Below are 72,089 nucleotides of genomic sequence, written 5' to 3' on the forward strand. Positions count from 1 at the left end.
ATCAACAACAACTTCTGAATTCTAGCATTGTATATTTCAGATTACATGTAGTTGGCTTTTGTTTGTGGTAGACTGGACACTTACATTTCAGTGCTCGGTATTTCACCAGATGTGGAACCACTACTGGCTTAGATGTCTATTTTAGTAGAGTGAAATGGTTGCGCTAGTTAAACAGTTTGAGCAAAACTGCGGAGTTGGCTCTTCTTGAAAAGTTGATCACGTGCATGTTTTGTAGTCGGCTAATGCGAAGTTTCACGATTATCCTAATTTTAAGCGTTATTGGTCATTCTGCTTCCGCGAAAACAAAACTATTGTTTCAAGTATGAATTTTATTGTTTATAATGATTAAAATTGCATAAAAAATAAAACTTCAAAATTTTAATAATTTACTATAAAGTTAATGTATTTTTCACACGAAATTATAATAATTAGCATTTTTATGAGCGCTGCATGCGCGATTACATCATTAGTCACGTTATGTTGACATAGTGTAATACTACTTCACAGTAACCGTGTATTTAACTAATCAAACCAAAATAACTGTTGAACGATTCTGTATTAACTTGACCTAGTTATAAGATTGCGATCGACTGCTAGCGATTGTTATTTAACCATGGGTATTTTACCCGAGCTTTTAGCTAGTCACCTTCGCCTAGCGATCGCGACAAACAGTTTTAGGATAACTAGATCGATCTATCTTCATTATTATAACACTACCTTATTAAGGTAATATTTTAGACACCAGCGCGTGGGTTAGTTTGTTATAAAATTCATGTCCAGCATGCATTTGTCGTATTGAGGTTGTCGACACAGTACTAGCTCATCGTAGAACAGATGTTAACTGCCAAAGATTTTATTCCAGGAGCTGTAGACTGAAAACATAGAATTCAGCTCGAGGTTTGTAAATATCTTCAACGCAATCATAACAATGATCAGCACTGTAAGTAGACATTAGTTTTAAGTCAACTATCATGCTATCATCATTTCAATCTGTAGTTAGCATTAACATAATACTGGTAAAGGTTGTTTTAAACGTTAGCCTTGCCGTGCAGGATTTTGGCTGTTATGGTATTGACACTGTTAGCGGTATTATATTGGCTTGTAATATATGTTGCCATGTTCACATTGAATAGATTACAGAAGAACTATCTCTCATGAACCGGCTACCAATCCCTGATATGGCCCCAGTGCACCACCCCAACGTTATCTGTGACTATTGCAACAACAGTGTCGTGGGCATTAGATACAAGTGTGGGTGAGTTAGAATTTTTAAAGCTGAAATAGTTAAAATATTACTCAATAATATTCTTTATGCCAGTCTTTGGCGTGTAAATGAACTGTTGCATAACCTTCTATCAAAAGCATACACTGATTCTTTTCTGAAGACAAATAAAATTTTGAAAGCCTGTTATTTAAGTTTATTTCATTAGCTTGTTGGGTGTGATTTCTTTTGATTAGGATACTGTTTAGTACAAAAAGCCTGCTAGATTCGCTTAAGACTTTCTCTTCTGGGATACTACTATATTCGGCACATTGTTTCAAGCTATTAATATTTCATGTTGAATTTTAAAGTGAAAATTCTGGTCATTCCCGCTTGATTAGTCTAAAAAGGGAATTTTATATTTGTAGCTTGAGTGGGTTTTTCATTTTATTGCAGTGTTATATCGGTGAAAAGATTAAAGTTGCTATAACATTGTTAACAGATTCCTTTAGAATAGCTATCAACATTGCATGCTTACCCGACTAAAATAGTCCATTGGAAAAAGAACTTGTCAATTTTGTCTATGTTAAAGATTTTCATGTTTTTGTAGCAGGTGTGTAACTGACAGGTGTGTAGCAGGTGTGTAACTGACAGGTGTGTAGCAGGTGTGTAACTGACAGGGGTGTAGCAGGTGTGTAGCTGACAGGTGATCTTTTCCATGCTAGAATTTAAAAACCAATCATTTAGCCATTTTGTAAAATGTCGACTGTGTGGTTGGTAACTGCCTCGTCTCAATGCTTATCATGGAATATGCGACTGTTCTTGTAGGAACTGCCTAGATTATGATCTCTGTGAGGCATGCGAGGTTAACTCACTAATCATACACTCAGTTCATCACGTCTTTATCAAGATAAAGGTGCCAACCAGTATAGCAGGGAAAACAACAGAGACAACTCATGTACCGCTTCTTGTTCACAACATATACACAGAGCCCGCACCTCAGCGAGAACACATTGAGACCTCAGCCTATCTACCTAGGTATTCTCAACTTTCACAACTCGGATGTCTATGAGTAAACTTTTCTTGCGTCCAAATCTTTCATGTATATGTTTGAGCTCTAAATGTCTTTGTAGTTGTGATGTATATTGCAACGCTTTACAGTTCTATCATATAAGGACGTTGCTGTCATATTGGCATGTTATGCTAGAAGGTAGTTTTTTAGAGGGCATCTTTTCTGTGAATCTGGTCCCTTTTGACTGTGCATGATAAGCGGCTGCCATTATTCTTACTTGGAAAAGGCTGCTGAGCATGTGTCATCACCGCTGTCAGTCTGCAGGTGGAATACTGCTGAGCATGTGTCATCACAGCTGTCAACCTGCAGGTGGAATACCGCTGAGCATGGTGTGTCATCACAGCTGTCAGTCTCCAGGTGGGGTACTGCTTAACATGTGTCATCACAGCTGTCAGTCTGCAGGTGGAGTACTGCTGAGCATGTTGTGTCGTCACAGCTGTCAGCCTGCAGGTGGAGTACTGCTGAGCATGTTGTGTCGTCACCGCTCTCAGTCTGCAGGTGTAATTCGAATAGGTAGTAGCCTGAACATGTCTGTGTGGAGCCATAATTTACTAGCAACACAAATCATTCATTCTTCTTGTGAAGGATCAAACTGTATGTGGCTGGCCACTAGAGTTATCTTCCCCTAGATAACTATGGACTGGCCTAAATCACTTTGGCAGACATGAGAAAGATACCAAATATTTCATATGCGAAGTGCTGACCCAAATCATCCAGGATTCCCATTACTTACCACCAGTGACTGTTTTCGTGTCGCAGGCATTTCGTATCCAAGCCAACCACTCATTTTAGTGTTATTCTAGAAACAATTGCCCATCCTATAATGCCTCATCTATTTATAATGGAGTTGTCTACTCATCTAATGCTCTCTTCACTGTCGTTGTAGATGGAACTTTGAACAGGTAAGTCCAATCCTTCCAGAAGAGATACAACACAGAACCCCTGCAGAGATATATGTTCAAACATTCACCATAAGAAACATTGGAAGCCAGAAATGGGCCCAAGGCTTAGTGGTAAGCCTGTTCCCATCGGTTCATGCCTTCCGTCACTGATGTTAGTCATGCACTGCCTCTGTTTCAACCACCACATTTTCTATATTTGGTCTGTATTTTTGCAGCTGCGACATGTTAAAGGATCAATACAAGAGGACTCCTACGTTCTCATTCCTAACACCGTGCCGGCCCTACACCCGGGAGAGTCCTGTCAGCTTCACCTGCAGCTTCAGGCACCAATTGCTATTGGTTAGTTTCTAGCTTAAAGAAGTTGACATAGTTTATGTGTAGCAGTTGACTGTTGACCTAGTTTATGTGTAGCAGTTGACTGTTGACATAGTTTATCTGTAGCAGTTGACTGTTGACATAGTTTATGTGTAGCAGTTGACTGTTGACATAGTTTATGTGTAGCAGTTGACTGTTGGCATAGTTTATGTGTAGCAGTTGACTGTTGACATAGTTTATGTGTAGCAGTTGACTGTTGACATAGTTTATGTGTAGCAGTTGACTATTGACATAGTTTATGTGTAGCAGTTGACTATTGACATAGTTTATGTGTAGCAGTTGACTATTGACATAGTTTATGTGTAGCAGTTGACTGTTGACATAGTTTATGTGTAGCAGTTGACTGTTGGCATAGTTTATGTGTAGCAGTTGACTACTGACATAGTTTATGTGTAGCAGTTGACTGTTGACATAGTTTATGTGTAGCAGTTGACTATTGACATAGTTTATGTGTAGCAGTTGACTGTTGACATAGTTTATGTGTAGCAGTTGACTATTGACATAGTTTATGTGTAGCAGTTGACTATTGACATAGTTTATGTGTAGCAGTTGACTATTGGCATAGTTTATGTGTAGCAGTTGACTATTGGCATAGTTTATGTGTAGCAGTTGACTGTTGACATAGTTTATGTGTAGCAGTTGACTGTTGACATAGTTTATGTGTAGCAGTTGACTGTTGACATAGTTTATGTGTAGCAGTTGACTGTTGGCATAGTTTATGTGTAGCAGTTGACTGTTGGCATAGTTTATGTGTAGCAGTTGACTGTTGGCATAGTTTATGTGTAGCAGTTGACTGTTGGCATAGTTTATGTGTAGCAGTTGACTGTTGGCATAGTTTATGTGTAGCAGTTGACTGTTGACATAGTTTATGTGTAGCAGTTGACTGTTGATCTACACCGATATATACGATAATATTTATCCACCTGATGTATTGTCTGATCTGTTTATTCACTCCTCGTAGGGTACCACGAGTCACAATGGTCCGTAAATGACTTTGACGAGCGACACCTCATTTGTGGGGTGTATGTGAAGAACCAAACACGTGTGGCTCCAACACTCCCCTCTTATTCATCTGAGCATATCAACACCAAACATTCTACTCAGGTGAGTTGGCATCTCTTTCTATTCTCGATTCTCCAGCTTTTCTTTGTCGTTACGACTTGTGTTGTATTTTTACAAGGATTTTAGTTCCTGAGAAATAATTTCAAAGGATCTGTGACTATTGTGAAAGTTTTATGGCTTGGCTGATACAGTCAATAGTGGATAAGCATTCTTATATCACCAAACTGTGTGAGACTGAATGCTTACCGGGGGTTTGAGTGTTACACCTCACTGATAATGTCTGTCAAAGTGAGTGCTTGAGTACTAAAGGTTTGAGTTTTGTAATCCTTCGATGAAACTGCATGTTTTTTTGACACATATGAAGACCTCAACGGAAGAGCGATCAATGTCACATTTTTTCAAAATACTAGATTTAGCTTCTCTTAAAGTTCTGGCCACAAAGTTTAGTATCTGTGACAAAGTTTCAGCAAAAATTATCAAGGTCCAGAGATATTCCTGCTTAAAATAAACTCTTTGCAAAAAATGATCTATGTCCAAGGGCTACACAGCATCAACGATCATTTTACAGTCATGTGATTACTTTCAGCCAATAGCAACGCGTACTTGTTAGGGAATTTCTAACTTATAACGATCGTTTTTCCTTTTGGACGGTCAAACTATTTAGTGTTATTATGGCTTTCGTAAGTACCTCCCAAGTTAGAAAACAGAATTACTTATGCTGATTATGTCAGATTTCTCTATAAATTTACCCTATGATAATAATTTCAAATTTTTGTTTGAGAATTTCCAACCTGAAAATGAACATTTTTGTGTAAGTTTTTGTAAGTGCCGCCCGTATTAGAAAACAGATAATTACCAGACAATTACGTATGTTGATAACATTATTGCTAATTCAGATTTGCGTGATTACACAGGCAATTAAAGTAGCAGCACTGACTTTAATGGGGGTGAAATTAATAGTTGTGTAAGAATAAAGAACATTGTTGAGTATCGCTTTGGTTTCGTGGTGATCGTAGCTTCGCATAGCTTTAACAATGCTTAACAATGCTTAACAATGTTTAAATTTAGAATATTATAAAATTGTAAAATTATCAACTAATAAAACATAATGCGTAGAGAGTCGTTAATAATTTCCAAAGTAACTCGATCAATGTCCGTGTATTGGTTTTAACTTTGGCCATGTTGTGCCACCCCAAATTATGTCTTAGGTAGGTAATAGGTAGGTAATTTGCGTGTCATGGAAGCATGGTGTATGACCTCGCTCTGACTAGTAGTCTGCCATGTATCATGGATTATAGCTTCCTCATCACTCTAGTACTAGCTGGCAATTCAGAGAACTTGTGTACACCTGGTTCATCCGCAGCTGCTCACATTGTATTTCCTCAGCAGAAGTTTGGTGTAAAAATTCTGGGTTCGAGCAGCAATGATCCAAGTTTCCTATGTTTGTGTTTCCAGAAAGATATCTCTGACGAGCATGCGGATTCACATGAGACCGACACAAGTCCCGACACAAGTCCCGACACAAGTCCCGACACAAGTCCCGACACAAGTCCCGACACAAGTCCCGACACAAGTCCCGACACAAGTCCCGACACAAATCCCGACACAGACTTAGAAAGCGAGAAGACAAGTCGGGAGGACTGTGACTCAGGGAGGCAAAGACCATCATGGGTTGATGAGGTGGAACGACAGCTTAGAGCTATAGGTTTGACCCCTCCGTTTGATAACGACGACCTCTATGCCCCAGGTGAGCAACTTTATTTTGTACAAAGACCTTTAACAGCACCATCTAAAGACCCTCATGAGATGGTACTTTCATGGTTTCCACTCTGTTTTTAGGCAATCCTTGTTGGAATTATCTAGCGGCAGAAGGGAACACGGCGAGCAGTGACGCTGCTAGTTTGTGTGACAGCATTGAGGACAGCTATGTGAAGGTGGACTGCAATGGCAGTCTTTCAGACAGGGGGGATGACGATCAGAATGGTCCAAGAAAGATCTCGCTTGTCTTTCATGAGGACGGTAGGTACTCTATGAGAGAAGGTTTTAGCCTATTCTCTTTGGTAGTCTATCGTTGGTCTAATGTGTTCCCACCCACCTCAAAGATGAACCACACACCAGTAGGCTGAGCGCAATCAAATAGCTTGTTACCTATTTTAGTAAGTGTTTTGTATGCAGTGTACCATGCTGTTCTATCTAGTTTTGTGCTGTGTTACACCGTATTGTATGCAGTGCCTATTGTATCACACTGCGTTGTATGTCTATATTACAGAAAGTGCTTCCGATTTGTCTGATGATGATTTCATTGTCGTTCCACTGCCATCGTGCTTCGATCTTTCCAGCACACTGAGTGCGGAAGAAATTGATCTTGAGGAAAGCCAAGCGGAACCCCTTGTCGATGAGGTGCCTCCTCATGCTGCTGAAATAGCTAGGTGTAACCAAAGCACTCCTCTTCCTCCGTTATTTCCCCCAATAGATGATTTCAGCAGTACAGGGTTTCCACCAATTGACCCTAAACCTTGTGCTTCAGCACATTCTGGTCACGTCGCAGGGTTGCCATCTCTGCTTCCTGTACTACCACCGCATTCTGATGGCCAAGTCTCTCTTGGTGTTCCAAGTCCTAGTAACTTCTTATCGGATTCGTCCATATCTGGAGACTCTGCATTGGACAACTGTTCATTAGACGGCTGTGCATCGGAATCTCCTGTATTGGACATATATAGTACGGACACGTCTGCCACGGACGCGTCTGCCACGGACGCGTCTGCCACGGACGCGTCTGCCACGGACGCGTCTGCCACGGACGCGTCTGCCACGGACGCGTCTGCCACGGACGCGTCTGCCACGGACGCGTCTGCCTCGGACGCGTCTGCCTCGGACGCGTCTGCCTCGGACGCATCTGCCTCGGACGCTTCTGCCACTGACGCTTCTGCCACGGATGCATCCGCCACGGACGCGTCTGCCTCAGACGTTTCTACAGCTGACACTTGTACCGCTGACAAGTCGATGTTGAATAAAGGCAAAGGTATGTCTATTGATTGTCTCTGCTATTGACTCTTAAGCCTGGTTCCCATATACGTAGCAAAGCACCGGCGGTAATATCGCGCAGCAAAACACTTGCGTTTAATGTTCACATAAAAGCCACATCTTTAATAATATCGTAAACATAATTGCGTAATCAAATAAGATGTTCGCTCACCATGCCGTTCCTATAATGGTGACCTTTACCCGTACTGTGCATTTTGGGATGGTTTTGCCTGCGGCCGTTTGCGAAATTTGAACATGCTCAAACTCTTGCGTTGACCGCCGGCATCCACCGGCGGTGCACTGCGATCCGCGGCGTGTAGGTTCCCATTTTACCGCAATAGCCTGCGGTGCTGGCGCCGGTGCTTTGCGGCGTATATGGGAACCAGGCTTTAGCTTACACAGTTGCCTGTCAGTCAGTGCTAGCATTCCCTTCAGATCCCTGACAGTATCTGGTCAGTCAGTGCTAGCATTCCCTTCAGATCCCTGACAGTATCTGGTCAGTCAGTACTAGCATTCCCTTCAGATCCCTGACAGTATTTGCTATTGCTTGTATTACAGATGAGGAGCTGGTGTTTCCACAGTTTCCTCACTCCATAGCTTATGAACCTGATATGACTCCGAACCAGGTGGGTGCTGCAGCTGCTCTCTACTGTTCATTTATGGCTAGATATTGAAATCTGCTCTGGAAATGTCATGACTTGCTCTCTATTTCGTAGTGTGCATCATCCGCAAGTGATAGGTCAACGATGAGCAACATTGAAGTGGTCGGAGTAGAGAGGGGGAATTCTGCTGCCTACAGTGAAGTGCAAGAAGAGAATGAGGTGCCATCAGCTGACACGATAGAAGAAGTAGCGGAGTACGCCGTATCCAAACTCATAGAAGCTAGCCAAGGTGTTGCTCGCAATGTCATGCGCTTTTTCAACCAACAAGATGAGGTGTGAAAGCCATAACATTGTCTCTCTGATAATTTCAAGTGCAGGGTGTATAGTATGCAAAGCGAAATAAATGCTTGAAATGTTCAAGAAATGTCATGCTGGGTGAAGTCTAGATCGGCATTAAATCTGAGGGAGGATAACTCAAGTTTTAATCTACCGTATGTTGGACATCCCTAAAAGGGTGACCTTTGCGTTCTTTGTGCGGAAAGCATAACGTAAATGTGCATCATATAGTAGTTCATGGAAAGAACTGACTAGGTTTAGCTACTGATTATCTGTGGATAAATGGAATATAAATGTTTCCATAAGGGCTGTGAGCGCTTGGAGACAGTTTATATTTGGAATTCTTGTGGAACTTGAAAAGAAACTGTTTCTGTTGCAGTATGAGCCTCCTGCGAGAGAGTGGATGCCTCCCATGAGCAACTGGAGACCAGCAAGTGGCTGGACTCCTCCTAGTAAAGAGTACATACCTAGTCCGTCGCAAGACAACTGGACCCCTAACTACCCACAATGGTCACCCCCAGCTAAGGATTATACACCTCCAGCTAAGGATTACATACCTCCAGCTCAGGATTACATGCCCTCCGCTCAGGATTACATGCTTTCGCAGAGCAAATGGACAGGCTCTAAAGAAACGGCGATTAATGGACTCATTGAGAAAGGTTAGACCGCAGTAGAAATTAGAAATCGATGTTCGATGGCTTTTGCAGAGTCAAACGAACCTTTGTTATCTCTGTGTACGAACCGTAATATTGTGAGTACAGAACTGATTATCGTTCGTTGTTGTCCTATAGCTGTAGAATGTCACCATAGCTGATTTCTGCTGTTTTATTTCCTTACAGGTGATGCTGCCGCCTCTGCTGCTGTTGACAGCATGACATATGTTTAGATGGGACGACTCCTTCGTTACCAGTTCAGACTGAAAATTTAGCATTTGCGATCATAGGCCAATGCTGCTCCAGTTTGTGCAATGTAGTAAATCTTCAAAAGTCCAAAAAAAACTTTTTTGATTTTTAGTATGTTTTGTTAGTCACTATTGTACATAGTGTAAGTAAGAAATATATTTTAGACGAAGAGATAGATTGCCAGAGTCGAGTGTTAGTTTTGGGAGTTACCCTACCATGAATATGCCAGATTTGTCCTCATTTACATAATATTTGTGCAGCATCAGCGATTATTCTCTACATGTTATACTCATTTCTTGAATGTTAATAAATACAAGGGCTTGGCGCTTGAACATCGTAGCTTTTAATTTGTTGTTCTGGTCGACTCGCATCAATTCAACTATTTATAGTATACTAGCCTTGCTTCTCAAACAAAGATGCGTGTACACAATCGTTCATAAGCACTACAAAATGACTAACTCCGTATTTCCTTCGCATGATATTGCAAAGGATTGAGCTTTTAAGTGTGAAGAGAAAAGAGTTAAAATAATGCCAACTAAACAGTTTTGGTCAAACCAGTGTTGTCTGACCATCTCGGGAGTTATGGTTAGTTGGTTGAGTATAGGTGACACGCTTTCTCATATTTCTATAAACTATGCAAAATCAAGAAAGACATTAACGGCTTTCCACTGCTGGAGTCAACAGCAGCCTCACAATTACTGAAGTTGGGAACCATGATCAGCCTGCAATGAACTGTATGACCCTAGCATAGACAGCAGTGGGTAAGGGTGGTCCGTAACACTGACAGCAGTGTCGAAAGTTGGTACGTAACACTGACAGCAGTGTGTAAGGGTGGTCCGTAGTACTGATAGCAGTATGTAAGGGTGTTTCGTAACACTGACAGCAGTGTGTAAGGGTGGTCGGTAACACTGATAGCAGTGTGTAAGGGTGGTCCGTAACACTGATAGCAGTATGTAAGGGTGGTCCGTAACGCTGATAGCAGTGTGTAAGGGTGGCCTGTAACATTGATAGCAGGCATAGAATTTACCAAGTGTAACTGAAAAAACCTCAGTCTCAGATTTTGATGATTTTTTAATATGTGGTTACCCATGTTGAAAAACGCTCAAATCCCAAATTATAATCTTCTATGGTCATCGGTTCAGGAGCTGAAATCTGATAAATCTGATGAGCGTTCTCTGGAATGTATGTATACATTCTAAAAAGCGTTCTCTGGAATGTATATATACATTGCAAAGAACGCTCATCAGATTCATCAAAGAAAACCTACCTCAAGTGACTCATGTGAATTATTTCAGTGATGGATCTGGTGCCCAATACAAGAATTACAAGAACTTTGCCAACTTATGTCACCATGAGCTTGATTTCAATCTTACAGCATCTTGGAGCTTCTTTGCCACCTCACATGGAAAAGGTCTGTGCGATGGGATTGGCGGGGTAGTCAAGAGACTGGCCACCCGTCACTCCAAGCAGTTAGTTTAGTCAGGGAAACAAAGACTGCTCAGTGTTGAGCAACTGTACAAGTATGCTAGAGGAAACATTGCTGGGGTGGATATGTTTTATGTACCCACTGAAGAAGTCGCAGAACGAGCAGCGATTTTGGAATCAAGGTTCAAAGCGGCACAACGAGTCATTGGTTGTTGGGACCAGCACTGGTGCAAGCCACTCAGTTGAACAACCATTGAAGTTTGCAAACTTTCACCACTGGTTGATGAAAAATGTATACTACAAGGATACAAAGTTGGGAAGACTGATGACTCACATGTTACCAGCAATACTTTAACACCTCAACCTGGACAATATCTTGCCTGTATATACGATGGTCGGTGATACATGGAGAGGACAATTGGCTATGATCAAAAGAACAATGATGTTAATGTGAGATTCATGCACATAGGCTCAACAAACAGTTTCACTTGGCCAAAGCGGGATGACATCTGCTGGGTACCACAAGAGCATGTTATATTAGCTGTGACGCCGCCATCTACCACCAACTCAGGCAAAACATGCATTTGAAGCTACAACAATGGATAACATTGAGGAATGTAATTCAAGAAAATATTTTAAGGCTCATTACTATCACAATCACAAACCACAGGCACACAGCAAATTTGAACTTGATAGGATAATAATCAGCCAAGGTAAAGTTTTACAAGGGGGGATAATTCCATTTAATTAAGGCGATTTACAAAGGTGTTTGGAGGGTATTTGGAACTCAGTTTTAAGCACTTTACAGTCTGAAACACATACCTTTGATGATTTAAATGAAATTTTCATATGTTAATTGGTGTAAAACATGAGAAAAATGTGTGACTTTGTTGAGACCACAGGCTGACCTTGATCTCTACTTTTGCAGTATTTCGACAAAGCGGTTAACCTTGTATGGCTTCTAGATGCTGACCCAATGCAGCTACAGAGAAGATGAGACTAGTTTTGGATAGCTGATGCCTTGAAGAATTCAGAAATGTTAACAGAAACAATGGTAAATTATATGTTAAGAGTGATAATTGCTTTTGAATAGTCGCTAAAATAGCATTTACGGTCATTTTTGGTCAGAGTTATCTCCCACATTAATTATCTGAAAAATCTCAAATTTATTTTTGTGTGTAAATATTGCAATTGTGTGTGAACACAAAAAAATCTAGACCTTTAACTTTTATATTCTTGAATTTTTATGAGTCTAAAGTCAGCTAGATGTGCTATGCCCTCAAACTCGAGCCACAAATGGTCAAAGTTCAAATTCTCATAGCACCTGAACCGATGACCCTAAAAAATCAACATTCGGCATTTGAGCATTTTTCAACATCGGCAACAACATATTAAAAAATCATCAAAATCTGAGACTGAGGTTTTTTCAGTTACACTTGGTAAATTCTATGCCAGCAGTGTGTAAGGGTGGCCTATAATACTGATAGCAGTGTGTAAGGGTGGTCCGTAACACTGATAGCATTGTGTAAGAATGGCATGTACAACTGACAGCAGTGTCAAAAGTTGGTACGTAACACTGACAGCGGTGTGCAAGGGTGGTATGTAACACTGACAGCGGTGTCTGAAGTGGTACGTAACATGGACAGAATTGTGTAAGGGTGGTACAAACACGGACAGCTGTACCCGCAGTATACAGCTGTCCGTGTTACTAACAAGGTTATAACTATAACCTTGTTAGTAACTTTACTGTGTTTCCTTTCATCATCCAGTAAATCAAATCTGAGCATGCTGGAGTTGTGTGAGCTGACTCTGATCAGATCTAAAAGTTGAAGCAGCGGATGACACTGTAGGTTAACCAACTTGTTCAGCTTGCGATTTAACATTTGCTGTCACAAATCTTTCAATCCGTAATCATAAAACTTAGGATACAGTTATTATAATAGTCGTGCGCATGAATAGTATTTCAATTAAATGACAGAAAGAAAGGCTGCCGGAGTATTGATTGATTGGAGCTCTATGTGAAACAACAGCTAATCCTATTACCACATGAACAAAAGAACGTTATACAGACTTTACAAGATTGATTCTATTGAAATATTGTATTGAATTAAGAATAACAGCTTCGAGTGATCTTTAAGCTCGCTTATACAATTGTATTCTCTGTCAGTAATCAAGCCTAAGTTTATTTGCATTGTATCCATGTATAAATGTTTTCTTTATTAGGTAGACATAGCCCATTTTCTCCAATTCGTTGAATTATTCTAAGGGCAAGTTTTAGAGGGTCCCCCTGTTCATAGATTTTGAGAGGTGTTCCGGCAGCACTCATAACAATGTTAGACCCAGTTAGCACTTGTTGCTTCATGCCACTGGGTTAGCACTTGTTGCTTTATGCCACTGGGTTAGCTCTATAAACCCTTAAAGTCTGGTTGGTAAAGTTCAGGGGTTAAGCACAGTTTAATTTTTGGTATTAAACTCTATTAAATACATGGAAGGCTGCAGGTAGATCAACTCTTTGTGGCAACTTTGGTAAGTGTTAATAGTTATTTAATTGGGTGAACATAAATACATCAGCACCTGGTACTTTACCAAACCCTAGTAAAATAGACTGGGGAACATGTGGAGAGGCAAGGAACGTATTGGTACACTACGGAGAGTCTGTCAAACCACCCGTTATAAATGCTCAAATATAGATTTTCATAGTCGAGGATAAGACAAGCTTGAGTAGAACAAACTATTAGTATTAATAGCGTTCTTCTGAGATGTTTGCCAACTTACACTTTTGTACATTAGACTTGGGGATGGGCAAACTTACCTACTTATCATTTTTTTCATTTACACACTTACCTATTTACCATGATAATAATTTACATTAGCTTTTCTGATTGCTCGCGTTTATTACTTACTCTTGCAATCAAATAATCAAATACTCACCCACATTTTTTGGCGTACGTGTAGGTACTTGCGAAAACTTTGAAGCTTTATAACTCTTTATCAATTTGGAGTTGTTCCACCTTTTGCAGGTTGAACTGACACCATAAAATTGGGGAAACAACTCTAACATCGCGTAAAGAGTTAGTGATTAAACACAACAGACAAGATGTCGATGTTAGTGGAGGCTGTCGAGCCCATGTCCCAAATTGTTCAGGTCTTCAACAGATTTGATGAGGACACCATTGACCGGCTTAACCACAAGTACTCGACGATAATCTTCGTCATACTCGCCATTGTCGTGACAACGAATCAATATGTCGGTGAGAAAATAGAATGTTGGTCTCCGGCACAATTCCCTGAGCACTGGGTAGAATATACCAAGTCTATCTGCTGGATATCAAACACGTATTTTATACCAATAAGTGAGACAAACCTTCTTGAAGCGAATCGCAAAGAAATTGTTTACTACCAGTGGGTAGCCCTTGTTCTTTTCGCCCAAGCCTTTATGTTCTACGCGCCGGGCACGCTATGGATTAGCTTAAACAGGCCCTTGGGTCTCGACGTGCACAAAATTGTGAAAGCTGCTCACGACCTTGAGCAGTTGAACCCAGATATGAGAGATAAAACAACGAAATATGTGGTAAAACACATCGACAGATCTCTGCAGAATGCGAAACAAATCCGGACAGGTCCGATGGCTAACATCAAGTCCCGTCTCGCATCCTGCGGCTGCTTCTGCGGCAAACGCTACGGGAAATTTCTCATCATTATCTATCTGATGACTAAACTGCTGTATATAGGAAATGCTGTCATTCAGCTCTATATGATGAACTTTTTCCTTGGCACCAACTATAGCTACTACGGCATAGAAATACTCAGGGATATCAGAGACACCGGCGGTTACAAAGAGTCGCGCAGGTTTCCTCGGGTTACTCTTTGCGACTTTGAAGAACGCACTCTCGGTCGAACTATTCCACGCACCGTGCAGTGTACCCTTCCCATCAACCTCTTCAATGAAAAAATATTTATATTTGTGTGGTTTTGGCTGGCCTTCATAAGTATCATAGACATTCTCTCTTTCTTCTCATGGCTATGGATTCTTTTCGCTACAAACCGTCGAAGCTACATCAAGAAATATCTGAAGGTTTTTGATAAATACAAAAAGGGGGAAGATAGAGACCGCCTTAGAGCATTCTGTGATAAATACCTCCGGCAAGATGGACACTTTGCCCTGAGAATGATCGGAAAGAACACAAATGAAGTGATTGTCGGAGAAATGATTGTGGCTCTGTGGGACCACTTCGGTCGCAACTACAACTATCACAGAAAGATTGATGTGTAATCATCCGTTCATTACTTTCACCTCTAGGGCTCATTGAATGCCTGTCTATATCCTTGTATGAATTCATTATTTTTCTTTTAAATACAGTAAAATTATTTTATACCTTTTAAATTGGTGACCGCAACCCTATTAAGCTATAATAGCCTGTGTCTAGATTATCTGTAAGTTATAAACTATATCCCTTCACTATTTTTGTACCCTTCTACTTGGCAGACCATGGTGCATGACGAATCTCTATGAGTCCTTTTTTATATTAGAAGAATAAGCTGCGAGCTGTACACATATCACTCTTTAACTTTAATATACAGGTATATATTTTGTTAATAAACTGGTTTCAAACTGGCCTGTCATGATTTAGGAGTTACAAGTAGCACCACGCGAGTCGTAAAAAAGAACTGTTCGAGGGGCTCATGATGGCCACCTCAGAGTATTCTAGTATTAGACTTTGTACACGAAGAATGCTAAGGCTAAGGCAGTCAGTTTATCATCTTTGCTCCCATCGGATCACCGAAATTAAGAGAAATTTCCTCCTCATTGATCGAGCATGGATCAGGTGGCATGAAGAGAAGACAATGACCAGGGAAGAGCTCGGCCAATGCTATAGGCACGAATTCTGCTTGAAGGCAGCAGCCTCTGTGAGTCCCTGCATAGCGACGAGCTGTCAGGTGTTAACACTTGACTAGGTAAATTTACTTTGCCCTTTGTCTATAAATTGAAGAGCAAACATTCTTTACATATGCATTTGTTTGCTCTACGTCGGCTGCCATTTTCAATGCACTTCATTGCGTAGCAACGGGTAATCAAAGGGTACCTATAGCCTAAATGGTAGGACTACACGTGGGCTGCCACAACATAGCGGAGAATTGGTCTTGCATGAAAAGGGAAGATGGCTGCGGAGGTTTGTAAAGGATTATAAATAGACTTGTAACTCATAAATAGACTTATTTGAATATGTTCTGCATGAGTTGTTTACTAATTAGTATCCATGCCTAAAGTATCATGCTATAGATTAGAACTAGGGCATCAGTCTATAGATTTGTAGTTAAGTAACATACTACAGACTGGAGCTAGAGTTTTATACTATAGATTTATAGATAAAACTGTGAATGCAATCATCTAGAGCAAGAAATTTTCAGAGAAGTTTAGGCCATTAAGTGTTATTCAAAAAATGTTGGCATGTTTTCTGGCACCTGTCAGCGCTGTCAGTTTATGGTGATTCTAAAAGCATGATTTGAACAGCTTTGAGTGGTTTTTAGCTCAGATGTATCCAAGCTTCCATATTATTGACAGCGACTCTCCTTTTCTCATACCAACTGATTCGTCTGCAGATAAAACTATTAAAGATAAGATATCTGTTACCCCCTTAGCCGTTGCGTGGAGAAATTAAATGTTGTTTGTATTGACTGTGCTAGGTGATGGTCTACGAGCTTGAGAGATAATAGGTGCCTTGCTATTAACCCTTGTCAGTTCTCCTATATGCGTTATTAATTGACAGATGAACACGTGGTTTATAATGCTGCGCACTTTATTAAAATAAACGCTTTACCCTATTATTATTATAGTATTATTATTATTTTTATTATATTATTGCAGTGTTTTGTATAACTGTTGAAGGTAGGTGTTGGCAGTGTCTTTTAATTCCCTCTCTTTGAGTCCCCTAATTGGCTAACCTTGAAACCAGCCTTACTGGAACATGGTTTTCTAAGTTTATTGTTAACCCTTCTGCATTCCTTGTAGTTCCTTCATAGTCAAAGTTGTTACGTTAAGAAATCAAGTCATAATGTTCAATGAATAAGTGAAATACGTTATAATGTAGGCCTATTTACGTATGAGGAAGCTAAACGTGTTAAACACGCAAATGGTAATAGCAGCCGCGTCAACTGGTTCTCATTGAAATTCATGAAAGATTTTGGTTTACGTAACGATCTCTCAAGGTCATGTAAAGGTGTTATTTAACAATTTCTCAAGGTCATATACAGGTGCTACATAATGGCATGTCAAGATCATGTACAGCTGCTACCTAATGCCATGTCGAGGCCATGTGCAGGAGCTATAAAATCACAAAAGTCAGCTAATCAAACATAATATATAATTTCAATAGATGTACAAAGCAAGCGAAACATTATAAGTTTGTTCAAGAGGGCTAAAAGTCTGACCAAATGACAGCAGAAGCTACTGCTTCAGAAGTTGGCTCATCTCAAACAGAGTTTTCAAAGACTCACCATACAGAGCAGGACCAAACTCTGAGAATTAGTTCTGTTCCAGCTCTAGACTGGCTTTCGTTTGTGTGATTCTATTTGCTGCGTTCTGAGTCAAGACAGAATCAACAGTTTATGAAGAAATGAAATAAATACTGCATTTACTATTGACTATTGATTAAAAGAGAACTGACAAAATACTATGGTAAATTCTATCAGTAAGTTTTGTGCCTCAATATTTTTCTATCATTTGCAATTGTTTTTTATGTTTTAGGTAATCTGACTGCCAGGATGTTTTAAGATTACAATTGAATAAACCGGTTTCTCGGTTAAAAGGCTAGGAAGAAATATACGAGCAAAATGGCTTCACTAGTCGTTACCATTGCGATAGTCGATATCAGCTATTCTCTCTAAGTTGCAACGTTATGCCTCTCTATTCTGCCTGCCTGTTCACAACCATAGGCGTCATAATCACACTTTCTTTTCATCTAAGCGTTTCAACGGCGATCAAGCTTTGTCAATTTCAGTTTTGAAGCATCCTGGTAGTCAGGCCACCTTAACCAAAAACAATTATTACAAATGATAGAAAAATATTGATTCTTGATAAAATCAACTAAAATTTTGTGTAAGTACACCTTTAAGTTGTTAGATAAAATGTGAGCTTTTATTGCACCTGGTTTAACCACACTGAGTTTAATTGAAGCTTTGACCATTTACCTACTGGGTCTCCAAACCTCAATCAAGGCTTTCTATTTTAGTTTGGTTGCTGTATGGCCACTCCGTAATCAGCAAATGGAACCAAAGCTGCTAGTGTGCCACATACCTATATTACAAAGGCAGCTGCCACCGGTGCACTCACATAACCTTTTATGCTTCTTTTTCAGGATAATTTTGAGCTGCCTGAAGAAAGCAAAAGAGGTGAGTTATTGTCAGAACTGGCTGCATGCTTCATGCTCTAGTCATAGTTGGTAACAGTGCTGAGAGTTGGTATTAGTTGGTAACAGCACTGAAAGTTGGTATTAGTTGGTAACACCGCTGAGAGTTGGTATTAGTTGGCAAAACTGCTGAGAGCTGGTATTAGTTGGTAACACTGCTGAGAGTTGGTATTAACTGGTAACAGTGCTGAGAGTTGGTATTAGTTAGGAACAGAAGTGAAGATGTCAATATTGTGTTAATTAACTCCAAGCCACTAAGACTTTGTCATATTCTATCATATCATATTGCAAAGAGCTAAATTGCATGGAATCATATGAAATTCACATAGGCACACGTTAAAATGGTCAGCTAGAATTGATGGTGGCAGTTTTGTTATGACAGCTATTATTCTTACTACAGTTATTATTGAGCTCATACCTAGCTTGTAGATGCTACATGGTACTGGATAGATTCACTGTATATAGACTCTGACATTATTAATTTTCTAATCAGAGATTGAGTTAACATCTTACTGTGCTTGATTGTGTCCCAATCACTACGTGACCAATCTATGATTGACAGCACGATAAGCATCACCCTAGACATACATGTACTAGGGATAGTTCATTGCTCTCTGAGCTGATATACATATACACTACCATTCCATACTTTTGGTACTGACACACAATCTCGCTTTAAGAATATAGCTACTCTCATGGAAGCTCTCCAGAAACAATTTCTATGTTTCTATGACACACATGATGTCAAAATTTGAGCCAATCCGCAAGTTAACTGCATTATGGAAACGTCATAAATCAGCAAGCTAAGCGAGTTTTGCGATCCACAAAACTTTACGAATCCATCTTGCTTGGAAATGATGGAAACAGCACTTGCGAACAATGCGATGCGCATTGAAATATCACTCGCTATTCTATTAGAGTGACAAAACTCCATAGCTACTTATAGAGTCATTAATTAGGTTAATACTTGACCTATGGGGTCAAGCTCTAATGTTAAATGCGCATGCATCGTGCAAGTGTTTAGTGAAACACTGGATTGCGAAGCAACTCAACTTGCGCTCAGCTCAAAATGAGTATCATGTGGGTCACGGAAACTTAGTGTATGCTCTAGAATATACTGACTGTCAGCTTATAGGGATCTAAAGAAGGTGTAACTGACATAACAGCAGTGCTGACAAGACACAAAAGTTTATAGATGGTAAGAAGAAGCTCAGCGAGTGCCAGTCCATCCTCTGTCTGCATTCTGTTTTATGCCCCCCTTTTTCCTTATTTATTCTTGCTGCAGTTTTGACTGAATGCTTCGAGAAGTATGACAAGTCTGGGAATGGTGTCCTCGAAACATCGGAGCTACCGGCAGCTCTTGCATTTGCTGGGATATTTACTACAGCCGAAGACCAAGAGACTCTCGCTCGCTTCCTAGACTCAAGTGGTAAGTTTATATCCAGACATTGACTCTAGTTTGGAGTTGCCTCTTCTCTAGCTGTGACAAAGGAATCTGTAGACACTCTACATTTACCAATCAAATTGTTGTTCTACCTGAGATATCAAAACAGATCAGAGTCTGAGCTAAGCATGTGCACAATTATTCATACATCAGTTACTTGCTGAGCTGAAGCAGCAGTATAAAAGCCGGGAGGACAGGCTAGGCTGGTCTTATTACTTGGTCATCCCAGATCTCGTTTACAGGGGATGGCAAGGTGCAGATATCTGAGCTGGTGGATAACTGGAGCACTTTGGCTCAACACAGTGTCAATGGAGATCAGTTGATGAAAGCATTCAAAAAGTTTGACCTTAACTCAGATGGATATATTCAAGATAAAGAGTTAAAGGTTTGCAAAGGCTGGTCTTACATGAGTGGACTTAACGGAGTGAAGAGTTAATAACCAAGTGAAGAGTTAATAACAGAGTGAAGAGTTAATAACAGAGTGAAAAGTTAATAACAGAGTGAAGAGTTAATAACAGAGTGAAGAGTTGATAACAGAGTGAAGAGTTGATAACAGAGTGAAGAGTTGATAAGAGAGTGAAGAGTTAATAATAGAGTGAAGAATTAATAACAGAGTGAAGAGTTAAAAATAGAGTGAAGAGTTGATAACAGAGTGAAGAGTTAATAACAGAGTGAAGAGTTAATAACAGAGTGAAGAGTTGATAAGAGAGTGAAGAGTTAATAACAGAGTGAAGAGTTAATAACAGAGTGAAGAGTTGATAACAGAGTGAAGAGTTCATAACAGAGTGAAGAGTTAACAACAGAGTGAAGAGTTAATAACAGAGTGAAGAGTTGATAAGAGAGTGAAGAGTTAATAACAGAATGAAGAGTTAATAACAGAGTGAAGAGTTGATAACAGAGTGAAGAGTTCATAACAGAGTGAAGAGTTAATAACAGAGTGAAGAATTAATAACAGAGTGACGAGTTAATAACAGAGTGAAGAGTTAATAACAAAGTGAAGAGTTGATAACAGAGTGAAGAGTTAATAACAGAGTGAAGAGTTCATAACAGAGTGAAGAGTTAATAACAGAGTGAAGAGTTAATAACAGAGTGAAGAGTTGATAAGAGAGTGAAGAGTTGATAAGAGAGTGAAGAGTTGATAACAGAGTGAAGAGTTCATAACAGAGTGAAGAGTTAATAACAGAGTGAAAAGTTAATAACAGAGTGAAGAGTTAATAACAGAGTGAAGAGTTAATAACAGAGTGAAGAGTTAATAACAGAGTGAAAAGTTGATAAGAGAGTGAAGAGTTGATAACAGAGTGAAGAGTTGATAAGAGAGTGAAGAGTTGATAAGAGAGTGAAGAGTTAATAATAGAGTGAAGAATTAATAACAGAGTGAAGAGTTAAAAATAGAGTGAAGAGTTAATAACACAGTGAAGAGTTGATAACAGAGTGAAGAGTTGATAACAGAGTGAAGAGTTGATAAGAGAGTGAAGAGTTGATAAGAGAGTGAAGAGTTAATAACAGAGTGAAGAATTAATAACAGAGTGAAGAGTTAAAAATAGAGTGAAGAGTTAATAACACAGTGAAGAGTTGATAACAGAGTGAAGAGTTGATAACAGAGTGAAGAGTTAATAACAGAGTGAAGAGTTAATAACAGAGTGAAGAGTTAATAACGGAGTGAAGAGTTAATAACAGAGTGAAGAGTTGATAACAGAGTGAAGAGTTCATAACAGAGTGAAGAGTTAATAACAGAGTGAAGAGTTAATAACAGAGTGAAGAGTTAATAACAGAGTGAAGAGTTGATAACAGAGTGAAGAGTTCATAACAGAGTGAAGAGTTAATAACAGAGTGAAGAGTTAATAACAGAGTGAAGAGTTCATAACAGAGTGAAGAGTTAATAACAGAGTGAAGAGTTAATAACAGAGTGAAAAGTTGATAAGAGAGTGAAGAGTTGATAACAGAGTGAAGAGTTGATAAGAGAGTGAAGAGTTGATAAGAGAGTGAAGAGTTAATAATAGAGTGAAGAATTAATAACAGAGTGAAGAGTTAAAAATAGAGTGAAGAGTTGATAACAGAGTGAATAGTTAATAACAGAGTGAAGAGTTGATAACAGAGTGAAGAGTTAATAACAGAGTGAAGAGTTAATAACAGAGTGAAGAGTTGATAACAGAATGAAGAGTTGATAACAGAGTGAAGAGTTAATAACAGAGTGAAGAGTTAATAACAGAGTGAAGAGTTAATAACAGAGTGAAGAGTTAATAACAGAGTGAAGAGTTCATAACAGAGTGAAGAGTTAATAACAGAGTGAAGAGTTAATAACAGAGTGAAGAGTTGATAAGAGAGTGAAGAGTTGATAACAGAGTGAAGAGTTGATAAGAGAGTGAAGAGTTAATAATAGAGTGAAGAATTAATAACAGAGTGAAGAGTTAAAAATAGAGTGAAGAGTTGATAACAGAGTGAAGAGTTAATAACAGAGTGAAGAGTTAATAACAGAGTGAAGAGTTGATAAGAGAGTGAAGAGTTAATAACAGAGTGAAAAGTTGATAAGAGAGTGAAGAGTTGATAACAGAGTGAAGAGTTGATAAGAGAGTGAAGAGTTAATAATAGAGTGAAGAATTAATAACAGAGTGAAGAGTTAAAAATAGAGTGAAGAGTTGATAACAGAGTGAAGAGTTAATAACAGAGTGAAGAGTTAATAACAGAGTGAAGAGTTGATAAGAGAGTGAAGAGTTAATAACAGAGTGAAGAGTTAATAACAGAGTGAAGAGTTGATAACAGAGTGAAGAGTTAATAACAGAGTGAAGAGTTAATAACAGAGTGAAGAGTTAATAACAGAGTGAAGAGTTGATAACAGAGTGAAGAGTTCATAACAGAATGAAGAGTTAATAACAGAGTGAAGAGTTGATAACAGAGTGAAGAGTTGATAACAGAGTGAAGAGTTCATAACAGAGTGAAGAGTTAATAACAGAGTGAAGAGTTAATAACAGAGTGAAGAGTTCATAACAGAGTGAAGAGTTAATAACAGAGTGAAGAGTTAATAACAGAGTGAAGAGTTAATAACAGAGTGAAGAGTTAATAACAGAGTGAAGAGTTGATAAGAGAGTGAAGAGTTAATAACAGAGTGAAGAGTTAATAACAGAGTGAAGAGTTGATAACAGAGTGAAGAGTTCATAACAGAGTGAAGAGTTAATAACAGAGTGAAGAGTTAATAACAGAGTGAAGAGTTAATAACAGAGTGAAGAGTTCATAACAGAGTGAAGAGTTAATAACAGAGTGAAGAGTTAATAACAGAGTGAAGAGTTGATAACAGAGTGAAGAGTTAATAACAGAGTGAAAAGTTGATAACAGAGTGAAAAGTTGATAACAAAGTGAAGTACATATTGACTACGTTGTGGCTCGGTCTCTTAACTGTGCTCACAAGATCCAATTAAAATTGTAACAAAAAATGGGCATTTAATACGAATCTCTTTATAGAACAAAAATAAAACTCCTAAATTGTAATTAGTGAATGTTATTATTTCTTGCTTTCTTTTATAACCTTTCAGTGGTTTATGAATTCTTGAGCTCTATATAAAATGCCTGCGTAACAAGGATTTCATTAATATTATTATTATTCAGATTTTGTTTTTTAGATGAAGATAAATAAAGATTAAGCGGGTCAGAATATTTGTAACCCGCTGGGGTTTATAAGAAAAACAAATGATTCAATATTAATGACTACTGTTTATGCCTTGGTCTGCACTCAATTTTTTATAATTAATACACAAAAATTACTTTTTAATTTTTTTCAACCAAAAATTTATAAGTTAAGATAAGAACTTTGACAAATAGAGCATATTTAAAAATTATTTACTTCTTTCAATCAGTTTCTGATTAGATTCATAGCTTTTCTTCATTAACTTGCACTATCAGGTGCAGGTGGATGAAAGAATGCAGCTGGTTTCCCTCATTGAGGTGCTTCCCTGGATGAAGAAAAGCACCTGGATGAAGTTTACTAGCAATATTGTTTGTGATTGTTTGACAAAAGAGTTTTCCTAAAGGATGGAGTGGATGGGAACATAACTAGCTCCTGTTTCATCTGGTCACTGACATAATCATGTAGCTACTTGTACATTTGTCCTTGTTCGTATCAGCTCCTTAGCTGTGTCACGTAATGCTAGCTCATAATACTGCAACCATCAATTCCTATCTTGCCACCTGCTTCACCATGTCACTTATTTGCGTACAAACTACATGTTTTGCTGAACTCTTAACAGATCCTGCTGACTGGGGCCGGCGAAAAATGGAGCTTACAAGAAGCAGAGGCCTGTATCAGGAGCCTTAAAAAGTTTGACACGCAGCAAGATGGCAAATTCAGTTACCCAGGTACTGCTCTGCTCATCCTGCACTGCCCCATCCTATGCAAACATCTTTTATTGCATTAATAATGTATTTACTTGACTCGTTGCTCAACTAGCCAGAACCTTCATTTTGTTGACAGAGTTTGTGAGGATGCTTACTGCCAATGTCTATCCATTTAAAAGACCGACAGGTGTCGAGAAAGATATAACCCAAGACTATGAGAAAGTCACAGAACAGAAGGAATCAGAGGAACCAACAAGTTGAAGCATGACTACAAATTTTGGCTTGATTTAGACATGCCCAAGTGGGGTCCATTTTTGACAGAGCATGATATTCTCTTGTAGTACTTAAGTGATAGACTTGTCAAAGCTTCCTTCATGATTGTACAATTTATATTTTGTAGCGAACAAGGTTTACAATGCTTTTGTATCATGGTTGCATGTGATTTACATTGCTATAGAATGGTTTGCCATCTGACGACTCTTGACATACCTTGAGATCTACACGTAGTTATGCAGCCGGCTGACAACTGCTATAACCTGTGCTTGTGACATGTTATAGCAGTTGCTTGTGACATGTTACTCTAAAAATATATTAAACTATAGACTTTATTGATGAAACTGGCACAATAACCGCTGAAAATAAAAACTCGGAGACTTAGACTAGTTTTAAATACCAGTTCTTGTAGTGGACTGATCAATAACGTCTGATAGTTTCAGCTACCTGTATATGCGCACATAACCTGTATATATGTACACAAATCCTATAAAAATGTGTATATATCTTGTCAAACAGAGCGCTGTGAGTCCAGCCTATCCTAGGACATGTTTGATGAGAGCATATACATTAGAGCTCCGCGTTGTCTCTTCTTCTTGCTGGCTATTAAACACAGGTTAATACATAAATCTTTAGTGAACAAAAGCAACTGAGACTAGAATGACTTTCTCGTACAGTTCCCACTTGTGCAATAATGGCTAATATGTGGCTAATACAAAGCAGCTCTTACGCTTATTGTGCTGACTTTGAAAATAAATAATAAAAAACCTACACGCTTGAAAGCCAACATCGTTAAATATTCTGAATACTACACTTGTACATTTATACAGCAATCACTAATAGAGATGGAGGAAGTTTAGTTTATTAATTCGATACTGGTGAGTTAGACACAAGGAGGACACAGGACAGGTACTGGCGAGTTAGACACAAGGAGGACACAGGACAGGTACTGGAAAGTTAGACACGGAGAAGACATAGAACAGGTACTGCGAGTTAAACACGGGAGGACGGAGAACAGGTACTACGAGTTAGGCCCAAGGACGACATAGGACAGGTACTGTTGAGTTAGACATGAAGATGACATAGGACAGGTATTGGCGAGCTAGACACGAGGAGGACATAGGACAGGTAATGGCGAGTTAGACACGAGGATGACATAAGACAGGTATTGGTGAGTTAGACACTAGGAGGACATAGGACAGGTACTGGTGAGTTAGACATGAGGAAGACATAGGACAGGTATTGGTGAGTTAGACACGAGGAGGACATAGGACAGGTACTGGTGAGTTCGACACAAGGAGGATATAGGACAGGTGTTGGTGAGTTAGACACGAGGAGGATATAGGACAGGTATTGGTGAGTTAGACACGAGGAGGATATAGGACAGGTGTTGGTGAGTTAGACATGAGGAGGATATAGGACAGGTGTTGGTGGGTTAGACACGAGGAGGATATAGGACAGGTGTTGGTGGGTTAGACACGAGGAGGATATAGGACAGGTGTTGGTGGGTTAGACACGAGGAAGACATAGGACAGGTACTGGTGAGTTAGACACAAGGAGGATATAGGACAGGTACTGGTGAGTTAGACACGAGGAAGACATAGGACAGGTACTGGTGAGTTAGACACAAGGAGGATATAGGACAGGTACTGGTGAGTTAGACACGAGGAAGACATAGGACAGGTATTGGTGAGTTAGACACGAGGAGGATATAGGACAGGTGTTGGTGGGTTAGACACGAGGAGGACATAGGACAGGTACTGGTGAGTTAGACACAAGGAGGACTTAGGACAGGTGTTGGTGGGTTAGACACGAGGAGGACACAGGACAGGTATTGGTGAGTTAGACACGAGGAGGATATAGGACAGGTACTGGTGAGTTAGACACGAGGAAGACATAGGACAGGTATTGGTGAGTTAGACACGAGAAGGATATAGGACAGGTGTTGGTGGGTTAGACACGAGGAGGATATAGGACAGGTACTGGTGAGTTAGACACAAGGAGGACATAGGACAGGTATTAGTGAGTTAGACACAATGAAGACATAGGACAGGTAATGGCGAGTTAGACACGAGGATGACATAAGACAGGTATTGGCGAGCTAGACAGGAGGAGGATGTAGGACAGGTACTGGTGAGTTAGACACGAGGAAGACATAGGACAGGTATTGGTGAGTTAGACACGAGGAGGACACAGGACAGGTATTGGTGAGTTAGACACGAGGAGGATATAGGACAGGTACTGGTGAGTTAGACACGAGGAAGACATAGGACAGGTATTGGTGAGTTAGACACGAGGAGGATATAGGACAGGTGTTGGTGGGTTAGACACGAGGAGGATATAGAACAGGTACTGGTGAGTTAGACACAAGGAGGACATAAGACAGGTATTAGTGAGTTAGACACAATGAAGACATAGGACAGGTAATGGCGAGTTAGACACGAGGATGACATAAGACAGGTATTGGCGAGCTAGACAGGAGGAGGATATAGGACAGGTACTGGTGAGTTAGACACGAGGAAGACATAGGACAGGTATTGGTGAGTTAGACACGAGGAGGACACAGGACAGGTATTGGTGAGTTAGACACGAGGAGGATATAGGACAGGTACTGGTGAGTTAGACACGAGGAAGACATAGGACAGGTATTGGTGAGTTAGACACGAGGAGGATATAGGACAGGTGTTGGTGGGTTAGACACGAGGAGGATATAGGACAGGTACTGGTGAGTTAGACACAAGGAGGACATAGGACAGGTATTAGTGAGTTAGACACAATGAAGACATAGGACAGGTAATGGCGAGTTAGACACGAGGATGACATAAGACAGGTATTGGCGAGCTAGACAGGAGGAGGATATAGGACAGGTACTGGTGAGTTAGACACGAGGAAGACATAGGACAGGTATTGGTGAGTTAGACACGAGGAGGACATAGGACAGGTACTGGTGAGTTCGACACAAGGAGGATATAGGACAGGTACTGGTGAGTTAGACACGAGGAAGACATAGGACAGGTATTGGTGGGTTAGACACGAGGAGGACATAGGACAGGTATTGGTGGGTTAGACACAAAGAGGACAGGCTCTACTCTTCACTCAACTTTATCAACTTCTTATCCATTTTTACCAGAGTTACACTTACCTTCGACAGGCTGCGTACAAGTATGTACAGGTAAGTTTATACATCTTGGCATATTTACGTTCGAGCTAAAAGCTGATAGCTGAGCTATAAGCTATCAGCTGATAGCTGAGCTATCAGCTGTAGAGAGTTCAGAGTCATTAGTTATTAGTCATGAGTTCTGAATCTTCAGTCGTGAGTCAATTGTCATGAAAGGTGAAGCATAGGTTCGGTGTTTGGAGCTCAGTTGCAACAACACACTTGAAGTCTGCAACAAATTTCTTCTTATCTTAGTTGGGTTAGTCACATAATAGTTGGTTTTGTACTATTTGTCTGGAATGCAAAAACTAATTAATAAGTTAAGTCAACACGCTTCTTGTGGTTTTGAGCTGTCAAGCAAGGACCAGCTGTACAGTCACCAACTGACAAGTGCAAAATTAAGTTCACAGGAAGTTATTTAAATGCAAAGGGAAGCTTCTATTATTATTTCAATTAAACTTTGGGTTATCGATTTTTTTGTATCTTTAATTACGGTCTTTTCTAAATACTGCTTGAAGCGTCCAATTTTATAGGTATTATATTATGATTTTCAGGGATCTATATTAGTCTAATAAAGCTGTCAAAGTTTTCTATAAACCGGTATAGACTCTGCTTTGGCCATCAACACATCATCCTAGCAAAAGATTACAACAGATTTCACAATAAATAGATGAACACTGCAATTGGAAAATAGGTATTGACAGCAAATAAGTATGACCCTTGCCTTCTTCCCACCTCCCCATTCCCCCCTTCCCTCCTCCTCCCCTCCTTCCTTCGCCCTTCCTTCCCACCTTTTCACCTCTCCCTTCCCACCTCCCCCTTCTCACCCCTTCTCCATTCAGTGGTCAGTTCTTGCATGAGTACGAATAGGTAGTAGGTGGATAACTCTAACAGTTGCCAGATTTAAAATGTCAGCAAGTCATCCAATCAGCAATGACTTGAGGGCTATTGAAAATAGGCAGGACCACTTGTTACAGTTTTAAAATCCAGCCGCTATGCGCTGAATAAACCCTTTATCTAAAGTACGCTAATACGCCATTCCAACAGTTTTAATTTCTCAATTCATTTGCTCTACTGACTCTCTTACAGATGAACAAAAAAAGGGAATGCACAATGAAATATAATTATTAACTTGTCTTAGCCTCAGTACCACCTCACCTGTATTTTGTATGAGCGGGTTGAGTTACGACTTTAAACGTTTTATTCTCAGCGCCATGAATATTGTTTTCAATGCTGTAAAAAGTTCACTCTTTGTAGTACCATAATCTTGAGCGCGAATAAAGGATAGTCTGGCATTATTAACTCCTTGACTTTCTCAAACAACCCATAATTTACAGTTGCCTCTTGAGCGTCACCTGCACATCTCATCCATACCTACAGTTACTTTCGAGCCTTACCTATCTATTCTATTTATACCTACAGTTAGCCATGAGCCTTGACTAAAGATTATTTATGACCAGAGGTCAAGTTTTTTTTTTCTAAGGCTCTTTCGACTCTACCAACTCTACCGACTCTGCTGGCTCTGCCGACTCTACCGACTCTGCCGACTCTACCGACTCTACCGACTTTGCCAACTTTGCCGACTCTGCCGGCTCTGCCGACTCTACCGACTCTACCGACTCTGCCGACTCTGCCGACTTTACCGACTCTACCGACTTTGCCAACTCTGCCGACTCTGCCGGCTCTGCCGACTCTACCGACTCTACCGACTCTGCCGGCTCTGCCGGCTCTGCCGGCTCTGCCGGCTCTGCCGGCTCTGCCGCCTCTGCCGGCTCTGCCGACTCTGCTGACTCTGCTGTTTCTAACACAAACAAACACAATATTTAATAAATTGTAGACAGCAGAAGATGACTTGTCACCTGAACAAATCTGGCATGCTACTGGTGCTATGCGTTGCCCACCTAGCCTCAGGCCAAAATGTGAAACCTCATGTGTTCTGTGTCATGGACGAAATAACTGTGGCTCCTGGGGACTCAGGCTCAATCACCTACACAAATCAGCAAACCTCAGAAAAATGCACCATGAGACTCAGTGGATTCCATAACCAAAGTTATGTTTCTATGCCAGGCTTAGCAAAAGTAGGAGATAATTGTGATCCATATAACTTGCCTAATATCCGCATCAATAATGAGGTCTACTGCGCTAGCAGCCCCGAGACAGCGAGCAACAAAGTTGTTATCTATTTGGCTTCTGATCAGCTTTATATAGAGCTACTCTCAGACAACTCTATGGACTTCGACATATATTATTACAACAGCGGTAAGTTTCAGATTTTAGCACTCATTCTTCCCTTTATCTTAATCAGAATGACTTAAACTAAAATTAAAGCATCTGAACCAATAATTGATGATGGCGTAAGCAAATGTTTTTAAATAAAAAAACTGATCTTTCACTGTAGACTTGTGCGTCTTTGACTGCTAATGCTCCAAAGCTGCCTGTATTAAAGCGTAGACTAATACAGCTGCGTATAAATCTATAAGCAGTAAAATTGAATGTCTTTGTATTTCATCTGAACAGTGAAATACTGCAATAGATAACAAACTACACTCTGGAAAGAAGTGAATGAAGCGCGCATTAGATGCCCGGTAGATATGTATTTATTTTTTTAGCAAACAATAGACAGCTGTAGCTAGAAGATGTGCAACCGTAACTAGAATACCTACAGTATATGAAATATTTATAGTCAAGTTGTTCAGTGACACCTCTCAGCGTTTGATGGTCTTGAGACCAGTGCTAAGTGATACCTCTCAGCATTAGAGGGTCTTGATATCAGTGTTTAGTGACAGCTCTCGGCATTTGAGTGTCTTGATATCAGTGTTTAGTGACACCTCTCAGCAGGTGAGTGTCTTGATACCAGTGTTTAGTGACACCTCTCAGCATTTGAGGGTCGTGATATTAGTGTTTCATGACAGTTTTCTGCAAGTGTCAGGTGCCAGTAACTGGCCACCCAAACCTAAAAACTACTGATAACCAGCACATTTGTAAATAGCACTGGTCTTCTTGTAGTTGTGAGCTGTGGATCTAACATTGGCCTGCCCAAGCCGAACAGTGCAAGACTTCTCTATGGAGCCATTATTAGTAGAGTAGACCCTTATGAGCCTGTAACAATCAGCCATTGCACCAGCAGCATGTCACACTCTTTATATTCTGGCTTGCTTGTAAACTTCCATGCAGTTCACTTTAGCACTACAAACGGCTCTATTACTATTGAGTCTAGTGGTACTCTGACAACTGGTAATAGATCCACCACTGTTGAGGTTGAAGGGGACCAAATCTTCTTTGAGTATTTATCACCGCAGGTGCAACCTGTATCCTTTGTCATCATATTCTCAGGTACGACAACTTGTTCTTTTATATTAACTTATGTATCTACACGGTAAGAGAAATAGTTTTTATATTAAAACAAAAACTAGAGAGTAAAACTAGCTTATATGTGTAAACATGACCAGGTAGACCACTTTTCTTGCAGTCCAGCACTGCCCTGATCTTCAAACAGTAGCCTACGCAAGTATGCTGCTTCCAGAAGAGCCATGGTTGCAAGGGGAAGAGACTAGATATACATGTGATGAAGGTTATGGCTTATCTCAGGGTACTGATGGAGCTGTTACATGTGAGCAGAGCAAGGCTAGTGGAGCTGAATGGAAGGGATACAAAGATCTTGCATGTGTTCCAGGTAGGTCTATCACCATATGTTCCAGGTAAGTCTATTACTCTACAAAGAAACGTAAGAAAATAACTCTGTAAAGAAGATCTGCTTGAATGAATACTATTTACAACCCACTATTACTATCACTAGCACTATTACTATTACTATTACTATCACTATCACTATTACTTATTACATGAAACTGGTTTGGACCAACACTGAGACAAGCCCTGTTAGTGTGCTATAGTAGATTCTACTTACAATGCATGACCAGTATCATCATTTATGGTAAAAATAAACAACTGAGCTTTTATTAAACCTTCTTTCAATATCCAGTCTGCCTCATCACAGCCTAAAAGCCAATTGAACTCTAAAGAGCTTCCCAGTTTATCTATTCTTGTTAACTCAACTAGAAAAGATGCTATGTATTGTGTATACGATATAGCATAAAAACCTGTCACTATTCCCACATATGTAGTGTGGCGGCCTTTACTGATGACTATTATATGAGGAAATAGCTTATTACTTCAGAAACAGAAGCTTCCTACTCAGTGTAAGAAGCCGGTAGTTAGTAGCCGGTAGTTAGTAGCCGGTAGTAGGTAGTAAGAATACAATAGTCTGTAGCTGATAGTCAATGGTCAGTAGTCAGCAATCAGTAGTTAGTAGTTAGCATCAGTAGTGAGTAGCCGATAGTTAGTAGACAACAGTTGAAGTCATTGGTGGGTGTATGACGGGCTGTAGTCAGTGAATTACTACTTTTAACAGGAGATGGCAGGTGGGTAGCTTGGCTGCTTGATACCATCTCAGAAGTGCAACAAATCATAAATTCAACTTTAAATAAACTTTCTATAGATTACTTGTACCAAAATGTTAAGTTTAGTGACATTGTTTCAGTTATTTTTCATTCACACAGTTGAGTGGGTTTCAATCAATTGTGAAAGCCTTGCAAAAGTTTTGGACAGCAAATCATTTAATTGCAGTTTGCTTGTATAAATCCCTCTCACGTAATTGGCTGAAAAGTAAAATCTATTTGAAGACGATTCGCAAACTTTCAGTATAATTTTTTGCTTGTTTCATTGAATACAGAAGGATAAATCGTGTCCATGTACTAAAGGGAGAAGCACAAAGAAAACTGTCATTGATCTGTTACAGTGCAGGCTTGTCTTTCGCCACCCATTACTGTCGAATATGCAACGGCCAGTTTAAGTGGAGACAACCTTACAACCACTTACACATGCAATAAAGGATATTGGAGTTCTGCTTCCACACAAGAGAGAACTTCAGTTTGCAGCTCGAGTGACCCAGAAAAACTCATGTGGACATGGAGTGCCGTGTCAATGACATGCTTGGAAGGTAATTTCTATATACTCTACGGTAGAGACCTATATACTGCAAATGTCTTATATAACCACTGGTTATACTTGATATAGGTAAGTGCCTCATCAACTAGCATCATATATCCTCTCCGGTAGTACTCCATATACTATCTGGAATCACCCTGTACACTCCATAGCCGTACCCTATACACTCTATAGTTGTACCTGTACACTCTATAGTTGTACCCTGTATACTCTATAGCTGTACCCTGTACACCCTATAGTTGTACCCTGTATACTCTATAGTTGTACCCTGTACACTCTATAGATGTACCCTGTATGCTCTATAGTTGTACCCTGTACACTCTATAGTTGTACCCTGTATACTCTATAGTTGTACCCTGTATACTCTATAGTTGTACCCTGTACACTCTATAGTTGTACCCTGTATGCTCTATAGTTGTACCCTGTACACTCTATAGTTATATTGCTATCGTTGTTAGGCTAGATAGAAATAATTAACCATTAATAAAAGATCTTGCAGGGTCTAAGAGGCAATTTATTAAAATGCTTTCAATCAGCTTTATTTTAGTGAACTGCATCATAGAAGACATAGATAATGCTGAGCTGCTTGTGAAGTCTGATGGAAAGCTGAATTCAGTAGTGGCATATTCTTGCAAAGAAGGGTTTGCGAGAGTTAGTGGTGACGCAGTCCTGACATGCACTGAGAAGTCAGGAAATGGTATTTGGACAGGAGTTCTACTGAAGTGCAAAAAGCACATCTCCACAGGTTAGAGCTGACTCTGGGTTTAGATTTGAGCTATTGAGGGCGGGCTAAAGAGTTAGATAACAATTTGAGTCATATATGTGTCGCTGATCACCATCTCACTCAACATCTGCTAATACATGTTTGCCACTTGCCAAGCTCTTCTGTATTTTCTTGCAGCTTGTCAAGCTTGGTGATAATACTCAAACAATAGTGCTCAACCTACACCCACCCACATGAACAGTTAAACAAAACCCTACTTTATCCGTCATACTCCTTATCTTCTTAAATTGAGATAAAAAATGAAATTTGGTCAAAACACTATTAATAGTTTTTCTCAGCCTAGTCAATTAATATTTTGTGGAGAATAAATGGCAGTTTTCCCCTCCTAGCCATAGCTTTCTAGAACTATATTCAAAGTTGATCTACCCTCTGGAACCCATGAAGGTGGACCTACCTAGAGCACATAAAGATGGACCTATCTAGGACGCATGGAGAAAGTTAACTAAACTTAATAGGTGTTGCTTCAGTATTAGCCAAGTAACCTTTTAAAATAGTAACCTAGTAACCTAGTAACATGATAACATGATAAAATACTAGTCTAGTAGCTTAGTAACCTAGTAACATAACAACCTAGTATCCTAGTAACCTAATAATCTAGTAAGTAGTAACTTAGTATAGCCTAGTAACCTAGTAACCTAATAATCTATTAACCTAATAACCTAGTAACATAGTAACCTAGTGACATAACAACCTAGTATCCTAGTAACCTAGTAACCTAATAATTTAGTAACCTTGTAACCTAGTAACATAGTAACCTAGTAATATAGTAACCTAATAAGTTACTAATCTAGTAACCTAGTAACCTAAAAATCTAATAACCTAGTAACCTATTAACATAGTAATATAGTAACCTAATAACTTACTCATCTAGTAACCTAGTAGCCTAATAACATAGTAACATAGTAACCTAGTAATCTAGTAACGTAGTAATCTTGTAGCTTGGCAGCCTTTGCTGATTTTCGAGTTTTCAGCTAGCAATCTACAATTGTATTTGGTGAGAAGAGTACATAGCTTAATATTTACCAGTTTATTTGACTAAGCAAAACTAGTTAACCAGATATGGCTACTTAACCAGATATGAATACTTAACCAGATATGACTATCTAACCAGATATGGCTACTTAACCAGATATGACTAATTAACCAGATATGACTACTTAACCAGATATGACTACCTAACCAGATATGACTATCTAATCAGACATGGTTACATAAATAATGACTTACTTGTTATTTATTTGTTTAATTAACAGCTATGCGGCTATGTTGCCATGCAGATATGTAGCTATGCAGCTGTGTTGCCATGCAAATATGTAGCTATGCGGCTATGTTGCTATATATCCCCATTTAATTCAACTTATCCATTTAATTCTCTTGAAACACTACTTTTAGTTTCTAGTTTCAAGTCATAAGTCTATCTGTAATCGGTTTCAGGCACCCTCGCAGCAGTTGCTACAGTTGCTGCACTCAGCTTAATCTTCTCAGTAGTAGTCATCATTGTATGCATTGTCAGGAGGCAATCTCTTGCACTCATGCAGCCATTCGATACTGTCTTGGGCACCAACCAGGCAACTCATCTTCCTCACAATACTTTCCATTCAACTAACAACGGCTCGGACTCATTTAATTCTACAGCTCCTCAAGCGAAGGTTAAAAATGACATTGAGGCAGCGAGTTCAACTGATAATCAAACCTCAGATGGAAGCCAAGAACATTATATGGATATGAGCGGACAGCAAGGCCAACAAGAAGTGTATGAAAACTTAAGTACATCAGAACAGATCCATTATAAATATTGCTCACCAAACAGGCAGTAGATTGAAATGAATTTTTCATGTAAATGGACTAGATGGAGGATTCTTCAAGTTGCTTCTAGAATGTCTAACAAGTTCATTGTGTCATAAGACTGTTATATAAAACCTGGTAGTGAGTGATAAAGTTTACCTCGTCAAACATGCACCAACTGCTCATCAGATTTTATGGTTTATTGTCACTCTTTTGTATAACACTATACCAATTGTTGCTAGATATTTTGCGTCCAAAACATTAGATGTTACGTGAATAACACCGGTCTCAATAATAATAAATATTAACTGTTATAAAGACGTTGCGGTATTTGGAATTTTTGAACATGTGTTCACACGTCATATCATATTGCACTCACACATGTGTATATTGTATCTTAATCACATTTTGCCAAGTAGTATAATTTTACATTTATATTTTAGTTATCTATTTTTTAGTCAGCATCAGTTTTTTATAAGCACAAACATTTTATTTCTCTTACCGAGGCAAAATATGCACTTACTCAACACTTATCAACATACAGATACGGTACATTTAACGGTACAAAAAATGTGGGTATACACGTAAATATGTGCACCCGCATACAGTTACAAACACCTATTATATACATTTAGACATACATTATTTTATAAAAATGAATGGATCAGCAAAAAAGCTCACTCATCTTTTTAAATGTTCTTCAGCTAGTGTCAGCTCCATACACTTATACAGCTGAGATATTTCCACTACAGCTTGATTAATATTTAAAACAGTCAGTAACCAATAATATAATATATAATAATATAATATACAATAATATATATATATATATTTAATATTACAGGAAAAACATGTGCCCGAGTTCAAATCACTTTATTACTAAATAGTTTCATGCCTCTGCGAGGCAATCATCAGATAAAATGACTTTGCTCAATAAAAGCAGTAAATATACACAGGGTGTAGTCACAAGCATACAGATTAAAACTAAAGCTGAATCAGGCAGAAAAGCTGGTAAGAGCTAAGTTACACTACTGTTCTTAAGCAGGTATTTGACCGCGTGTCTACATATAGAGACAAGTTCATTTCGCTTATTTAGAGACGACATGTCAGGCTTGCATAATATGAAAAACCTTTCCCATATACATAGATTGCATTTATTAGTTGCACTGCTGTATACATTGACTTGTTTCAGTAGCTTCCACTTAATAGAGTAATGGGTGTTAGTGACAACAATGACCATAACATCAGACAGTGCAACTGCAGAGTCAAAGCTAACTGCCCACTCGATGGGAAGTGCCTGACATCATCTTGCATATATCAGGCCACAGTGACAGCAGAAAATACTGATAAAACTTATGTAGGGCTAACGGAAGGTCAGTTTAAGACCCGATACAGCAATCATACCGCATCCTTTCAAAACGAGGAAAGAAAGCTGAGCACTGAACTCAGTAAATATATTTGGCAGCTGAAAAACACTAACACCCAATACTCTATTAAGTGGAAGCTACTGAAACAAGCCAATGCATACAGCAGTGCAACTAATAAATGCAATCTATGTATATGGGAAAAGTTTTTCATATTATGCAAGCTTGACATGTCGTCTCTAAATAAGCAAAATGAACTTGTCTCTACATGTAGACACGCGGTCAAATACCTGCTTAACGATGTGGTTGCGTCAAAAAATTCAATTTAATGAAATTAAGATCCATGAAAGGCTAAAACATCAGCTACAATTTGATGCCATTGTGGTTTTTGTAGACCAACCCTGTCCAGAGATATATGCGTTTGAATGAGGCCCTCTTTTAAAAAGCTCACGTTCCAGCGGGTGCTTCTTTCGTGACGTCACAAGCAAGATATCTGAAACGAAACCACGAGCGATAAATATGAGGTCGCTTCGTTAGCCAATCATGAGCGCAAAATTTTTATATAGGCTGTAATAAATGTTATCACTCGTAAAACGCGTTGTGTGTGATCTCGAAAATTCTCATCGTTTGAGAATTCATTCTCATCGTTACTGATTCAACGCGTTTCAACAATTACTAAGTTATACATACTGTAGTTTTAAAATGGCTTCAAGTTTGAGTGACTACGACTCAGAGTTATCTGAGCAACTTTTAGTAAAAGATTGGAGTAGACAGCCTATGGTCAAAGCTGACAGGCGTCAACAGCGTTTTGCTGCAGAGGAAGACAGAATGGAGGTAAATTAACTTAGAGTCTTTTATACTTAAGTAAATAATATTTTATAGTCATAAATACATATACTAATTAATAAAATGATAATTCTTTGCTATCTCCAATCATCGTTTCATAGCTTATTTGCCGTTTTACCTAACTATAATATTTTTTTCGAATTTCTTTGGTAAATTAGAGTTATGATTACAAATTATTTTCACTCGTAGGAAGTGGGTAAAATCGATTGATCATTGCAAATCTTTAATTTCTAGAACCAAAGCTTTGAATTGTTGGCTTGGCGTACTTGTGCCTTTATTAAATGTTTATTCATTTTTAAAATTACACTCGCAATCTATTTAACTCCCAATTTGGAAGCTGTCAATAGATACGCTTTAGAATGACATATCTATGAATGACATATATTTATTGCATTTGTTTTACTGATTACAAAATGTTTATGTCGTCCCACCAGCCAAAGAAGCTTTGTCAGTGTGGAAACTGCCATAAAGGGGAAAGAGAGACTTGAATGCGTGCTGCATAAGCCATGATGTTTTGTTTGAGTTTGTTGCAGTAGATGAATTTGTCTTATTGTATCAGCTAATACTATGTGAGGGGCCACGACTTGATGAATATTTTTAATAAAAGCTTTATGCCGAGATGAAAATATTTTTGCTTGTAAAAATTATATAATAAAATAATATTGTTGAAGATAATGCAAAACATGATTTGCAGAATATTGTAGTGAATTGGATATGGTATATGGATGTCCGCAGAACTGGAGAATGTGAGTTCAAATCCAGTTTGCAGCAGACTTCTCATCCTTGAAACTCTATCCCTGTCTATATTCTTTTCAAAGACTTGGCATGCTTATTTCACTTTGGTAGTACTCGGTAAGAATACTACTAGTAAGAAACTTATGGTGCCTTACAGTGCCTCGCCTTGCGCGTTCACAACTCGAGTTGTACAACTCGAGTTGCCGTGTTGTACAACTCGGCCTAGGTTTTTGATGAACTCGAGTTGTGTTACGCAAAACTAACACGGGTTCGTAAAGAAAGCAAAGTGAGTAATTGGAGTGTCTCATTTACAGAAATTTAATAATAATAATTTAAATATGTATAAATATTTAAATTATATATATTGGCGAGATTTGCGCATATTCATTTCTATAAATATTAAGAGACAAAAACAATTGTAGAATGTAAAAAGCAAACTAAAAACAATCTATATGAGAGCCGAGCAGCGAAATTTTTTTTCCCAAACAGGTTTACATACGACAGTAAAATTTTGGCTCATGATTGGCTTTAGTAATTGAGTTTTAGTAATCAAAACCTACATCATTACATTGAAAGTCAATAGTTATAATTAGAGAGGAACACAAAATTCCAAAATTTTATTCAAAATGGCTTAAATTAATGAGTTTTAAGTGAGCGCCTCTTACGTTTTAACAGCACTGAATGATAACATCAGTTTTGCTACGTTATTTAGAATTTTGTGTTCCTTTCTAGTTATAACTATTGATTTCTATTGTAATGATGTAAGTTTTGGTTACTAAAACTCAATTACTAAAGCCAATCATGAGCCAGAATTTTACTGCCGTATGTAAACCTGTTTGGGAAAAAGAAATTCGCAGCCAGCCGGGCAACTTCTTTTGCAAATAAAAAAGAGTCATCTCTCTAGAATCTGACCCGAAACTGAATGAACACCGAAAATGATCATAGAAATTATTTCAACGGCATTTAATGATGCACAAAAAAATTCCATATAGCTAGAGAAAATGAAACGATGAGATGTTCTCAAGCCGAGTTGTTGAACTCGAGTTGCTGTTGAAAGAACTCGGCTTGGGTTTTGATGAACTCGAGTTGTGCAACTCGAGTTGTACAACTCGAGTTATATTTACAAACTTGAGTTGTACAACTCGAGTTGTGCAACTCGAGTTGTACAACTCGAGTTGCAAACTCGGCACAGTATAATTTTAATAATTTGCTATTAGTTCTAGTTTTACAGTACATACATAGTTTAATTTCTATTAGCTAACGGGTGTCTATTGATGTACCATTGTTAATATAACCAGATCTACGGTTATGCTACCGTAATACCAATATATTGCACTTTACTTTTGAAAAGTCGCGTTGCGCGTTCACAACTCGAGTTGTGCAACTCGAGTTGTACAACTTGAGTTGTGAACGCGCAACGCGAGGCACTGAAAGGCGCCATAGAAACTAGTATGTAGACGGTGTAGGCAATGATATACAGCCCTCCCCAAGGATAGGTGACATAATGTGGGCGGGGCTTATGGGAGGCTGTATATCGTTAGTATGGGTAGCTGCAAAACTGAGCTGATGCAAAGACCGCGTTTTACATAGTTGACTTGACAGAATTACCGTAGACCGGTAGAATTGGTAGTCGGTACCCAAATGTTTACACAACATTTGGAGAAAGTGAGTAGAACAAATTTTCAATTTTCGTTATTTGAGGCCTTTGAAACATTTATAATAATGCATCTGTAGCAGGATTTAAAATTTTATTTTAGCCAACATGAGCAAATACAAAATAAGATATATGCCAATAGAGCCGCGTAAGACTAGACTTATATCGCAAATAGCCGATGTGAATACGAGAGATAGAGACAGGTTGCCTAACGCGTGACATCATTTTGGGCAAGTCTGGGCACGTCTTTGTGGCCTGAGCGTTTTTACGGCGATCAGATTTTTTCGGTTTTAATCTTCAAATATCTTGGCAATGCGATCGCGTAACACAACAAACAGCATATCAACTGATAGAGAAAAAAATGCTTTCTTTTAAGATCAACTTAAATTTGACGCAACCACATCTTTAAGAACAGCAGTGTAACTTATCTCTTACCAGCTTTTCTGCCTGATTCAGCTTTAGTTTTAATCTGTATGCTTGTGACTACACCCTGTGTATATTTACTGCTTTTATTGAGCAAAGTCATTTTATCTGATGATTGCCTCGCAGAGGCATGAAACTATTTAGTAATAAATAAAGTGATTTGAACTCGGACACATGTTTTTCCTGTAATATTTTAGTTTTAGCTCTGCTTTATGCATTGAGCCCTCTGATTTCAGTTTCACCAGTTTACTGTTTATATATATATATATATATATATATATATATATATATATATATATATATTAATTGTGGAAGGATGAGCATTGCACAGGTATTAAAAAACAGCTTACTAACAGTGACAAGTAATGTAGTTGCTTGCTACCTGCCATTTTCCTGGCACAGTGCCAATGGCTAATTTGAGCAAGCTAGTATCTGTATTGCAAAACTTACTAATAAGAGCCATGAGAGCAAGCTTTAGTGACGTTGCACCATAACGTAATGCAGAGTCGCTATGCTATTTTATCCTAGATAACCACTCATGTCACCTGATGACTCTAATGCATCTCGCGTAGCTCAATTGGTTAGCTCATTTCCTGGAGAGGTTCCGAGATCAAATCTTCTGAGATATGTACTCTTTATTTAAGATTTCAATAGCTTTAGCTGGACTGACCGAATCACAGACTGAATAACAGACACTGTTATTTATAGATATCTATCTATGACCAGATAATATATATCTATCTAATCCTAGATATATTTAGATATGTAGATACATCTATAGATACTGTATGTATATATACAATGCTTACTTTATAAATAGAGTAAATTGTGACCAAATACTCCAGGCGATGGCAATGAAGAAGGCAGAGTAACTACCTCGGCTCTAGCTGAGGATGAAGAAAATTTGTAGTCTATGTACCTGATTGACACTTATTTCATTACTGATAGTGTCAACAAGATCTACAAATAATTTCCTTATAAATGATACATGATTTGTCAGGGTCTATTCCCACTGCATAATTACCACAACAGAATTTGCTTAAAATGGCCAGCGAGGTTTGAGGCGCACAAAGACTTTCTGACACTCCGCTGTATAAATTTTAATGTTTGTCGGTCATTTGTCCAGCTCTAGTGACATAGTTTTAACAATGAAAAACCACCTCCGTACTAGATTAGAACACGTGACATTAACGTTGCATTGCTACTAACAGGTGCTCACCACAAAGCCAGGCCGTTCTTATCATTCCCATCGCTCTTATTATATACCGTATATCCTGTTCGCAATTTCACAAGCTAAATGTGTACTTTTTATAATTAATTAATATTATCATTCGCGTTTACTATTTTTTTTGCAATTTTTTAAAAAGCTAATCTTTTTATTATTACTTGTTTTTTAATTTGTTTTCAAATGTGTCATTTTAATTTCCAATGTGCCATTACACTTATATGTCCGGTTGTGGTAAGTCTGTGAAAGCTAAATGATTTTCACGTGGACAATTGTATTAGCTGTAGTAGGAATTGCCTCTCCATTCTCTCTCTGTTCGGTCAGACAAAGTACCAGACAAAAAAGTCTGACGTCTCATTTTTATGTTTATACTGGTACCTTCTATCAGAACTTTGAATACAACGAGCTTCTGCTGCAACAGTAATCTTTTTTATACTCACAATTCTATGTAATCATTTCCAATTTTTTTTCTTAATTTATTCGAAATGTATAACAATATTTTTTCATGATGTTTAAAAGTTGGAATGGTAAATGGTGTGTATATCAAATCAAATAAGCTTTCTGAGCAGAGACTTTCTCATTACCTGTCCATCAAAACCTTTGAAGAAAACTGGTTGGAATGGAATGGAGACTCTTACTTTTGGCATACCTATGATACATTCTTGAAACTGACTCACTTGTGCTCTGCTGAAACCAACAGAGTGCACTGAATCAAAAGCTTCCTAAAATGCAACCTGCTGAAACTAACAGGAGGGGACTAAACTCTGTAAGAACAATAACTCTTCTGTTCTAATCATCCTTGCTACTTTCTCCGAGTTTGATGTCAGTTGTTTAACTGACAATCAGAAAGTGATAGCATTTCTCAAACAAATCAACATTTTTAATGAAACAACATACTTATGTATCTCCCTCAGGAGCAAAACACAAGCTGACCTACCTAAAAATTAGTTAGAATGGTAAATATTGTATTTGTTACATAAAAATAAATTTTTTGCGCAGATTTTTTTATTACATGGGCAACGCCGAGCATTCACCTAGTACAGTCATATTCATGAAATGAAGACATATGTTGGTATTTGATAATCACCAAACAACATAGCAACGTTTATAGTAAAAATCCGCAAGGCTATGGAAGGCCATTTCTCTCTTCAGGATGACTCACACACCGACGTATTAGAGGGTGGAAATAAGCTAGAACCAGGCATAAAGAACAGAAAATTTAAGATAGTTTTCCTTGCCATAGAATGATCATAGAATGCCATAGAATGATCATTGGAGAAAAATAATGAATTCTTCACCAGCGAGATTTACATCTTAAAACCAGTTTTCTAGGAGAACACGATAAAGTAGAAAGCTCAGACATTTTCTGACAGTATTTTAGCTGTCTCAGAATATGCTACAAATGTTATTTAAAAATTAAGAATTCTTTTTGCATCATGTTTTCCACTTTTTTATTTTAATAAAAAGCCAGGCAAATACACTTGTGCGGTAGATAAATCAGATTGCTGAATATGATGACCCAATCGTTGTCTAGCATTTCAGCCAAGCTATAGAGTCGGCTGCAGTATAGACAGGGCTGATGTAACCAAGAGTTCATCTGCTTTTCAAACACACCTGATATATAGTCAGCTACCCAAGTGTTGATGATGGTGGACTAGTGTCACACACAGATGTTTATTATTGTGAGCTCTGTGTCACACACAGGCGTTGATGTCACCTTTCTCCCTCACGTGCTCTCTCCCTTTTTCTTCGTCTCTACCAGCTGAACCCCTGCAGATTTTTCTGTCTACCGACGGACTCTCAATTAAATTGAGTTTGATAAGATGATGTAGACTCAATCAGAAAGATGACAACTTCAGTTTGCCTGTGCACATTTGGTAACACTGAGCTGCCACATATATATGAAGGACTGGCAGGTTTTTAATGTATACACACAGATAACAAAGCAGAAGATCTGCAACATTAAAACTAAAGAGATAAAGTTAGAATAGGTCACAGCTACTCTATTTGGCGTCTCAATAGTATCAGTTTTCAGCATATTACAGAAACAGCAGGTTGAGTAGATATACACTAAGTTTAAAGAGACAGCAGATTGAGTAGATATACACTAAGTTGAAAGAGACAGCAGGTTGAGTAGATATACACTAAGTTGAAAGAAACAGCAGGTTGAGTAGATATAAACTAAGTTGAAAGAGACAGCAGGGTTGAGTAGATATACACTAAGTTGAAAGAGACAGCAGGGTTGAGTAGATATACACTAAGTTGAAAGAGACAGCAGGGTTGAGTAGATATACACTAAGTTGAAAGAGACAGCAGGGTTGAGTAGATATACACTAAGTTGAAAGAGACAGCAGGGTTGAGTAGATATACACTAAGTTGAAAGATACAGCAGGGTTGAGTAGATATACACTAAGTTGAAAGAGACAGCAGGTTGAGTAGATATACACTAAGTTGAAAGAGAGATTATGTATTGTTATAAAGTTAAACTTACTTCCATGTGGAGACAAACACTGTGAAAGTTTTCCCGTGAAAACCTTTGAAGAAAGTTCAAATTCAAAACTTGCAAAGAGAAAAATTGTTAGAAGTTATCATTATTATTAAACTTATTCTTCCATTTCATATCATTTGCTGCAAGAAGGTCATGCGTGCTAACACCTTGACTTTTATTATCTCTGCACTTTACTGCTAAGTCAGCTAATATACTGATCTGCAATATTCAGGAAAATTAACATGATTGTAAGTGGTGTTTATGAAAGAGATTTTAGTTGGAAGTTTTAGAGTAATGTCTTTAACTACAGGAGGTAAGATATAACCAGTTGAAGGACCTGATACTAAGGAGATTATGTGTTCAGATTACATTCTACAATGAAGCCTTAGATTCAAACTTAGAAGTGAATAAAAAGAAAATGTGTTATGAAAAATGCCTAGATCAGCTTTTTTCTTGAGAGCAATCTATGAGTGACTGTCTTATCAGACACCGTTAGGACTTCAAACACTCTAATATTCTGGCCGCTACTTTATTAATGTACGTATGAAAAATATGTTTATTCCCACTGCTATCAGCTTTATCCAGCCTTATCTTAACTACATATATAAATAGAGAGTATCATAATGGTTATATAAGAGCAGAAAAGAACATCGATCACAGGAAAAACATGACTGAAGGTAGGCTGACTACAAAAATTGTTTAACAAAACAAAACAAAACTTTTGATAAAAACGGTTTTATGCTATCAAAAGGCTTGTTCTGTAAAAACATCGTACTAAAACAATTGACCTAAGGGCACTGACCAGAGATGATGAAGTTGTAGAGGTAGTGTAACAACTAGCAAGCTTGTGTTATTGCATAGCCAACGGATGAGCAGTATAAAAAGGCGGTGCTTATGGTCATGATTCAGTTTTAGATGTTATCATTAGCTTGACTAGATGAACTTCCTTGCTGGCTGGTAGATTATGGGCAGCATTTGACATACAGTGTACATGTGGAATCAGTGTTGAAAAACTAGAACAATATTGGTTTACATTGGCAGGATGTTGGCTTATTAGTATTGGAGTCTACATGTATGTCTTGAAAACTTGAACACAATTCAAGTCTTGGGTGCTAGCTGTGAAATGCCATCAGCGATAAAATTTATGAGAAAAATGTCAACTCCAGCAACATCTGTGGCATTTGAATAAAAGATACTTTAACAAGAAGAGTTCAGCAATCATAGAGTTAATCAAAGAGTTAGTCATTGAGCTAATCAGAATTGTTTGATTCCATGAAAGTAAATAATAGTCCCCACAAGTCTTATTATCGACTTACTTTCTGTCTACTTGTTCAATGAAATCTTTACAGAAATCGAAGTGGCCGCTTCATTGACTTATCATGGCTTGGTAAAACACTGAATAGTGCAGTAAGGTCTTTTGTTATTTGAAAAGGTTATAGCGATTCGCTGAATGTCAAATTACAAAGCAATGCGAAAGTCAAAGGGATTGTAAAGCTATATTCAGTTTGATAACACAGTCGAGTATTTACCCAAGGATAATATGTGCAACTAGATAAGCTGATAAACAGATGAAGAGGAAACAAAGCTCGAAATGCATCGTTCTTGTCATCAGAAGAGTAAGAGCTTCAACAGTTTGAGCTGGCATCAATAGATTTAATCTTCGTTTAGTAAGCCTAATGATGAAAACATTGAGCCAAACAGATATCTTTGGTAAGGAGTTACAGATGATTTATTAGTAACAGGGGCATGCTAGTAATGATTATTCCATTGGAAGAATAGAGCTCTGACTACGGTACACTGTTCAGTGTAGTACAGTGGGACACAGTGCAAAGGAGTGTAGTTTGATGATATGAGACGGAAGAGTGCAGCATATTATGGTATGACACGATACAGAAGATTACAGTGTTGTATGATATGACAGAATACAGAAGAGTGCCGTGTAGTATGTTATGACAGGATACAGAAGAGTACAGTGTAGTATGATTTGACAGGATACAGAAGAGTACAGTGTAGTATGTTATGACAGGATACAGAAGAGTACAGTGTAGTATGATATGGCAGGATACAAAAGAGTACAGTGTAGTATGATATGACAGGATACAGAAGAGTACAGTGTAGTATGTTATGACAGGATACAGAAGAGTACAGTGTAGCATGTTATGACAGGATACAGAAGAGTAAAGTGTAGTATGATATGACAGGATACAGAAGAGTACAGTGTAGTATGTTATGACAGGAAACAGAAGAGTAAAGTGTAGTATGTTATGACAGGATACGGAAGAGTACAGTGTAGTATGGAGAGACAGAGTACAGAAGAATAAAGTGTGGTATGGTATGACAGGATGCAGAAGAGTGCAATTTAGTATGATAAGACAAGCTACGGAAGGGTGCAGTATAGTATGGTATGACAGGGTACAGAAGAGTACAGTGAGGTATGATATGGCGAGATACAGAATAGTGCAGTGTAGTATGATATGACAGAGTACAGAAGAATATAGTGTGGTATGGTATGACAGGATACAGAAAAGTGCAGTTTAGTATGATAAAATAGGATACTGAAGAGTGCAGTATAGTATGGTATGACAGGGTATAGAAGAGTACAGTGTGGTATGATATGACAGGATACGGAAGAGTACAGTGTAGTATGGTATGACAGGATACGGAAGAGTGCAGCATAGCATTAGATGACAGGATACACTATAATGGTATTGCGCAGTACACTACAACATATGCCTCATGTGTAACTTAGCAATGTGGTGTCTAGTGCTTCACGATAACACGATATAATTCGATATGACGATATATTTCAGTGGATGATTTTATATTTGGTCAGTTTTCAAGTCGATATGAATATCGAAGCCGATATTTTATCGAAATAGCTGCGTATTTTATTTTGCAAAAATTGAGTTGTCTGTTCTCTTTATTGTACCGAGGTGGCAACTCCTGTTTTGCACTCGATAATATCCTCTCATATCGTTCATGTTAAAGCCTAACACCATATATCGAAAGAAGACAACTCCAATGTTCGATGTTTTTCGATATTCGATACATTTTGAGACCAAATAATCAAATGTACATGCAAAGATATTGTGCAGCACTAGTGGTGTCTATTGCAAAGTATTATGAAGGTTTCCATTAATTATATTAATTTTTATAGCTTGTTAGAGAATTAAAAAAAACAGCATCACTCATTCTCTCCCTCAGAAAATACACGTTCAGATTTTTACATATTTTACAAGAAAAGTTTCAAGTTTTCTAAATTGATAAGAAATTTTCCATTAGTTTCTTAGCTCTAAAAAGCCATGAAACAACAACGGGAATGACAACGTACAAATTGTCTAAAGTAATTAACAACTGCAAGTTATAAATATACTTTCAAGCGCATCATTGCAGTTTATAATTTGGTGGGATGACGCCTGAGCATAAAATACAGGTCTATCCATTTTGTCATTTGCGTCCTTCTTCAGGTTAACCCAAATGCCTACATAAAAAATATTTACATCAAAAGTTTGGAGATACAAGCCAAAGATTTTCCCATTTAAATCAGAGAAGGCAGCTTGTTTAACAAAAGCTATCCTACTGTTCATGCATACTAATAGAGACTTAACAGCGCATAATAAGCTTTCATGATAAATAACCATTGTCCTGTCTCTTTGCTTATTTAACAAATTTACTAACAGCCAGTGTTAACATTTGTGTTAGTTTATGTCTATAATTCTATGAACAACTGTTTTATAAACTACTCATGCAAATACTTGGGTAAAGCTAGCTGCACATACAGTAGGCTTCTTTGACGGGCTTATATATAAAACTGAAATATCATGATGCAGTCAGTATTATTACCTTCAAGTGTGGTATACAAGGATATGGGGCTAGGTGAAACAGTGTCTCTGAGGCAGTCACAGTTAGCTATTAAGTTTGTGTGAGATATGTTGAATTGATACCTTTTAGAAGTATTTTCAAACGACAATCTAACTAAGCTGCTATGTAAGTGAGATATTAAAGTCATCTGACCTGAGATTTAAATGAGATTACCATAGATATAGTAAACCCTAGATTGGCGAATAGCTATCAATACAATGGAGCAAAAGTGAGGCCTATAATTGGCTGTTGTTTTCACGACGTTACGTCGTAGTGATGTGCATCACAGCATCAAAGCCTTCATTGGAGCAATAAGTTTAGCAGTGGAAGCACGCTTGGCATGCTAGTTTTTAAGCCATAAACATAACAATAAGACTAAATTCTTAGTGAAATGTCATCAGAAGAGACCACAACACCCCAGGTATATCCTGAATTGCCCATAACAAAACAGAACTTCAACTCAAAACGAGAAGTTCTCAACAATATCATAAGCTATCTATGCCGATTAAAGACACCAAGCTGGAAGCTGCTAGTGAAAAATAATAGGAAAATCATCATCATTTCGTCATTGGTTTTGAGTCAGCAGCCAAATCTGTACATGGCATTGCTCAATATCTTTTCAGCAACTACCCTTACATCAACTACTTCCTAACTTTTAAGATCAACCAGGATCACATTGAGATTCTGTTTTCCACAATACGATCTAAAGGTGGCTATAACAATAACCCGGATGTGCAGTGCTTTAGATCTGCACTTCGAACACTGTTCATAAAAGCAGATATCACACCAAATCCCAATGTTAACTGTATTGATCTGGATGTGAGCAGGGCTGAAAAAACTGGCCAACTCCTGCTACATTCTCTGGCTAGAAAGAAAAAGAAAGAAGAGACAAAAGCTGAGGAAGGTGAAGATGAGGATTTCCGTGATGAGGATTTTTTCTAACTCAAATGTGATGAGCGTATCAAGTTCTTGACCGATGTCGAAGTAGTGGAAAGTAGCAGTAGTGATGACATAACCCTAATCTCAGTTGAAAACAGAGGAGGATTGGTGACCAGATTGATAGGCCAAATATGCATTGCTGCAGAAAAATGCCTACGTTCACACATGGAGAGCTGTGGTATCACACAGAGAGCTTTTAAACAAGTAACACCACAGACAGTAACATATATGTTTTATTACATAACCTCCATCAAGGTTTTACATGTACAGTGCATGCCAACGGTCTACTCAAAACTATAGTAAATCGCTATACTAAAATCAGACAACACTATGCCGCTTCAAAGCAGGAATCTAGTTCAACCAACCTTAGACAAAAACTATCTCGTCTAGTTATTTTAAGTCATGTCTAATGGGTGTTTAATACAGGGGTCCAGCGTAACTGCTTCTAAACCTCATTTGATTCATTAGATTGTTATTAGTTTAATTTCTATTTGGTCACTCTTTGTATTATCAATGATATAGAAGCTTTTAAATCTTTGGTATTATTCATTACCATGTGTGTAAGATTCTTGCCTTTCTCATCCAAAGTCATTACAGTCATACTTCGACTTACGAGCTTAATGCGTTCAGAGACTGAGCTCGTATGTCAATTTACTCGCATGTTGGTGCAATTTATTTATATATAGAACAATTAAATATATATTGATAGGTTTTCATACTTTGAAAATGCAAATAAAACACTCAAAACAATATATTGTAACAGAAAGAACATGTTGGTTATTGTCCTAACTTACTACATGCTTTCAAAAAGCAACAAATAAAAATAATGCAAGGAAATGTGATTAATTAAAATGTAAAATTAAATACATACAATAGCAGCTAACGCTAGCATTTGCCAGAGAGGGAGAGATAAGTTATCCTTCATTACAACAGTTGACTTTAATAAGTTTGGATTTTATCCAAGTCTTAAAAGACAAACTTAAAAGCAAAGCTAAAAGCAAACTTTAATCTTTAACTTAACGTAATTAAAGTTTTTTCGGCGTTCATAGTTTTAAGTTTCTCGCTGGTTAGCTAATTTTTCTTTTGTTTCGCTTTCACGACCAGCCGGCCGTTTTAAGAGAAACCTATCTAAGGACGTTTGCCTTCGTCGCCCTTTCAACGTGTTGCGATCAGGATGAACACAGGTGTTGTCACCAAGGATTAATGCACGACCACTAGCCAACTTGTCCGAATGTCTATTTTTTATAGTCTTGATAGATAGCACCGGCCATTTTATGTAGCATCGTTTCAGTTACGCAGTCACCGGCCAATTGTTTGTCTTTTATCCAAAACCTGAGCAGTCTCTCCATCAGTGGTCGTGAAGATCGCTGCATCGTTTAGAAACTATGGTTAGTCCTTTTGCAGACTAAATGCCTTGAATATAATCCTTGTGTTTGATAATTGTGGATGTATTTCTGTCACATTTTTGAGCAAGCTCAATCACGCATACATCTTTTGCATATTTTTCAATAATTTTCCATTTAATATCAATTGTTATCATTCGCTTTTTCTTTGCATTATCTATCCTTTTACTGGCAAACTTTCGGTCTACGCACGGTACTTTTAATTCACATAATTCTGCACTGAAAATCGCGCACAAAAAACATGGTATAAAAGTATAATCTGAGCAGTTGAAAAATACAGAGTGATGCTGTTCTCATAAAACACCTCCGACATACTTGGCAACTGTCTCATGTGCTCATATCTCAAACATGGCTCGTATTTTAGTGCTAAAACTTGCTTAAAAGCTGGCTCGTACCTCAAGTTTCTTGTACGTTAGGGCACTCGTAAGTTGAAGTATTACTATATATAAGTTTTACATATTTTCAATAAAATATGCAGTCTCAGATGCACAAACTATTGAAAAATTGAGCAGTTTTTAGTGCTAAGTCAATAGGAGTTAATAGATCAGCTGATTCGCTTTGCACATCACCATGATGTTGCGTCATGCTAATTATAGGCCTCACTTGTTTTGATTATTCGCATATCTAGGGTTTACTATATCTATGGAGGTTACTGAAGATGGCCAGACATTTCACTGTTTCTTTCATCAAGAAACGAATTTGTTATATAGAAAATGGCTACATCACACATTGAGATAGAGTTTCATGTCTTTATTATGTATATTATATCATACATGTTCATTTACCTTATTATTCTTATTATCCACTACCTTATTATTCTTCTTATCCACTACCTTATTATTTTTATTATCCACTACACTATTACTGTGAGTTAAATGACTCTAATTTACTTGCGTATTCTTGACAACTTGAGCTTTCAAAACATACCCGTTGTATTTTTAGCGACGAGAGACATGTATACGATCACCATTCTAGTGAGTTTTCTCCTCATTGGTAAATGTGCCGGTCAGACGATATGGCCTCATATTCTGTGTTCTGATAAAGAAGTTCAAGTGTCGCCAGGTGATTCAGGGATCATTGAATACAGTTCGAAAAGAATGCCCTCTTCTCTTCTTAACTGTACAATGACATTAAAAGGTTTAACTAGGGGAAGTCATGTGAGCCTCTTCGGTCTTGATAAAAAACATAACACCACCTGCAGGTACAATTCAGGAGTGACAATACAAATAGCAGGGGTTACCTATTGTCTAAGCGGGCAGGTGTCTTGCAACCAAGCAATTGCACCTGTGAATGAAGATGAACTTAAACTATCAGTAAAGTTCGATTTGAGTACTTTTGATTCTGCAGATTCCAAGTTTACGATTCCTTACTACACTGCAGGTAAGAGAATACATCTGATCATTACTGACTCACTTACTGAAGTACAGTAAGAGAATACATCTGATCATTACTGACTCACTTACTGAAGTACAGTAAGAGAATACATCTGATCATTACTGACTCACTTACTGAAGTACAGTAAGAGAATACATCTGATCATTACTGACTCACTTACTGAAGTACAGTAAGAAAATACATCTGATCCTACAAATTCACTTACTGAAGTACAGTAAGAGAATACATCTGATCATTACAGACTCACTTACTGAAGTACAGTAAGAGAATGCACCTGATCATTACAGATTCACTTAGTGAAGTACAGTAAGAGAATACATCTAATCATTACAGACTCACTTACTGAAGTACAGTAAGAGAATACATCTGATCATTACAGATTCACTTAGTGAAGTACAGCAAGAGAATACATCTGATCATTGCAGAATTTTTTACTACAGTATAGTAAGTAAATGTATAGCTTTTCTATAGCCAACTGAAACGTTTAGCAAAAACCTGAAGTGAAAAGCGAATGCAAGCAGCACAATATATCTGCCAGTGTATTCATTACAGTGAAAGAATTCTACTCATTTCTTAAAAATCTTTATGACATGAACCTGTGTCCTACAAATACATCTGGTGGTTTTTGGAGACACAGATCTACTAATACTTGCAGCTGTAAAAGAACCAACCGAGTTCTTCTTCTTGCCCTCCAAAAAAACAAACCTTATGTGTGCAATGCAATAAATATATATTTTCCACGTATATAATAATAGTCAAGCGATCGCATATAGTTAGTTGCATAACATGAGATTTCTAGATGTTCTGATCTTGGTTGCTTCTGCAACGTTTTTTTATAGTTGCGGTCTTAGCTTATACCGTCCTACGGTAACATAATCGACTCGGCAGCCAACCTTCAGCCAACAGAAAGTATCATCCAAGGCCATTGTCGTCTGCTGAGTCAAAGCTTGGCCTGGTCTCGGTGTCGGCTGCCTCGGGATTGGCTTCTTTCTGGCATCCGGCTCTGGCCTCAGAAAACCTTCACAACTAGTTTGAAACACTAGTTAGCATGTGCTTGTTGTTTCCCAGTGCTATCAGAAACCAATCTACGTGTGGTTGATGCTAGAAATACTTATTTACGTGTGGTCGCTGCTAGAGATAGTATCTACGTGTTTTTTTAGATAAAACATTTTTAAGGCCAAAACATCTAATTGAATGTATGACTGAAAAAACTAATTTTTTCAGTCTCGAAGGAACATTTCTGATTCTAATTTTTACATTCTAATTTTCAAGTTGACAACTCTTACAAGGTGTCTTTTTACAAATTAAAAGATGAATTCTCTAAATAGCTTTTAAATATGGGTTCAATACCTGTTGACTTTTTCACTGTTAGTTGTTTCTGTACTTTGGTCTGGTCAACCATACAAGCTGCTGAAAAACTAACAATTGTTAAAGCCTAGTTCGTGACATTTTAAGTTATTCCAGGATGCTATGACTAATATAAGCTCTCTAAACAAGATAAAGGAGGTCATCAGGTCAATTGGTTGAACTAGTTATCTTGATTTTTTATCTTGATCTGCGTAAACATTTGAGGGCATGTAGCTAGCCAACCATATCACTGATGTAGTTTCCATGCTATTAAATCTCTTTTACTATTCTGTTGCATCTAATATCAAGTTTTGGTATGTGAGAAATTATACATATAAATCATTTGCATAATCATAACAAATGTATATGTGTTGCGGATATATGATGTAGAGAGGTATCTTACAATACATAGTTGCAAAAATCAAATAAGTGTTAAACAAATATTTTAAATCCACTTAAAGACCTCACAAAATTGTTTGTACATGTATGGGTAAAAATCACCTTGCAAGAGCTGATAACTCTAAAATGAAACTTGTCACATGAAAAACGGAAAACTTTCTATAGATTGATAACCATTTTAAAGATGCCTCTGTTGTCTAAACAGCACATTTAGACTATGAAAGCATTGCAGCACAGAAAGTTTTGAACATTTACAATAAAGCTTTTAATATATGAATTCTTTATAATATTCAAACAACTGTTTGCTGACATTGCAGTGTCTCTATGTCACACTGAGCTAAGGCTTGTGGATCACCCTTCACCCCGCCAGCTTTCAGGCGTCTTTGTCAGCTCATTTGAACCACAAGAAGAATCGAGGAGTGCCAAGTGCGACATCACAATAAAAAACCTTCCATCTGCTTCCAGTTTTGTGAGGTACTCCTTTGCCTCTTTCTTCAGAGATCGTATTTCAAATGTTGAATGTGCGAAGATAATAGGCAAACATGCATCTGTCAATAAAGAAAACATCGGAAGTTTAGAAAAGCCATCAGATCTTCCAGGAATCTTCGTGATTGGTTTCACAGGTAATTGAAGATGATATTGGGACTCACACTGACAAAAACTTGTGCAGCAAAATACCAATTCTTGCAAGACCCAGAGTGACTATCATGGTGTACCACAAAGTGTTGGTCATGTCAAGGCCCTGAGTGACAGCGTTAGTGTACCACAAAGTGGCTGTATTATCATAGCCCAAAAGACAGTCAGGGAATAGCCTCTGGTATTCTCACAGATACTTGTATATAGAACTGGGGGCACAAGGACATGGTTGAAAAATGTCCCGCTTATAGATATTCAAAAGACTTGATAGCAGATTGCTTTTAACAGCTTTTAACAGTACTTACATAAAACATGTTAAAAATTCTAATACAAAATTGGACGCTTTTGCTTGCATAAAGCTGTTTGTGTAGTCCATTGTTGTGTCTTAGCATAGCCCGTAGTGGTAGTCATGAACCTGTCCAGAGTGATAGTCAAAGAATTCTCCAAAGTGACAGTCATAACATTACACACAACGATAGCCCTAACACGGCATGCGGTGACACCCATAGCATGAGACTTGGTAGCACCCACAGAGTGACTCATAGAAACACGTATTATTTAGTTTATATATAAGTAGCAACATGGTTAAAGGCTCATCAATCACAAACAATGGGGTGTATAAATGTGCGAAAACTCAACCTCTGCTCTTACACTCGCCTCAATCTTACCTCTTGCACACTTGCATTAGTTATTACTAACATGGAAACTGTACTTCTCTGGAAAAGTGTCAATGCCTAGAAAACATAAGTGACAACTAAACTATTGATCACCCATGAAAACCTTCGTAATTTTATTGCAGTACTAATATGTGAGGATGTACCACAGGTTCCTCATGCTAGTGTCCAGCTTCCCGATGTACCATATTTGCAAGGTTCCGTAGCCACCTACGCATGCCAGAAACACTTTGAAATGAAGAAGGGAAGCTCGGTGACTATTGAATGTAGATTGGATTTAGCAACCTTGCAGGCTGAATGGCATGATCTGTCTCTAGTTAAATGTCTGCCAGGTGAGTGCTCTTCCTTACCTAGAACAAAGTCTTGTCAGAAAGCTTAACTTTGTGTGATAGGCTGAAGGTTTTTAAAAGGGAATTTTGACAATAAAGGGCAGATGTGGGTCTAGATATACCAGCATAAAAAGGCTGTATTAAGATGTGCTGACTCACTAAATAAATACTAGTACATATACTTTATTATGTTGACTTTGAAACCATTCGTTACTCTAACAATAAAATATATGCTCTGCCTCTTATTAACCGAGTAGAGTTTTATGTTGGTGCTGAGGTTTCGCAGTCTGTTAAAGACCTGATCTGATTAGACCAAGCTTGTTGTTCTCTAATAGAATAAAAGACATGTGGTTAGAAGACAGTTACACTAAAATTAGATCACTTGCGTACAATCAGAATAGAACGAATATTCACTTTACTGTAAGACAGTTGGGGGAGTGGCGCTACCAGAAGTTTTTGAAGTAGTGAAAGAATGTTGCACAACCTATGAAACCCTAGCAAACCTGCAGCACAATAGCACCAGAAACGCTACTAAGGCAGTATATTCTATAGAAGTGATGGGAATACTAACTAAGGTTTGTGAAAAATTACTTTTGTTATTGACAGAGCCAGGGTGTTTCGACTTGCCAACAAATCTCGAAGGCGCAACATATGAGCCGAGTGCAGACAATCTAACAGTGACATACACTTGTTTAGACGGCTTCATCAGCAATAATTCTGCGGTCGGAAGACAAAGTGTTTGCAGCTCGCCTGATCCAGAACACATTATAGCAACATGGAGTGTTCCGGAATTCCATTGTTTACCAGGTATATTTTACAGACTAAGCAGTGATGTAATGGAACTCTCACGTAGAACCGGTTATAAGCTGCTGAGCAGAAGACAAGATGTTTATGTTGCTGAGCTGATGAGTCTGCTGTAGTCATTGCACTGCTGGACCAAAGCACTTCGTATAAACTGAAGTGTCTAGTTTCGAATTTCTTCATTAAACATTGTATGCTGTACACACTGTATGCTGTACACACTGTATGCTGTACACACTGTATGCTGTAAACACTGTATGCTGTAAACACTGTATGCTGTACACACTGTATGCTGTACACACTGTATGCTGTACACACTGTATGCTGTACACACTGTATGCTGTAAACACTGTATGCTGTAAACACTGTATGCTGTAAACACTGTATGCTGTACACACTGTATGCTGTACACACTGTATGCTGTACACACTGTATGCTGTACACACTGTATGCTGTAAACACTGTATGCTGTACACACTGTATGCTGTACACACTGTATGCTGTACACACTGTATGCTGTACACACTGTATGCTGTACACACTGTATGCTGTACACACTGTATGCTGTACACACTGTATGCTGTAAACACTGTATGCTGTACACACTGTATGCTGTACACACTGTATGCTGTACACACTGTATGCTGTACACACTGTATGCTGTACAGCCTTTTTATGCCATAAAACAAACTTTATTTTAAAGAAGTTTCGTGCTAACAAATAGGCAGAACAGCATTTGTATAAAGCGTTTGTTAAATAGTTTATCAGCAAATGAGCATATTGTACATACCAGGTTTTGTTTGCACACAGCTAACTGCCAGGTTCCTTCAGTACCGCCTAATGCAATCGTTGTTCAAGACTTACCTGGAGCTCCTAAGTTGGCTATAACCTATGCCTGTGCAGAAAACTACATGAGAGTGGATGGAAATATGGTGCGCAATTGCACCAGTACTGGAAAATGGACCGGCAAGCCTCTCACTTGCATCAGAGCTTTTAGTTTTAGTAAGTTAAATGAATTAGTTTAATCATAGTTGACACTTGCTCAGTTTCTCAGTCAGGTTAAGATAACTCCACAAACAACTGACTATTAGGTTTGTTCATTGCAGGTCTGACAGCTGTGACCTGTGCAATTGCTGCGATTTTTCTTTTGTCTACGATTGGTTTAGCTCTATGGAAAAGAAAAGAAGTACTCTCACGATCAAAGTCAATGAAGGATACATTACATATTAGAGATCCAAGCAGGCTGCAGTTACAAAACGATGCAGGTGTTCTCAATCAGCATGAGGAGACAGCACATGATCATCTTCTCATCCAATTAGAGTCTCCACATCTTGCTTCAGCAGACTATGACCCTTCAACATCGCCTAGCTCGGTTTACAGTCATCCCTACGCGTATGCCACATCTCCTAAAGGCCTTCAAGCAAGTTCGTCACGCTTTCAGGCATCTCCTCCGACACTCCCTAAAACCTGTCCTCCAAACCGCTCTCAATCAGTACCTTTAAAAGGCCTTCAAGTTGTACTGCATCCTGAGAATAACTCAGCGCCTCAATCCACTAGGGCACCTGCTCATGCACCTGCCCATGCACCTGCCCATGCACCTTCATCCAGCATAGAGTTGGCTCCTCTAGCCAACACTGAACCGGCACTTTCTGGAGTGTATGAAACCATGGCTTCCCGGAGCTCTAAACTAACCTTAACATTAGATAGTGATTGCAGCATGAGGGATGGTTATGAAGCTCCACATATCATATCTTATTCTTGATATACTCTCGTTGAGCCATAAACTGAGCATCATCTTAAATGTCACCAATACAAGTATTATCGTTCTACTTGTTCTGGCTCATTGTTGGTCAATTCTTTTTCCAGATTTTTACATGACACAAGCTTTCTAACTTTTAATACATACAGCCTTGCGCCGCTGCACACTGCATCGTGTACTAGAGGTTATAATCTGTTTCTAGGCTTGTCATATCATTATAGCATCATTTATTTTATAAAATAAATGAATAATTTGTTTTGTTGCGGATAGCTCATTGCCAACAAAACTTGCTGCAAAAAATGTTAATATTCACCATGGAGTGGTCAAATCAGGTACGGGTTGACACTGACTTAAGTCCCTATTACAAATTGTAACAGGTAATTACAGGTCGTGGTGCATTCACATACAGTGGTGTGTGTACTTTTTCAAAGCAATCAGCACGCCAAGTAAGCGTGACACGGATGATTTATTAGCAGTGAGTCATTCAAACCCTTGACTTTTCCTTGTAAGTATGCAAGATTACATTAACTACGGTTCCACTTATTCTTAATAACATCTTTATGACTCATGTTTAAATAACTTGGAATGACAAAAAAAGCTAATTTCTAGGAGTACGTTAACTTAGTACATACCTGTATGTACTAAGTTACTAATACGTACCTGTAAATTTGTTGGAAACGCTATACCTTTCTTTTAGAATATAAGTTATAGAACTGATAGCAGGAATGTCTAGTCACATTACATGAACTTTTAGGGACTGAAATTTTTACTTTCGTTAAAAGTTATCTACTCATGAAGCGGATTGTCATTGTTAGGTCAGTTGTATACAAGCAGCGACACAGGTCTGCGACCAAAAAGAGGTTTGTCATTATAGTCGTGCAGCAAAATATTCATTTGACAAACTTGAAATTGCCAAGTTTTATGTCATTTGCTGCTATAGAGGGGTTTGAAGAACTTTTGTTAGAATATTCCAACCACCTGGGTGAGAACAAGTCTTATCAGTGGAGGACTTCAGCCGCTAAAGACACCCGCTAGCAAATACTTAATGATAAACACAAGTTATTTCTTGAGCTGCAGTTAAGAGGTAATAACGCTCTAGTGAAGATATATGAATTATCAATCTACCCGCTTATTAACCACCACAGATCATGAATCCCAAATAAGTTACAGTTAAATTATAAAAATGGGTATTAAAATGTTTAGCCTAAACGTCACTTTGCTGAAAGCTTTTCAACCATAACCTTACCTTAACTGTGACATGCTGCCTACACTTACGTTAACTGTGACATGCTGCTTACACTTACGTTAACTGTGACATGCTGCCTACACTTACCTTAGTTGTGATGAGCTGCCTACACTTACTTTAGCTGTGACATGCTGCCTACGCTTACCTTAACTGTGACATGCTGCCTACACTTACGTTAACTGTGACATGCTGCCTACACTTACCTTAGCTGTGACATGCTGCCTACACTTACCTTAACTGTGACATGCTGCCTACACTTACGTTAACTGTGACATGCTACCTACACTTACCTTGACTGTGACATGCTGCCTACCCTTACCTTAACTGTGACCTGCTGCCTACACCTACCTTAAGTGTGACTTATTTCCTACACTTACCTTAGCTGTGACACGCTGCCTTTTTGCATACAAATATGCATCACATGATGAAGTCATCGTAGAATGTTAAAACAACTTTAGAAATTCTAAAAAGCCTACATAAAGACTTCCACAAAGTTACTCATATTCAATGAACATTGCTGTAAAAAAGAATTGTATACATCAAGCATTAGGTGCCGCACAAGCTCTGATCTTAGAAATAAGTCGATGTTATTAAGACAGTCGGAAAATGTGCCGTTGCTGCATTTACATTAAGTACTTCTAATCATCTTAGTATAGAAGCATTTTTACGTCATAAAAGCTTCTGACTCGATGTAAAACATTTGTGAAGTGAACTGAAGAAAGGGGATGAACAGATATAAAGTTGAAATGTGTGAACGAGCGAAGCTATGAGGAGACTATGAGCTACAAAGTTGATGTGACATGTACAGTATATTTGAACAAACCTCCATAGCCAGTTGTTACAAATATTGATTCCTATCACCTTGTTGTTAAAACTTCACATTAAGTTAGAAACGTTTCATTTACTATAATTCAATATGCACTATTTAGTAAACTCTGTGTTTACAACCTGAGAAGACTGGAAAAATCCTTATAAGGAAACTTTGAATAGTTAAAGAGTAAGTGAACATAAACAATCTGATAGCAAACAAAGTGTTATATCACCCATATATACTAACACCTGCTACATTTGGTCATAAAACTTAGTTTTTACTTCAACACAACTAAAATGTATATGTTAAAGGCAGTAAGTAACCCACGAGACTGATGAAATTCTTATCAAGTTTCTAGTACTAAGACTAGTACTAAGGCTCATATTAAAACTAGCAGCTAAATTCCATCTAAAGTAGAGTATCAGAACGATTGCTAGGTGGGAAAGTAGAATTGCTGACCCGATGCTAAGTGCGCTGACAGGCCTTCAATAGGAGCCATTCTATAAGATAAACAACACTTCTTGTCACTACCCGGTTTAATGAGAACATAAGTTTCAAGGTCAAGAGCGCGAGAGAGAGTTAATAAAAACCATGGTGAAACCAGGAGAACACTAAGGAAAAAATACAAAAGAATGTGGAGAGTTTTATTAAAAGCAAAGCAATTTTTGCCGAGAAACAAACCATTTAAATACATGGCTTAGTCTAATCGAATTAGTTAATTTGTGTATCTTACATATAACCATAATCTATTTTATATACTTGTACACTACCAGTCAAGTACTGTAAAACCTTTATTTGAATGTCACCTCTATTTAATCAGCGCCATAGAGGAAGGGCTGAAAAGTAGATTATCACCCTTTAATTAGACGTCACATACACTTTGACATTATTTGATCTTTATGAACCCATAATATCAGGTGATAAGTAGACCTTTACGAACCCATAATATCAGGTAATAAGTAGACCTTTATGAACCCATAATATCAGGTGATAAGTAGACCTTTACGAACCCATAATATCAAGTGATAAGTAGACCTTTACAAACCCATAATATCAAGTGATAAGTAGACCTTTACAAACCCATAATATCAGGTGACCTTTACGAACCCATAATATCAGGTGGTAAGTAGAAGTGACCACAAGATTCTATAAACTGAACCATAAAGAGCCATAAACTTATCAACATTCTAAATGTCACCTATACAAATGTTATTGTTGTATTTGCTGTGGCTCATTGTTGAACAACTCTTTTTCCAGGTTTGTACATAACAAAAACTTTCTAACTTTTTATACATGCAGCCTTGCACAGCTGCACACTGTACCGTGTACTAGAGGTTATAAACTGTTTCTAGGCATGTCATATCATTATAGCATCCTTTATTCTATAAAATAAATGAAGAATTTGTTTTGTTGCGGATTGCTCATTGCCAGCAAAACTTGCTGAAAAAAATGTTAATATCTACCATCAGTTGTCAAACCAGACATGGGTTGACACTTACTTAAATACCCATTACAGACCAGAACAGATCATTACATGCCGAGTAAGCGTGACACATATGATCTATTAACAGTGAGCCAGTTAAACCCTCAACTTTTCCTTGTGATTATGCATGATTAGACTGATTAATTACATTCCCACTTATAATTCTTTACAAAATCTTCATGAATCACAATTAAATAATTCGGAATGGCTAGCAAAAAACTAATTTTTAGGATTACATTAACTTTATAGGTACCTGTAAGTTTGTTGACAACGCTATACTTTATACATACCTGTAAGTTTGTTGACAACGCTATACTTTATACGTACCTGTAAGTTTGTTGACAACGCTATACTTTATACGTACCTGTAAGTTTGTTGACAACGCTATACTTTATACGTACCTGTAAGTTTGTTGACAACGCTATACTTTATACGTACCTGTAAGTTTGTTGACAACGCTATACTTTATACGTACCTGTAAGTTTGTTGACAACACTATACTTTATACGTACCTGTAAGTTTGTTGACAACGCTATACTTTATACGTACCTGTAAGTTTGTTGACAACGCTATACTTTATACGTACCTGTAAGTTTGTTGACAACGCTATACTTTATACATACCTGTAAGTTTGTTGACAACGCTATACTTTATACGTACCTGTAAGTTTGTTGACAACGCTATACTTTATACATACATGTAAGTTTGTTGACAACGCTATACTTTATACGTACCTGTAAGTTTGTTGACAACGCTATACTTTATACGTACCTGTAAGTTTGTTGACAACGCTATACTTTATATGTACCTGTAAGTTTGTTGACAACGCTATACTTTATACGTACCTGTAAGTTTGTTGACAACGCTATACTTTATACGTACCTGTAAGTTTGTTGACAACGCTATACTTTATACGTACCTGTAAGTTTGTTGACAACGCTATACTTTATACGTCCCTGTAAGTTTGTTGACAACGCTATACTTTATACGTACCTGTAAGTTTGTTGACAACGCTATACTTTATACGTACCTGTAAGTTTGTTGACAACGCTATAGCTATTGTTTAGAGTTTAAATTATGAAAGAACTGATAGCAGCGATGTCTTGTCACCTTGCATAAACTTTTATTTTCAGACAATTTTACTTTGATTAAAAGTTATCTTCTCATGAATAAGCTTGTCATTGCTAGGTCAGTTGCACACGAGCAGTAACACGAGTCTGTGACTAAAGAGAGGCTTGTCATTATAGTCATGCAGCAAACTATTTACTAGTCTAACTTAAAAATGTCATATTTTTATGTCATTTGCTGTTATTGAAGGATTTGAAGCACTTTTTAAAAATATTCCAACTTCCCTGATGAGAACAAGTATTATCAGTTGAAGTTTTCAGCCGCTAAATACACCGGCTAGCAGAGAAGTCAACAACTCATGGCTCCAGAGCCGCATGCGGCTCTTTCATCCCCTCACAGCAGCTCTCTCCAACTAAAGATTTGTTTCCTTTTTTCTTTTTTTACCATGTGCTGAGTAATTCATAAAAATATAGAAGTTTTATCACTAAATTTTGTAATATAATTTAAAAAGTTGTAAATATGGTGATAAATCAAACATTGTCGCTTGTTATGCGTCATTATTTATGCGCCAATAAAACCGCGAAAATTACATCAGCCGGCAAGAAACTTCTTGATTTTCTTGATTTTTTTATCCCAGGTAAGCAAACTATGGTGAATACTTAGGAAACAAAAGTGACAGTGACCTGATTCGGGCTGATTCATTTGCTTTTACTGCTGATGAGTCTATTTCACCGGTTTGCTTAATATGTAATGAGAAATTTGCAAACTAAAATTCAAATGTTGCAAGACGCTTCAGAATAAACACTCAGCCTTTTCTCAAAAATATCCAGAAGGATATGAGAGAAAAAAAGGCATTTTGGAACTGATTCGTAAGGATAATTTTAACAAAAACTGGGTCTTTCCATACAAAGTTGTAGTTAGAATAGTCACTTTTAAAACCACTGTCATCACAATTGTCATCTCTTACTTCAACTTTATATTCAAGTTGGAACCAAAACAACCTCTTCTTTCACATTTGTTATTTTAATACAAATGTCCATTCTGGTGGAACTGAGTTGCGTTGTAAACCTGAAATTTGCTCAACTTACATTGTAAACTTCTGCTAGTCAAAAGCATGGCTCAACCAGAGACCTTCACAAACTTATGAGTGGTGTTTGGGAGCGTTGCGGATTACTCCGCGAAGAATTACAGGTGTCTTAGGTTTTTATGGCTACACTTCCTGTACTGATAACAGACCGAGATTGTGTTCAATAATCAATGTCAGTCATAGACATGAAAACAGATTTGCTGTCAGTGTATCATGGCATTTCATTGCTGTTTGCATAAATTACCTGTCAGTCTATGAATGCTAATCCAAGTGCTTCAAACCGAAACTATTGAAGTTTCGTTTGATCGTGTTGACTTGTGCACAAATAATAAAACAGTTAGTAATCCTACTTACAGAATCATCGTCACCTCGTCAACATCGCTTACAGTGATAAACGGTCTTCTCGTCTGTCACTTTTCAATTATCCCTGTCGTTAGGTTGTCAAAATTGTCGTAAAACATGATAGGACCCCTGAAAATCGCTTCATGAATGACATTTGCTGCAATTAGAACTTAAGTTTGGCGTTTTGTTAAAAGAAAGACTGAATTAAACGTGAAATTTCAATTTTTTTAAGTAGCCTTATAAAAGACGTAATATTTTCACGTTGTGATGAAGTTATTATTCCCTATTTTATTGTTGTTTGCAAAAGTGTAGTTTTTTTGCTCAGCAGTTAAATCATTATACATGCCACTCCTTTTCGTTTTATGTTGTAAACATGGTATAAAAACGTTAAAAGCTAAACAAAAACGTCACAAGTAGTATTTATGTATTTTCTCAATTAAAAATATTGAAAGGGGGCTGTTGCTCCCACTGCGTTTTTTCCTGAGGAAAGCGGGTCCAAATGGCTCCTTGAGTGGCAAAGGCTGCATATATCTGGGCTACAGGATACTTGGAAACCTTTATTGAAGTTGTTAAACACAAATTACTTCTTGTCCTGTACCTACCTTAGGTGTGACATGCTGCCTACACTTACCTTAACTGTGACATGCTGCCTACACTTACCTTAACTGTGACAGGCTGCCTACACTTACCTTAGCTGTAACATACTGCCTAAACTTACGTTAGCTGTGACCTGCTGCCTACACTTACCTTAGCTGTAACATACTGCCTAAACTTACCTTAAATGTGACCTGCTGCCTACACTTACCTTAGCTGTGACATGCTGCCTACACTTACCTTAACTGTGACATGCTGCCTACACTTACCTTAACTGTGACATGCTGCCTACACTTACCTTAACGGTGACATGCTGAAAAGATACTGTTGTTGTATTTACATCAAGTACTGCTAATCATGTTAGTGTTGGAAGATTTTTATGTCATAAAAGCTTCTGACTCGATGTAAAACATTTGTGAAGTGAACTGAAGAAAGGGGATGAACAGACATAAACTTGAAATGTGTGAATGAGCGAAGCTATGAGGAGACTATGAGCTACAAAGTTGATGTGACATGTACAGTATGTTTGAACAAACCTCCATAGCCAGTTGTTACAAATATTGATTCCTATCACCTTGTTGTTAAAACTTCACATTAAGTTAGAAACGTTTCATTTACTATAATTCAATATGCACTATCTAGTCAATTTTGTGTTTACAACCTGAGACTGAAAAAATCCTTATGAGAAAATTCTGAATACTTAAAGAGTAAGTGAGCATAAACAATCTGATAGCAAACAAAGTGTTATATCACCCATATATTCTAACACCTGCTACATTTGGTCATAAAACTTAGTTTTTACTTCAACACAACTAAAATGTATATGTTAAAGGCAGTAAGTAACCCACGAGACTGATGAAATTATAACTTTACACGCAGCCAGAACTCTTCTCATTGAGTTTCTAGTACTAAGACTAGTACTAAAACTAGCAGCTAAATTCCTTCTGAAGTAGAGTATCCGAACGATTGCTGGCTGGGAAGGTAAAATTGCTGACCTGAGGCGAAGTGCGCTGAGAGGCCTTCAATAGGAGCCGTTCTATAAGATAAACAACACTTTTTGTCACTACACGGTTTAATGAGAACATAAGTTTCAAGGTCAAGAGCACGAAAAAAGTTAATAAAAACCATGGTGAAACCAGGTGTTCCTTAGTGTTCTCCAGGTGAAACCAGGAGAACACTAAGGAAAAAATACAAAAAAATGTGGAGAATTTTATTAAAAGCAAAGCAATTTTTGCTGAGAAACAAACCATTTAAAGACATGGCTTAGTCTAATAGAATTAATTAATTTGTGTATGTTACATATACCAATAATCTGTTTTATATACTTGTATACAATCAGTAAAGTACTGTAAAACCTTTATTTGAATGCCATCTCTATGACAGCGCCATAGGGGAAGGGCTGAAAAATAGATTGCCACCCTTTAATTAAATGTCACACCCACTTTGACATTCTTTGATCTTTACGTTTGTACAATAGCAAGTTATCAGTAGAAGTGTCCACAAAATCGTATTGATAATGACATGAATACCTCAATAACAATTAATTCTTTTGTTGTTGCTGTTTGTATCAAAGTCTGTTTTCTAACTTCAAAGCTTGATAATTTTTTCATTACAACTTTAAAAGCAAAACCATTGAAATAATTATTAACTGTATCAGGCTAATAGTCGCTTTATGTTTAACGGCATTTTGATACTTTAATGTATGTGAAAAATGGTTTAGCAGCTATGATGGAATCGGTAGTACTATTTTAAGGCCAAAACATTGTTTAGCACACATACGCAAGCTTACATGTGGCTACAAGCTCCTTTTATTTGCGTAAAAAGTGAATTCCCATTGGCAACGCGTAAGCTTTGCTCTACTAAAAAATGCTTGAGCGCTAATATTAACCAGTTTAGCGGTGCAAAAAAAGCTGAGGTCAGAAAAATTGTTGAAGGTATTGGAAAACTAAAAAAGTGGACTAATATAAAAACAGCAATCAGAACGCAACTGGTGAAGCAAACGATGCAAATATTTTCAATTTAAAAATCTTAATTTGTGTTTCTATATGTATTAAAATATAGTTTATTCATGTCAATTGTTTTTGAATATATATTTGTAGCATTTAATAGATTATTATGATACAGCTTATAAGTTTGCATATTTATAGTATTTTAGTCGAAAGCATTATTGCCTTTATCAAAAACCAACTTTCGATGGATCAACCCTCATAACCCTTCTTTTATTGCACATAAAGAAACAGTCATGGCGGGAAAATTTAGCAAACATACCACTGAACGCAATAAGCTTTTATGTAACACTATTAAATATAGTTATGAAATTAAAACAGTGCTTTTAAATTTAGAATGAAATACAAAATTGAATGCACCAATAATTTTCCAAGCAGGCTATAAGGTCATTGTAGGTTAATTAGAGGCAATAGATATCAACTGGTAGAAATAAATTTCAGCTTTCTACATTTATTTAGAGATCTACAAAATGTTTGAAGTAAGTTATAGCAGGTTTTTTGCATCCCAGAGAGTTAATGTAGTCTTTGGGAAAATGCAAAATATCGACAGCGTTTGCTTCACATGTAAAAGGGTTAAATTTAGCTTGCCAAAGTTCTGACGGGCTAGTTGAAAAATATGATTCCACCCTCCACTGGAATGTACTCTCTAATAAAAAAGCCACCATAGGAGAAAAACTAAAAATAAAGCACAATGGCATTCAAATAGAGGTTTTACAGTATACGTACTCCTTACTCCGGTCTACAGGTTCAGATGAATACCTGATTTTTTATCTTGATCATCTGTAAAGTACCAAGACACACTGACAGGCAAAAGCTTCTTATGAAGATCCTTAAAACTGTGGATAAACAGACGATGTTACAAATAGTAGTACCGGATGTTAGCCAGTCAAAGATGCCAGTCGAAGATGCTAATAAATGATGCTAGACAACAGCTCACCTGTTCTGTTGTACGATTGGTTACGTGTTGCTTGATGTTTTTTATATCCAATTGCTGAAAAGACAGAAAATATTTTTCTAGAAGTTATAAATGTTTCTGCAGTGTGCAATAATAGTAATTAAAAATGAATCTTTGCATGGCCATTTGCTGAGAACAATATAAATTAACCATCTCTCACATATGCTCCAGCTATATGAGAAGCCAGTCAAGGAGCACTTTGTATTACACCCAAATCTGCATCATTGATTGTTGTAATTGATGACTTCAGAAACATTGCACAAAACATCACCAAGGCCAGACGATGAGATGCATAGGAAGCCATTGAAATATTTGAGCAAACTTTACAGTTAAATTAAGTTTTGCATTTTAACATTGACTTGAGAAAGAGTTTGAGTTCTCTTTTGAGTTTACTTTGGTTTTGCACCATGTGAATGAAGCGGTAAAATATAGTTGCTTGTTTGTTATTGTCTCAAATTAGCTAGTCCAGCTGTGAGAGTTGGTAGTAAACATGACAAATCATAATTTAATGAAAATGTGTAAATAAATTCATTTGAGACACATTTTTAATGTTAGAAAATATTTGTATGCACGTGTGAGCTGTCAAACTTAAACATGGTATCATATGTAGACTGACATATGTTTACATGTTATCATACTATGCTATCATATGTACACTGTAGACATTATCTTTTATTTTAACAAAAACTCCACAGTGTAGATTTTTGGTTATAATATTGGTTAGTAGCCTCAGCGCTGTTTCTTACCATCATGCGAATATGGCGGTGGCTCAGACTTGCATAAGTTATTATCTTGTTCAGTTGGATGCTGTGGTCCAGCTTCAAGAAAAAACAGTTGACATGCAAAATTAAAATTTAACCCAAAGTGTCTTGATATTTACTTTTAATAGATTACCAAAACTTACAACAATCTACATGCGAACTGATTCATTTTAAAATGTTGCAAAAAATATTTGCAGGCAAACTAACACATCTTAACATGCTATGCTAACATATCCTAGCATGCTATGCTAACATATACTAACATGTTATGCTAACATATCCTAGCATGCTATGCTAACATATCCTAGCATGCTATGCTAACATATCCTAGCATGCTATGCTAACATATTCTGCCACACTATACTAGCATATAGAAAATAATGTACTTCAGCAGGCTATAAACCATGAATACACATTTATGACCTACTCTCTCTTATGCTTGGATGTGTCACATTCTTACATTGTCTTGAACTCTGGTACAAGCTGGATATTTCTCTCTGATATTAAAGCAGTTTAATTTGTAAGCAATTTTCCTACGACTACAGTCTAAATTCATAGACTACTTAGATTCAAATAGCATGTTTCAACAGTGATTAGATGTTTTAAGTTTATACAAATAAAAGCTAGCCTTTTGTTATGACCACCACTCTCGCATGAACTTGTGTGATAATTACCATTATCTTCAGAGTTCTGTTCAATGCTGTCAACCTGAAGAGAATAAACTGACCCAAAGTTGCACATCTGTGGTTCAGTTGGAGGATCTTGTACAGCTTCTAGAAATATCAGCAAACATGTATAAATAAAGTCAATTCTAAAGTTGTCTTAGCATTTACTTGAAATACATTTACATCTAAAATAGCATGCTATCATCAGTAAACAGACATACACTAGTATGTTATCATATGAAAAGTGACAAAGATTAGCATGTTATCATATGTACACTGGCTTACACTAACATGTTATCATATGTACACTGATATACATCAGCATGTTATCATATGTAGACTGACTTATATTAACATGCTATCATATATACACTGTAGACATTATATTTTATTTTAACAAAAACTCCAGTGTAGATTTTTGGTTATTATATTAATTAAAAACCTGGATTGTTTCTTACCATCATGTGAATATGGTGGTAGCTCAGACTTGCATAACCAATTGTCTTGTTTAGTTGAATGCGGCGGTCCAGCTTCAAGAAAAAAACAATGGTTGACATGCAAAATTAAGATCTAACCCAAAGTGTCTTCATGTTTACTTGTAATAGGTTACCAAAACTTACAGCAATCTACATGCGAACTGAGGCATTTTTAATTGATACCAAAAATATATTCGCAGGCAAACTGACAGAAAATTGACAAACTGACATGCTATACTAGCATATCCTAGCTATGCTAGGCTAACATAGTGTACCACAGCCTACTAACACAAGGAAAATGGTGTACTTTAGCAGGCAATAAACCATGAATACAAATTCATTACCTACTCTCTCTTATGCTTGGATGTGTCACTTTGTTCATTGTCTTGAACTCTGGTACAGGCTGGATATTTCTCTCTGATACTAATACCGTTTTAATTTGTAAACTCTCTTCCTATGACTAAAGTCTAAATTCATAGACTACTTAGATACAAATAACATGTTTCAACAGTGAATAGTTGTCTGAAGTACATACAATTAAAACCTAGCTTGTCGTCATTCCCACCACTCTTGCACAAGCCAGAGTGAGAATTACTTTTGTCTTCAGAACTTGATTCGATGTTGTTGATTTTACTATTTAATTCAGCTGAAGGATCTTGTATAGATTCTAGAAATAGCAGCAAATATGTCTGAACAAAATATAATCCAATGTTGTCTTGGTATTTGCTTGAAATACATTTACGTTTACAATAGCATGTTATCATAAGTGGACTGATATATGTACATCAGCAGGTTATCATATGTAGACTGACATAAATTAGCGTGTTATCATATGTACATTGAAATACATTCCCATGTTATTATATACAAACTGATATACATTAGCGTGCTATCATATGTATACTGATATACCCTAGCAGTATATCATGTGTAGACTGACATATCTTGGCATGGCATATACAGTATATGTATGTCAGTGTACATATACATGCTATAATGTGCACACTGAGATAAATTAACACGCTATTATATGTAAACTGAAGTTTATTAGCATGTTATAAGTGATCAGTTAAAACCTATACACCACTATCAGTTGTGCCTCTTTAGCACGTAGGCTATAACTCTCTTAGAAAGAGAATCATGTTCATTAGTGTCACAACAGAACCCTACTTTGTGATTTGTGTTTTTTTCACCTCAGAGGAAAAAATTGCTTTCTATGTAATCTTGAATTGTGGACAACATAAAATGATTTCAGGTATGGTAGGCTGTATAGAGGAGAGAGTGGGAAAAGGCAGTTGTGGTAGACTGTAAAGAGGGGAGAGTAGGAAAAGGCAGTTGTGGTAGACTGTATAGAGGGGAGAGTGGAAAAAGGAAGTTGTGGTAGACTGTAAAGAGGAGATACATGGAAAAGGCAGTTGTGGTAGAATGTAAAGAGGGGAGAGTGGGAAAAGGCAGTTGTGGTAGACTGTATAGAGGGGAGAGTGGGAAAAGGCAGTTGTGGTAGACTGTAAAGAGGGGAGAGTGGGAAAAGGCAGTTATGGTAGACTTTATAAAGGGAGAGTAGGAAAAGGCAGTTGTGGTAGACTGTAAAGTGGAGAGAGTGGGAAAAGGCAGTTATGGTAGACTGTAAAGACGGGGGAGTGGGAAAAGGGAGTTGTGGTAGACTGTAAAGAGGGGAGAGTGGGAAAAGGCAGTTATGGTAGACTTTATAAAGGGAGAGTGGGAAAAGGGAGTTGTGGTAGACTGTAAAGAGGGGAGAGTGGGAAAAGGCAGTTATGGTAGACTGTATAGAGGGAGAGTGGGAAAAGGCAGTTGTCGTAGACTGTAAAAAGGGGAGAGTGGGAAAAGGCAGTTATGGTAGACTGTATAGAGGGAGAGTGGGAAAAGGGAGTTGTGGTAGACTATAAAGAGGAGAGAGTGGGAAAAGGCAGTTATGGTAGACTGTAAAGACGGGGGAGTGGGAAAAGGCAGTTGTGGTAGACTGTAAAGAGGGGAGAGAGGGAAAAGGGAGTTGTGGTAGACTGTAAAGAGGGGAGAGTGGGAAAAGGCAGTTGTGGTAGACTGTAAAGAGGAGAGAGTGGGAAAAGCAGTTGTGGTAGACTGTAAAGAGGGGAGAGTAGGAAAAGGCAGTTGTGGTAGACTGTATAGAGGGGAGAGAGGGAAAAGGCAGTTGTGGTAGACTGTAAAGAGGGAAGAGTAGGAAAAGGCAGTTGTGGTAGACTGTAAAGAGGAAATACATGGAAAAGGCAGTTGTGGTAGAATGTAAAGAGGGGAGAGTGGGAACAGGCAGCTGTGGTTGACTGTAAAGAGGGGAGAGTGGGAAAAGGCAGTTGTGGTAGACTGTAAAGAGGGGAGAGTGGGAAAAGGCAGTTATGGTAGACTGTAAAGACGGGGGAGTGGGAAAAGGCAGTTGTGGTAGACTGTAAAGAGGGGAGAGAGGGAATAGGGAGTTGTGGTAGACTGTAAAGAGGGGAGAGTGGGAAAAGGCAGTTGTGGTAGACTGTAAAGACGGGGAGAGAGGGAAAAGGGAGTTGTGGTAGACTGTAAAGAGGGGAGAGTGGGAAAAGGCAGTTGTGGTAGACTGTAAAGAGGGGAGAGTGGGAAAAGGCAGTTGTGGTAGACTGTAAAGACGGGGGAGTGGGAAAAGGGAGTTGTGGTAGACTGTAAAGAGGGGAGAGTGGGAAAAGGCAGTTGTGGTAGACTGTAAAGAGGAGAGAGTGGGAAAGGCAGTTGTGGTAGACTGTAAAGAGGGGAGAGTAGGAAAAGGCAGTTGTGGTAGACTGTATAGAGGGGAGAGAGGGAAAAGGCAGTTGTGGTAGACTGTAAAGAGGGAAGAGTAGGAAAAGGCAGTTGTGGTAGACTGTAAAGAGGAAATACATGGAAAAGGCAGTTGTGGTAGAATGTAAAGAGGGGAGAGTGGGAACAGGCAGCTGTGGTTGACTGTAAAGAGGGGAGAGTGGGAAAAGGCAGTTGTGGTAGACTGTAAAGAGGGGAGAGTGGGAAAAGGCAGTTATGGTAGACTGTAAAGACGGGGGAGTGGGAAAAGGCAGTTGTGGTAGACTGTAAAGAGGGGAGAGAGGGAAAAGGGAGTTGTGGTAGACTGTAAAGAGGGGAGAGTGGGAAAAGGCAGTTGTGGTAGACTGTAAAGACGGGGGAGTGGGAAAAGGGAGTTGTGGTAGACTGTAAAGAGGGGAGAGTGGGAAAAGGCAGTTATGGTAGACTTTATAAAGGGAG

The 72,089-nt window shown here is 37.9% G+C and overlaps 5 protein-coding genes across 7 annotated transcripts in view; 4 read left to right on the plus strand and 1 right to left on the minus strand.

Annotated features, from left to right (window-relative positions):
* The first annotated feature begins 638 nt into the window (after positions 1-638).
* Positions 639-9,808, plus strand: LOC137387265 (serine-rich adhesin for platelets-like). 2 transcript variants are annotated; one of them, XM_068073608.1, is made up of 14 exons: positions 681-726; positions 863-940; positions 1,134-1,255; positions 2,030-2,239; positions 3,160-3,286; positions 3,391-3,514; positions 4,512-4,654; positions 6,068-6,359; positions 6,452-6,631; positions 6,882-7,634; positions 8,195-8,262; positions 8,353-8,571; positions 8,954-9,233; positions 9,414-9,808. In XM_068073608.1, exons 2-14 carry the CDS (start codon positions 929-931, stop codon positions 9,458-9,460), a joined length of 2,577 nt encoding a protein of 858 aa, XP_067929709.1. In that variant the 5' UTR covers positions 681-726; positions 863-928; the 3' UTR covers positions 9,461-9,808. The 2 variants fall into 2 exon arrangements, with proteins under 2 accessions (XP_067929710.1, XP_067929709.1); XM_068073609.1 differs by having other exon boundaries at positions 639-897.
* A 4,190-nt stretch (positions 9,809-13,998) lies between these two features.
* On the plus strand, positions 13,999-15,174 carry LOC137388616 (innexin unc-9-like). Its single transcript, XM_068075092.1, has one exon. The coding sequence runs from the start codon at positions 13,999-14,001 to the stop codon at positions 15,172-15,174; it is 1,176 nt and encodes a 391-aa protein (XP_067931193.1).
* Positions 15,175-15,973: 799 nt separating this feature from the next.
* On the plus strand, positions 15,974-24,679 carry LOC137388678 (calmodulin-like). The gene is made up of 6 exons (XM_068075138.1): positions 15,974-16,072; positions 18,257-18,290; positions 19,593-19,736; positions 19,994-20,136; positions 23,990-24,098; positions 24,214-24,679. Exons 1-6 carry the CDS (start codon positions 16,061-16,063, stop codon positions 24,336-24,338), a joined length of 567 nt encoding a protein of 188 aa, XP_067931239.1. The 5' UTR covers positions 15,974-16,060; the 3' UTR covers positions 24,339-24,679.
* A 2,467-nt stretch (positions 24,680-27,146) lies between these two features.
* LOC137387132 (dentin sialophosphoprotein-like) lies at positions 27,147-29,334 on the plus strand. Its single transcript, XM_068073446.1, has 2 exons — positions 27,147-27,153; positions 28,991-29,334. Exons 1-2 carry the CDS (start codon positions 27,147-27,149, stop codon positions 29,332-29,334), a joined length of 351 nt encoding a protein of 116 aa, XP_067929547.1.
* Positions 29,335-64,375: 35,041 nt separating this feature from the next.
* The window catches only part of LOC137387379 (uncharacterized), a 22,423-nt gene continuing 14,709 nt past the window's right edge, over positions 64,376-72,089 (minus strand). Inside the window, exons 9-15 of one of the 2 annotated variants that reach the window (XM_068073789.1) lie at positions 69,391-69,522; positions 68,838-68,909; positions 68,389-68,487; positions 67,700-67,771; positions 66,936-66,989; positions 66,725-66,778; positions 64,376-65,028 (exon numbers count right to left, since the gene is read on the minus strand). In XM_068073789.1, coding sequence (XP_067929890.1) covers positions 66,738-66,778; positions 66,936-66,989; positions 67,700-67,771; positions 68,389-68,487; positions 68,838-68,909; positions 69,391-69,522 — 470 coding nt within the window. In that variant the 3' untranslated portion in view covers positions 64,376-65,028; positions 66,725-66,737. The remainder of the gene's footprint in view (positions 65,029-66,724; positions 66,779-66,935; positions 66,990-67,699; positions 67,772-68,388; positions 68,488-68,837; positions 68,910-69,390; positions 69,523-72,089) is intronic. The other variant, XM_068073788.1, reaches the window with a different exon arrangement.

This window comes from Watersipora subatra, chromosome 2 (assembly GCF_963576615.1).
Source record: "Watersipora subatra chromosome 2, tzWatSuba1.1, whole genome shotgun sequence".
NCBI lineage: Eukaryota > Metazoa > Bryozoa > Gymnolaemata > Cheilostomatida > Watersiporidae > Watersipora > Watersipora subatra.

Excerpts from the sequence above, each read along its gene's own strand:
- LOC137387265 (XM_068073608.1), top strand. Across the intron at positions 1,256-2,029 it reads GGCATTAGATACAAGTGTGG|GAACTGCCTAGATTATGATC; the intron begins GTGAGTTAGAAT and ends CTGTTCTTGTAG. Across the intron at positions 3,287-3,390 it reads AATGGGCCCAAGGCTTAGTG|CTGCGACATGTTAAAGGATC; the intron begins GTAAGCCTGTTC and ends GTATTTTTGCAG.
- LOC137388616 (XM_068075092.1), top strand. The coding sequence starts at position 13,999 with ATGTCGATGTTAGTGGAGGCTGTCGAGCCCATGTCCCAAATTGTTCAG.
- LOC137388678 (XM_068075138.1), top strand. Across the intron at positions 19,737-19,993 it reads TCGCTTCCTAGACTCAAGTG|GGGATGGCAAGGTGCAGATA; the intron begins GTAAGTTTATAT and ends TCTCGTTTACAG. Across the intron at positions 24,099-24,213 it reads TGGCAAATTCAGTTACCCAG|AGTTTGTGAGGATGCTTACT; the intron begins GTACTGCTCTGC and ends TTTTGTTGACAG.